General features: G+C 39.0%; 1 protein-coding gene across 1 annotated transcript; it reads right to left on the bottom strand.

The window, feature by feature from the left end:
* Positions 1–18,861: 18,861 nt before the first annotated feature.
* On the bottom strand, positions 18,862–51,900 carry gabra2a (gamma-aminobutyric acid type A receptor subunit alpha2a). The gene is made up of 9 exons (XM_086160329.1): positions 51,781–51,900; positions 47,488–47,600; positions 40,125–40,192; positions 31,379–31,599; positions 29,974–30,056; positions 27,802–27,945; positions 26,386–26,538; positions 22,883–23,085; positions 18,862–21,822 (listed from the first exon to the last, which is right to left on the bottom strand). The coding sequence occupies exons 1-9, from the start codon at positions 51,843–51,845 to the stop codon at positions 21,520–21,522; spliced, it is 1,353 nt and encodes a 450-aa protein (XP_086016455.1). The 5' UTR covers positions 51,846–51,900; the 3' UTR covers positions 18,862–21,519.
* Between the last annotated feature and the right edge of the window lie 20,189 nt (positions 51,901–72,089).

Genomic DNA, 72,089 nt, shown 5'->3' with positions numbered 1-72,089 from the left:
TACTCTTACTCATGTGTTTTGTTTTTATTTGTGAGAGAGAGAGAGGAAGGAATGCTGATGAGATATGAACCACTTCCAATTGTCATGTGTATTTTTTCCAATTAGGAATAAGATGCCCTTTTGAACTCTTACACTTGTAAATCTGACTCCAAAGGAGTCAGTGCCTTACCACCCATGAACGTCACTGCATTTCACTGATCTGGAGCCAGTGGCAGAGTCAACATAGTTTGTGAACTCAATTAAAACACCCTCCCTCTACATTTAAGAAGAGCCATTATTTTAATTGGTGTTTAAATGTTTCTCAAGGGCTTCTGGAAATCCAAATAATGTCATAGGATTTTTTTTTTAACAGTTAGTAAATAATGATGTGGCACATTTGCAGTAAAAGTGCAATCGAATACAAACCCATGGCAATGATAAATAGTAAAGAACATGAAAACAATGTCATGTTCAGGCTTAATTTTGGCTAAGTAACACACTATGAGACAGGGCTCCATGGCAGAATACATCCCTGCTTAGTTGTCCTTAATTCTCAGGAGTTAGTGTATTACTGCAAGAGATGTGCAGTATTTAACAACCCGCTTGGTTTGGACCTTTTGACTTTCCGATTGGTCTAAGTCATAATAGCAGGAGGAAGGGCATGCATTTGGGCAGTTGCCTTACATAATTTGGATACTTAGGCTGAAAATAAATGACAAAATGACAGTTAGCCCAAAGACTGATATCAGTGGATGGGAAATATTTCCAGATTTTGTTTTCCCCTATTTTGCAGTCCAATGACAGGCAGAATAGTCAGGGAAGACAAAGATTGTGACAATCTCCTAGGTATATATTTCTCAATTCCTTCTTTATGCAAATGAAGCTCAGCAGTGACCGCCCACTCATTTTGCTTGTTCTTGGATGTGTTTTCCATTGTTTCTTTTTTGTCTCTGTAGACGTTGCAAATAAATATTTATATAAAGGTCTTGGGCCTGGAGCCAAAAGAAACAATTTCGAGGTGAATCATAATTAGACCCAGTCGAAATACACAAGGACAAAGGGGAAAACTGAAAAGCTAACGTTGTAAATCATGCATGCACAGACACACACACACACACATATACACACCCACACACAAGTGTGCACACACATATATAGATTCAATTCAGGAATTTGTAATTACCTATGGGAAAGAACGTAAAAACAAACAAACCAAATATATATTCAGTGGGGAGAACAAGTATTTGATACACTGCTGATTTTTCAGCTTTTCCCACTTGCAAAGCATGTAGAGGTTTGTAAATTTTATCATAGGTACTCTTCAATTGAGTGATGGAATCTAAAATAAAAATCCAGAAAATCACATTTTCGGATTTTTAAGTAATTTGCATTTTATTGCATGACATACGTATTTGATCACCTACCAACTAGTAAGAATGGTGTCTCTCATAGACCTATTACTCCTTCTTTAAGAAGCCCTCCTGCTCTCCACTCATTACCTGTATTAACTGCACTAGTTTGAACTCCTTACCTGTATAAAAGACACTTGCCCACATGTACAATCACTCGCTGTGTTTGGAGGAAGCAGAAGGATGAGTACAACTCCAAGAACACCATCCCAACTGCGACGCATGGAGGTGGAAACATCATTCTTTGGGAATACTTTTCTGCAAAGGGGACAAGACAACTGCACCGTATTGAGGGGAGGGTGGATGGGGGCATGTATTGCAAGATCCTGGCCAACAATCTCCTTCTCTCATTAAGAGCCTTGAAGATAGTTTGTGACTGGGTCCTCCTGAAACACCTGACGACCCTCAACGATCTGAAACACGCAGCCAGGGCAACTAAGAGGTGGCCCTGTAAGAAGCATCTCAAGGTCCTGGAGTGGCCAAGCCAGTCTCCAGACCTGGACCCAATAGAAATTCTTTGGAAGGAGCTGAATGTCCATATTACCCAGCAACTGCCCCAAAACCTGAAAGATCTGGAGAAGATCTGTGTGGACGAGAGGGCCAAAATCCCTGCTGCAGTATATGCAAACCTGGTCAAGAACTACAGGAAATGTCTGATCTCTGCAATTGCCAGAAAATGTTTCTGTACCGAATATTACGTTCCATTTTTCTGATGTATCAAATGCTTATGTCATGCAATAAAATCAAATTAATTATTTAAAAATCATACAATGTGTTTTTCTTGATTTTTGTTTTATAGTCCATCACTCACAGTTGAAGAGTACCTATGATGAAAATTACAGGCCCCCACATGCTTTGCAAGTGGGAAAAGCTGAAATATCAGCAGTGTATTGAATACTTGTTTTTCTTTTTTAGTTTTGTTTTTAGTATATTTTTTTTAGTATATATACACTGCTCAAAAAAATAAAGGGAACACTTAAAAAACACATCCTAGATCTAAATGAATGAAATATTCTTATGAAATACTTTGCTCTTTACACAGTTGAATGTGCTGACAACAAAATCACACAAAAATTATCAATGGAAATCAATTGTATCAACCCATGGAGGTCTGGATAAGAATCACACTCAAAATTAAAGTGTAAAAACAAACTCCAGGCTAATCCAACTTTGATGTAATGTCCTTAAAACAAGTCAAAATGAATCTGTGTTGCTTCCTGAGTGGACACTATGATTTCACAGAAGTGTGATTGCGTTGGAGTTACATTGTGTTGTTCAAGTGTTCCCTTTACTTTTTTGAGCAGCATATATATGTATATATATATATATGTGTGTGTGTGTGTGTGTGTGTGTGTGTGTGTGTGTGTGTGTGTGTGTGTGTGTGTGTGTGTGTGTGTGTCTTTGGTTTGTTTGCTTGTTTTTAAGTTCTTTCCCATTGGCAATGAGGAATTCCTGAAATGAATCCCAGACATGGCATACTTTCAGCATATAGGAGAGCGAAATCTTGGTTACTCTCTGCAAGTAAACAAAACACTTACTAAACTACTGTTCAGTTGCAGCAGAAACAATACTGATGGCAGGCTACGCCAACCAGAGCTATTTACGTTGCACTGAAGGATCATCAGTAATAAAGTACTTCGCTGTGACATGGCAAATATAACATGTTAGTTTAACATACAAGGATCATTTTTGAAGGGACATGTTGGTTTGGCAGGACAAAAAAAAACAGTTTCAGGATCAGACAGCTCTTGGGAAACCACCGTTTGATGGTAATAACTTAATGATGCAGAATGGGGATCCAGTTGAGGAAATTATCTTTATCTTATTATGACTTCAATGAATTTAACATGTTACAAATCTAAGATTGTCTCACAATAATTGTTCACAAACATACTCTTCAAATCTACAAATTAAAAACAAATACACAAAAAACAATCATGTGAATTCATGAACACCAAGAGGATATATCTTGTTTTCATTTGTCAGCAGGAATAAATGATAATCCAGACATTTTCAGGGTTATGAAATAATTGTTCTGGATGTTAAAGGGGTCGATGCTGAAGTTAATCAGTGACTTGAGGCATCAAATAACACCGAAAAAGTTATTTAAGGACCATTAAAAATATAAATGCAAGTGATGGTGGTATCACATGTATGTTGAGTTCACTCAAAAGTTCACTTTACATTTACTGATGCAAAACTATACTTTATTTAGGTAGACTTTGGTTAAAGATGTAATAGAATGTAAGCAGCCATAATGTGAACCACTGCTTCATTTCATTCACACTTCACGGTTTGTTATAGAGTCACCGGAGCGAATAAGTCGATGAGGTGTATGTCTATCGTGAGTAGATCAAGTCGTCTCTGAAGCTGAACTCTCATTACTCTTCATCCTCACACCACTGGGCATGAACGGAGGAAAAACTACCTCGTAAGGTGTGATGTAGCCGCCTTTTTGTAGCTTGAAGGCTTAAATGTCGCTCTGGAAGAAAATAACACATCCCAGCCTATTAGTGGATTGCTTCGTGTGTTAGATGTTGTAAAAAGTGCTGGAGTGTGATAAGAGCAGGACCATTAAGGGCTCCAGAAAAATAAAAAAAGTTGTTTTGTTTTATCTATTTTAGCTGCTTTCTTGCAGGGAAACAGAAGTCACAAGTTCAATCTATATTTAAATTCAGTCACTACTTTGTTTATGGTGAGGTTGAGTCAAGGGACAAAAATGTCAATTTCCTGTCCAAACCTGTCTGTGTCAAAGCTGATATTCAACCAAAATATTTGACAATATTAGAAATGTCTATTTCAGATCAAAGTTTATGCAAATGGACTCACAGATATGATGCAAAATGAGAAATATATACAGTATGAAAAAGAACGACCAAAATAATGACATTCACAGGCAATCAGAAACATGATTTTACACAAGAAAGCTAAGAACAAAACCAGTGCTGTGTTATGTGATATGAAAATAGTTGAGTACAAAAAAATGAATCAAAGTACTAAATGGGATTTTCTAAAACATAGTTGTAAATAAAACACTAATAAGGTTGTCAAAAGTTATTTAAAATTCAAAAGAGTAAGAAAATCTCAGAAGAACAATTTAATATAAAATGATCAAAATGTCCAATGTGATTATTAACAGAATGAGAATTCCCAGAAATAGCGCTGCTAGCTGCTCATACATCGTATTTTGCAAAGGCTTTTCAATATAACCATTTTATGGTCACATAAAAATAACACATTAATCTGATATTAATAACCAAACTTCTTGTGAGAAAAAAAATCTGTTGCTAGGCAACTGTCTTAACTAATTGTTCATGCCTTAATATCATGAAAGAGAAAGAGGGAATTCAATTTCAGGAAAACCCAACTGTTTTATCTTATCATTCAAGCTGCCATCAGCGCTGCTGTTGTAGGACAAGAAGATGACATGGGATATTTGTAACTCATACTCGATAAAACATTCATGTCCATGTTCAGTACAATATATTAGGGCACAATATGTTTTCTAACTCTGTTTCCTTCATCACATTTGTGCAAAAACTACTTCAGTGTCCATCTTGACAAGCTTTTTGCTTTGAATCACCGTCCACTTGATTCTGTTTATATTTTGTCAAGGTAAGACTAGTGGTTTTTTGAGGTAAATGTTGTTTCTCCCCGGGTCGGCAAAGGTGGTAGGCTGTTACCATGGTAACAAAGGCTGTAGACCTTCGCAGCCCTGGAGCACTTTCAAATTCAAGCTAAGAGATCGTCATATATGAAAAATAATTGTTTTCCAACCAATTAATGTTTCATGGAAAATTACAGAGCGGTTATTGAAACGTCCCCTTTATACCCCTTTATACCTTGTATTTGACATGAAATAGGCAATATTTATTCAGTTTGTAATGAAAAACATGTAAAGTAACAAGAGTGAAGACATCAAGTGAAAAAACATTTTCATATACTTAAGCAGTTTTCATCAATGCTCTTGTTATTGCCTACACTGCCTTTCTTGGGTAATTAATGAGCAGATGTTGATTTCTCTCTTCATAATTTGCATTGATTTAGCATCACAAATTTGCTGAAAAACAATCAAAGGTCAACATTCACGGTGATATTGTCTCTCCCTAATTTTCAGGTGGTTTCTTGCAGACTGTCATCGACTCTGGTCTCCAGCTGTGCTGAGACTCCGAGAAACCCACCCCAGAATCAAGACTTGCCCAGAGGACACGAGATGGAGTCTGTGAGTGTGTTTATGCTACCAACAGATCTGAGTCATACTGACAGCTAAAGTAATGTGTTTGTGATTGCGTGCGTGTGAGTCTGTGTGTTTGTTTGTGCGCGTGTGTGTGTATGTGTAACAAAAAAAGATTTAAAAAAAAATAGCTGTTGCTGCTACAATATAGTCTATCTGATTGACTGTATCACTTCCTCAGCTTATTAATGCTTATTAATGTAGGCAAAACTTGAATATGATTTTGGATGAATGTATATGAAATGATAACACATTTTTAATATATCTTATCTGGAGCTGATGTGTGCAAAGCTTGTGGGCCCAGGTTTTATTTTGAATGGGTATATGATGCTTTTTGAAAGGAGCAGCAGCAGTGAGGGGATAAGGTGGTGGTGTTGCGGATCAAAGGGAGGTGGAGGGTAAAGTGCAGACAGGAGGCTAAATGTGCTGATGTACTGCTCTAAGGTCTTATTATCGCTGCTTCAGCAACACTTGCTATTCAGCAAGTCTCCACTCTCAGCAATGCTGTGGATCTCAGCACCATTAGGATTTTAATTCCTCGTGGCCTGCTGTTGTGTGTTTGTGTATATCACTTACGATTGTGTGTAAACTGAAAATACAGTCTCTCCATACTAAGGCTGGTCTTTGTTATGGCCCTCCCAACCATTTGCAGACAGGGACTTTTAGAATATACTATCATAAATCAAATGGTTGCATTCGGAGGAAACTATTTAATCGTCAATTTAATGAATATTTAATTTCAGTTTAAAAAAAGACATTGTGAAACACATTAACAACTGCACGTGATTGCTTCAGCCTTTTCAGCATGTTAATCAGTTTGGCTGATGCCGCGAGCGGGTTTTGACACAGGTGGATCTCCCAGCTCAATAATGTACAGAGGCTCTCTTGACTTTTTCACACTAGGAGGGAGAGGGAGTGTCGTGCAAGTTCATGGGGAAATAGACAGCTCTTGATTTTCACAGCACATTGAAGGTTTTCTTCCTGTTTTAGTGGCCTACTTCCAACAGTTTACTCAGAACATCCCTCTGTAAGGTAAATGTTATTGGGGTTGTTTTATACGACAGAAACTGGTGGCAACGGCAGGAAATAGTAAACAAATAAATGGTAAATGGTATCCACCTATACAGCATGCTCATCACCATGCTTTTTCTCAATACTTTGATGCTAGACTTCACATTCACCCGTTCAACATACACACACTAACCAGATCATTTGGAGATGCAAACAGGAGAAGCCAGCACTGCCAACTTTCCAATTGGAGAGGACGCTCGCCCTTCCGACTGAACCACATCTGGCAGCAAATGAATAGCTGCGGTAATGATCAAATCTCAATTTGACTTCTTAAATAGCTTTTTTTTTCCCCCACATTCATTTGCTTAATTTTCTGCATTTCGTAAAAGAAGTCAAAATGTAATTCAATGATGAACACGCTGATAAGACTGAGCCCTATATGTTTTTCCTGTAGTTTAAAAAAATAGCACAGCGCAGCTAATTTTCATTAAGATAATGAATAGCCCAATAAACTTTTTTTTCTGTTTTGAAGACACCTTATCAATAGCCAAAACTTTAAATAAATGAGTTTTTTGGTAATTGTAAGGACTTTTTTTTTTTTTGTTTTTGTGCCTCATTTCCTCCAAACATCATTCAGACATGCATTATTAACTTGGCACTTAAGGCCAATTTTGACCTTGTCTGAGGCACACAAGTGATTTTGTTTGAATGAGCCGTGCTCAATAAAGCACTCCCTCAGGCATCTGACTAGCTCCATCTAACTTTTTTGAAATAAAAAAATAAACAAACAAATAAACAAGCACATTGCACCAGGATGCAAATAATAACTCTTGCACTTTATATTTGCTCTTCCGCAACGGGCTCAAAATAGAGACCATGATGTCTGTAAAAATGCCTACAGGAATAAACTTGTTTAAACAACTAAAACAAAGCACACTTTTTGATTGATCAAAGCGACGAGCAGATATATGTCATAAAGAGAAACGAGCTGGAAACAGACCTCCGCCTGATTATCTAACTATTACAAGGTGACATTCTCTGAATAGAAGAATAAATTATAAGACATTTTCAAGGCGCCTGGTCTTGCATCATACACAGAATATAATTATTCAATAAATACATAATACGTACATTTATAAATATATTTTGCATTGCTGAAGTTGTTTGAAATCACTTACTGATTTCTGGACTGTCTGCTTTTCCACATCTCCAACCCCTCAATCTACTGTCATTGCTGTTATTGTTCCGACTGAAGGTTTCAATGGCAGATAAATGCTGTACACCTTCCTGAGATCCCATTATCCCTTTATACGTCAATATGTTAACCCTTCCAGTGTCTTCATTTTGATATATTTGACACAAAGGAAACACCATTGAAAAAGCAATAATTCATATTTCTGGCCAGTCAGTTATAAAGCACATTTCCTAAGTTGAAACCCTGTAAGTTTTTAAAACATATTCTTCAAATCCAGAAATATTAAAGAAATATCTAAAACTTTTTGGAGATATCTATATTTTGCATATATTTGCACAAGTAAGAATGAGTATTGCAAGGTTTTTGGGGGAGGGTTTCATATATATATATGTATATATATATATATATATATATATATATATATATATATATATATACTGCTCAAAAAAATAAAGGGAACACTTGAACAACACAATGTAACTCCAAGTCAATCACACTTCTGTGAAATCATAGTGTCCACTCAGGAAGCAACACAGTTTCATTTTGACTTGTTTTAAGGACATTACATCAAAGTTGGATCAGCCTGGAGTTTGTTTTTACACTTTAATTTTGAGTGTGATTCCTAATCCAGACCTCCATGGTTGATACAATTGATTTCCATTGATAATTTTTGTGTGATTTTGTTGTCAGCACATTCAACTGTGTAAAGAGCAAAGTATTTCATAAGAATATTTCATTCATTTAGATCTAGGATGTGTTTTTTAAGTGTTCCCTTTATTTTTTTGAGCAGTGTATATATATGTATATATATATATATATATATACATATATATATTTTTTTTTCTGTTTATGTAATGGTATGGATAAGGAAATTCCTTAAAATAAAAATAACAAATAACATTTTGCAAATGTAAGCCATTGTTTTTCCCGATAGTTTACCTGCAGATCAGTGTTATTGTCAAAGGCCAAAAGGATGACGGTACTGGTTGCTTCAAATGCTAAATGACGATACTATATAATCACTGAGGAATGATGGGATGCAAATGTAACTAAAATGCTCCTAACCACAAATAGCTCTACACTCACATTGGCTCAGCATGCTAATGCAAATAACCCCACAGAGCGGTAATAACGGCTGAAATGTTTATCCCCTGGGTTGATTGCTGCTGGCGTTCCCTCGCCATCTTCTTAAATATGCAATCCGGAGGTCTATTAGAGGAAATATTATCATCAAGCAACTGATTCTGGGTGTCAAAAATACATTGCTACTTTTCGAAATGCAATTATTTTGATAGTATCAGAAGGTCTTATAAATAATAATGTAGAATCATTATCAATTATTTGTAGTGAGGTTTGACTTCATTTTAAACACGTAGACAAAATTTTATTCTTCCATTGCCTTCAACTGCAGCTTTTTTGGATGCATAACGGGTCTGGTACTTCTCTAGAAGGCTCATTCAAGAGCCTTACTGAATATAATGATGGACTGATTTGATTTCTTGGTGTTCTTCATTGCCACTGGTACTTGATTCAAAAAGCAGAAGCTTTTGTGAGGCAATATGATGATAGCGACTGAATTTATCCTCGTGAATTTTCTCTTTAGTGGTGGATTGGAAAGTTTGGTCCAGTTGTTTTTTACTGATGATGTTCCCAATTCTTTTTTAAACAGGCAAATAAACAAACAGTACACTATCCTTCATCACATATTCTTTAAGTCCCTTGGAAAATGGGGATTTGGAAGATAAATAAAGTGCAGCAAAAAAGTATTTAGTCAGTCACCAATTGTGCAAGTTCTCCCACTTAAAAAATGGAGAAGCCTACAATTTACATCATAGATACACTTCAACTATGAGAGACAGAATAAGAAAAAGAAAATCCAGAAATTCACATTGTTTGATTGTTTTGATATTTGTTATATGCCCTTTGTTGGCAATGACAGAGGTCAAACATTTTCTCTTAATTCTTCACAATGTCTTCACACACTGTTGCTGGTATTTTGGCCCATTCCTCTGGCAGCGTGACTTTCAAATCCCTCCATTGATTTTCTATGGGGGTTGAGATCTGTTGACTGGCTAGGCTGGTCCAGAACCTTGAAATGCTTCTTTTGAAGCCAATCCTTTGTTGACTTAATCTTTCATTTCGCAATTAAACAACATCAGCTTCACTTATCTTCCATCTCTGCGCTCACTCTCCACCATGCCCCCTCGCTCCCTCACAGACCCCAAAACACCTTCACAGCCACAGAAAACACAGAACTCAGAACTTCCGCGAACAGTACAGCATGGTCATTACGCTGCCCCCCTCGAAACACAAAAACCCTCGCCCCAAGGGGTCACAGAAAAAGTCCTTCAAATGAGCAGGAGACTTTCTCCATCTCTCCAACCAATTCTGACTGAACAAGAGTTCCTGCAGTCTCTGAACTGCCTGCTGATGAACAGGGACTCAGTTTTGGGATGGAGAAGGCGGAGGAATGGAAGGGGGAACAGTCCCTGGGTCTGGGGGATGTGACTGCTTTACTTCCCCGGGTAGGTGTCGGAGGTCCAGGATTCTGATATGGATCAGTATCACCTCTGTATGCTGTATAGGGCCAGCCTATCCCTGTGGAGGACCACCCGTCTTCCCCTGGGGGGCAGTTGAACGAGAGATACCACCTTCCCCAGCCTCTCCAATACCTCTGAAGGTCCCACCCACTGACTGTCCAGCGTAGAGCTCCGACCCTTCTTCCTCTTTAGACTATACACCCACACCAGGTCCCCAGGCATAAAGGCCCTCCCTCTGGCCCTCATGTCATGTGCACTGTACAGAGGTCACAGCGACGGGAGAAGTCCTCAACATCTCTCCTGAGCAGACCCCAGTAGAAACTTTACCGGATGCGACACAGGCTTTGGCAACATTAAAATGTCCTGCCCCCATGGTTCCATGTGCATCCCTTAACACTGTCCCTCTCAGTGGTCAGGGTCCCCAAGACCGCATTGAAGGAGCTCTCATGGGGCAGTATGTCATCTAAGTAGACCAGGCACTCCTGTCAGGGGACGTCAACCAGCACCACTACCATTCTCCCGATCATGGGGGCTAGTTCACTGGTCACTGTCCACAGCTTCACGGCGTAGGCTCCAGCTGCATCACTGCCGGGACAGTGCCAGGCCTCACCAGTGCTGCTGTGGGGCCGGTGTAGACAAAGGCTATGCATGGAGCCCCTGCCAGGTTGATGAGGACATGGCAAAAATCCCCAATATGAGTCCAGCCCACCAACCTTGCAGACTCTGCGGTATCATCTGCTTCTGGGGGACAAGCAGACCTCGAGGTGTTTCCCTGAACGCCTGACCGCTTGGGGCACCACACGCTGATATGGCTTTACTGTCCAATTTATTTTTACTTTACTTTACTGTCCTCCAACCAGCCCGGAGCCCATGCAGGCAGTTCAAACTGGGTGTGGAAGGCCTCCCAGTTCATCCTACCAGAGTATTTTGGCATCTTGACATGGCATTGACAACAAAGCCACCATCTTTGCATTCATCTGACCCCGGTTCACTTGTGGTGGCCATTTTCCTGGGCCAAAACCAGCATCAGCAGCTAGCTTCTTTGCTGCTTGTCTCAGGCGAGCATAATGCTCTGCAGCACGGTCAGATTCTGGTTCAAGTCCAGACGTACCCGCACAAACATTGCGTCCTCCTTGACTGACAGATGTGCGCAGTTTTTTTCTCGTTGCGCTGTCATACCCCGGCTGAAGAAGAGTTAGCCGGTGCGGGCTCACCGTGCCAACGAAGTTTGGTCGATTAAACTCTGGTGTTTTACTTCTGACACCAATGCAATATCCGTATAGATGTGCTCAAGGATGTCGATTTGGTTAACAAACTTTATCCTTATTTTCACAATTAAACAAACGTAGCTTCACTTATCTTCCGTCTCTGTGCTCTCTCTCCACCACACCCCCTTATTCCCTTGCAATCCCAAAACACCTTCATATCCAGTCAGAAAATACAGAACTCAGAACTTCAGCTAACAATACCGCAGGATCATTACAATATATTGTTTTTCATGTGTGTGTGTGAGTAGGTCCATGCAGTGACATTTTAATCGCAGGTAAAAAGAAGTAGTTGGTGATAATGTTTTGTTTGATTTGTTTTTCATATTGTTTTCCTGGGTTTTGGATGGTATAACTGTTACCAACTTTTTAGCCATTTTTTTAACTAAATGTTGGATGGACAGGATGTAGACAAAAAACTAAATATGATTCAGTTACATGAGAAAGATATCGTTGGCAAGGGGTTTTAAATGTTTGATTGGATTAGTTAACTGTCAGGCCCTATCAACTGTTTTTTGTAAAATGCATCTTGCTGTCTTGTGGTATTATGTATGCACTTGGCATGTTTGTAGAATCAAATGAGTGAGTGCTTTTTCATCATAAATTATGAAATGATTTTACAACCTCTGACCTAAAACAACAAAAAAAAACAGTCAAATCAATAGAATTAAATTAATCAGGATTCTGGATAAAGGTTTCTTTTCATGTTCTTAAAAATGGAAAACCTTTGAGGGAAGGGACCATCGTCTTGAGATAAAATAACGTAAAAATTTCAATGCAAAGAGCATAAATGGTGGGTCAGGATGAACCCAATGGGGCAAAGTTACTCTTTCGATGGAAGTCATACAGACTTCGATACTCTGAATTGCAGGAGCAAAATTTCCTGCAGGCTCTGGAAATATCGCAGTGCTTGCAACATCTTTAATGTTCAGTCTTTTGTCAGGGGGTCTGTCAACCATTTACGCCATAGACCAGATATCACATATCAATTTCACCCACCAAGAATTTGCTGAATTCTTTAATGGTCAAACACAGCGCTATGTAATCATTTTCCATTACCAGCCAGGGATACATAAAAGCAGCTCCTCAGATTTGTTGCTTTTTTTCCCATCAAACATTCACACGGACATTTCATCAAAATAAATATGAGGAGAGGACTTACTTTGTGATTCAAAATTAAGCCTTTGAGTCAATCAATTTATTGTTTAAGTTTTATTAAAAGCAACAATTTTGAACAAGCTGACAGCAAAAAAAAATATTACTATTAAATTTAGCCGCAATAAACACTATAGTCAATGTATCTGTGAAAATAACATATTTTTGTCTCACTTTAAATAAAGGAGAGCTTCATTAGATAAGAACAATAACAACTGTTTGTTGGAAATTGTGCAACATAATGAAACTTTGTAGTCTGTTATTTGTTCTCAAATAATTAGGAATGCCTATAGAAAAGTTGGGACTGTGAGGTTTGAAGCTCATCTAATCTTTCTCACATAAAGAGTCATAAAAATCTTAAAAATGTACAATAAACCAGGGGACAGCAGGAGACAGCAGGTTGGAGGTTGGATCCCAAAGTGAACGGACAGATGGGTGGATGTATAGAACTCCAAGATTTCTAGGGAAGTAGAAACATTACAATTTCCAGTTGACCAAACGAATGTTTCCCAACCCCCTTTGAAACTTTGTCTATAATACAATTATTCTCTCTTTACTGAACTTCACACAAGTCAGGTAACAAAAAAAATTTGGGCATTCACCAAAATTCAGGCTCCTCTGTCAGAATGCCAGACTGAGAACAGTACTTGTCACCCCACTGATCTCTACTCCAGTGCTTCAGAGTCAAATACTTGGCCCTGTGGTCCCACGCTGCTGCTCGGCCAGGGAAAGTCTTTCCATGAAGCTTCCAGTGACCATTTTCAGAGCTTGTGTCAATGCCGGGAACATTTTTAGAACCAATAGTTTTAGTTTACAATGCAATGGCATCTTTCATCACTGTGTGCCTCAGTAGTCAGTTTTCAACCTTACATAACCACTCCTTATTAGTTGACCTTAGAATATCTAGCAGTGATAATGACTATACCAAAGTGTCATGATTATATACAATTAGAATGACCCATTATTTCCCAGATGCTTGTAGTGCAGGGTGCATGCTAGATACTTGACTTTACACGCGCAACTATTAATGACTTACTCGGATTTAGTGATTAATAGATAAGTCCCAAAAAAGCACAGAGTTGTTTTATGACTATTCTTTTCTACACCCCCATCCAGACCAATTGCTCAAAGCTGTCTGTTGACTGTCATTTGCTTTAAAATAAAAGACAAAAATATTTTAATCAAAATACCAAGGTTTGGAGAGGAGTGAAAATTAAAACATGTATTGCATGACTTAATCAGCTCATTGGAAATTTCAGCATTTGTAGAGAAACTCACAAATTTGTTCATATTGATAATTCATGGGTCCAATTTTTGAAATAATGAACAAATGTGACCAATATGTTAATTTATGCTACAGACTGGTTTGACTATTAGGTGGTTTTAGCTTCCCTGAGAAGAAATTCTAACCATATGGATCCACTTCTTAAAACAAATATCTACTTTGACAAGGCGCAGTACTATTTACCCTTCATCTAATGAAAGCCATTTATTAAAGATTCAGGATATTTAAATAATGACAAAACTTTTGAGAGAAACTGAAAGAAAAACATGAAATAGTATGTGTCTCTTTTTCCTTGTGTCCTATTAGAAAACCTCAGTGTGGTTCAGCCGAGTGTTCACATTTCCTTTTTCTTTCTAACATTTTCTTTCATTTTTAGCAGTAAATCTGGTGCAATGGGAAGAGATCACGCGCGTACTTGCATATTTACATTTCACACTCCTTGTAGAAAGGCTGAAAGGAGACAGTCATTAAATCGGATTTGAGTATTGTAATAATTATTTAAACAAAGAAGTAAATGAATTAGTGACCAAAAATACTTTTGCTCAGCAAACTGTGAAACTCAATAGAATGTCAAAAGAATGCAGAATGACCATGAATTAAATGTATGTGTGTTTATGCATAGCGTTCATACATATGTTCATATACACACATCCATGCATATGTGTGTGCGCCTACATTTCCGACAACCGTTTACCTATCCAAATCCCAGTCCATCCAGAATGCAGATGGATCAGCCCTAAATTCAGCTCTCAGCGGGCATTTATTCATCTGCAGATGGTAACTGCAAAGTGCTTCAAAAATGTTAATACATTGCCATCAATCTACTGCTGGATGGTACCCAGCTAATCATGGAGGGAAGAGCAAAATAGATACATTGTGTTTAAACAGAAATTGTACTGACAGTGCAGAACCTTGCTGTGATCAAACCAATCAAATAAAGGCATCCCAACATTATTTGAAAATAGTCATGTGACAGATGCTTAGAATGGTGGTAATACAATGTGGTGTGAGGAAAAAACAGCTGATACTGTATAAGGTTTCATTCAAAATTTAAATTTGTTTCCAATTAAATATCGTTTATTAAATATTCATGGTTCGGTTCAACCGCGCCATGCGAGTGTTGCTGCTTGATTTGATGCTTAATATTTAATTCGAGATTAATATGATGTGAAATTAAATGAGTGCGAGGCATAGTTATATAATCACTGGTGGAATTTGCTGAGAAGAGTGAATGCTAAATATAAAAGAACAATAATTTTCATATATCTATAGGTTAAAACTAAACACTAACTACGAGACGACTGCCAGCAATAACAGTTTCTAAGAACTACACGTTATAACTTAAACCCATTTAGTTATCATATTATTTATACTTAAGCAGACAATTAAAAGTCTGCAGACGAAGGTACTGAACGAGCAGAGCGGGGTTCAGTTAGTCAGATCCTTTTTGGAGAAACATTAGTTTTTGCTCAGAAACCTAGATGTCTGATCTTAGTCTCTCAAATAAATATGAAAAATAAATAAATAAAATGAAAAAACATGCTCTGGAAAATGGCAGTGGAGTCACATAGTGTCACCATTAGTTTGAGTTCAAGCAAATCAAAAGGGCAGCTACTGAGAAATGGCGTGTAGTACTTGGACAGGTCTTAGCATGTCATCTTTTTTGATCATCTTTCATTCAAATAAACATTGCCAAGATGAAGTCTGTCTCTATGATGATGTTTTTTCTTGTCATCTACATCTACAAGATATTACATTGCTTTTGGATCCAAAAATAAATGTCAGGGACCAGAGTGACGGGTGCTGAAGTTGCTTTTACTGGAGTTCCAGTTCACAAACACACTGAAAAAAGAACCCAAACAACACCACCATATCCTCCGAGTTGAATCCAATTGAATCTGATAGATACTCAGCTATTTGTTAATTTGCCTGTTGTAGATGTTTGATGTTGGTATTGGTAGGTACATTATGGGTAGAGCAAAAAAAAACACATATACACATTAATAAAAAATATGAAATATTTGTTAATTTATTTATATATCTATTTATTTTCTTATTAACATTGAGAGAAAGCATAGCCTTTAAAAATTGATCTGTATGTATTACATGTCTGTACTTTCCAAAAGTCCTTTCAGGTGATGTCAGGTTGAGCAAATGCTCCATTTAGGAATTCTCATCATTGAGCTAATGTTTACAAACCAATATTGGCCCACAACAATAACAAACACTCTCTAATGGTAGTCTGATATTAGTATGGGATCCCTGCCCCAGCAAACTGCTCTCTTCAGTGTGCTTGCTTGGCATATCGGCTCAGATGAGATTAAACCAAATTGCATACAGGCTAACCGATGGAAAGCTTTGGTAAATATAATTATATAAAAAGTTTGAATTAATGTCTCCTGCATGTTCTGTCTTCTTGGCGTTATGTTAGGATCTCCGGCAGAAAGCTCATGCAAACCAAAGAATTAAAATGTAATGTAAAACATTAAAATTGTAATGATCCTTACGGGATTTGTGTTGCTTGCTTTTGTTTTCACTGTTGCTGTGTTTGACTATTGCTGAGACTTGAAAATGTGCACAAGGGATGCAGAGGACCAGCTTGAGCATCTTGAGCGGTGGGACCCAGGACGTGGATTAGGTGTTCTATGGGGGAGGGGCTCTTTGTGTGTTGGCATGGTTACGGCTGCAACAGTTGCTGTTGCAGTAAAGCCTGTGATTATTTATCGTAAATAAAGCCATCCTGTTCGGAAGACGAGACCTGCTGTTGCTTTAGTGGTTACTCTAATACTACAACATGTTCGTAGCAAATTCATTAGCTCCCAAATAACATAACAGAATGACATCATCGGCAAATAGAATTTATGGGTGAGTGCCATCTGGTCTGTCACCCGAAAAAGACACCACTGCTATGAAACAAGATCCCAGCGACAGGCTTTATCTGCTTCTGTAATGTTTTTGGAGTTTCCTTGATGGTTCTCGATAACTTTCTTTTTTAAAACCTTCCAGTCATTATGGATTATATTGGTCAGGGGGAGGTGATGGAAGACAACGAGCTCTCTTCCAGCGTGACTATAACTCTCCAGAGTTATTTGAGTTTGTAACACCCTTGCTGGAGGGGCACTGGGATATAACAAACTCAGAGCCATGGAGAAACTCGCCTGATGTACATATAAAAGGCATTTACTAGTTTGTTTGCGAAAGAACAGATTATTAAATGTATTAAATCATGGGGGCTGCAACCTAGTGGGATTTACAGCCTGTGCTTCCACACAATGACAAGGCATGAAGAAAACAAGATTTACTCAGATGTCAGAAGTAATATTCGGAAACTGGAGGACAGTCGTAATTCAATTTTACATCAACTTCGTGTGACAAAAAGGGGACCTTAGCTGAATCAGTTGAACAAAGCAAGCAAGGCCGATGACCTTGAACGTGCAAAAGCTGTTTATAGGAAGAACTTAGAAATACCTTACTAACAGCACATTGTGCTGTATAAAATGAACAGAAGGTAAATTCACTGTTTTCTCTTTGAATACTGTTTTCCTGTCAGTCTCTTCCGAGAGGCCGTTCTACAGCTTTGCAAAATAATCACGAGCTACTCAAAGGCAGGACAAATAGGAACATAAGCCTTGGCCTGGCTTTGCTAATTATTTCTGTGGGACTCTGTGGTGTGTGGTATATTTATGAGATTTCTCATATTGTTTTGCATTTGCATTGATCTGAACAAGATGATATATGTTCACGTACACTTGAAATCCTTGTATTCTAATACATTAGCTGACGTTGAAATGAAGCTCACACAGGCACTTTGAGTCATCCAAAGGGGCCCAAGGCCACAGAAGCACGCATGCCTGTCACTCCTTTTTTTTTCAGCTAGGCCTCCAGTGTGCATAAGATGGTGCGTTTGTGTTCCTGCATTTGCAGGGTAAAGAAATAATTTTAATCTTCCCCACAGCAGGACACTCCTTTCTTGAGTCCAAGTGTGTGACACTTGACTCTTTTTAATGAAAAGAAGCAGCCTTCAAAGAGTGTGCCGCAGCACAAAGGCATTTGGTCATATGTTTCGTTGGCTTATAACCCTCTTCGTCCGTAATCCTTTTACGATGACTCTGTCCTACTATCCTGGGATAGTAGCCACAGATGACCCCAATGATGACATCATATGGGGTAATATCTATGTAACGTAAAATGCGAAATGATTGCAAATCGCGCCGATTTTCCAAGATATCGTGGTGTTTGCATTTAACTGAGCTTCAGCTTATTTGTTATTGTCCTCATTTATGAAAGGCTTTTCTCAAATAAAGGCCACTGAAAGTATTTTTCAGAACATTAATCCATGCTCACAAATAATGTAGATTGCGATAGCGAAGACTGCGACGGTGACTAAGTGCCTTATTATCGGAAAGCCAGGTATTTAAAGAAGAACCTAACAATTCCTTGGCAACCCGGTTAACCTGGCTTTAGAAAGCAACAGTTAAAGCAACAATAACAGAGGACATCTTGCACCAACATCAAAGCAGTCTCTGTATGGAAACTCTCCCCTCAATACAAGGTTGTTTATTTATTTTCCAACTCAGACGATGAAGGGAGAATTGTGCTTTGTGTGTGTTGTTTTTTTTTGTCGAGAGAGAAAACAACAACACGGTGCATAGACAAACAGGTTTGCCTCTGATTCCTCCCAGAAGCTGCTCTGAAGTCATGATAATGAGGGGAAATGTGACATGGATGAAACTGTAATTTCTTGGCAAAGCCAGAGAGTATTGGTGAGAAGATAAGAGGAGGTTCTGATTTACCGAAACTTTCACTCAGATTTTTATTTCATTTATTGTCATTGCAAGCATAAACATGGACCCAGTGCACCATTTGGCAATGCTTCGCAAAGCTGGATAAGAAGAGGCACCGATTGCAGAGGGAGGCATGTGTTAAAATGCTTGCAGCATGTTGGAGATTTCTTATGACTTTATTTAACCACATCTTTGTGCTCAAACTGTTTTTCTCTTCACCTACATTGACTCCAAAGGTTTATCATGTTGTCAACAACCTACTGTGACAGAAAAAAAAAAAACATTTAAATGTGTTGTTGGCAAATGTTAACAGATTTGCATTTGTGATTTAATGAATATGAAAAGTTGCTGAACAGAAATGTTTTCAGAAGCAAGAATACAGTTCAGTGTAAAACAAGCAAAATATATTCATTTTTTTTTAAGTGAGGAACTGCATCAAACAAGCAGATGGTTTGTACACACGCACTCTCACTCACAAACATATATATTTATGAGTTGTATTTTTTTTTTCATAAAATACAGAAGTCTACACACAAAGACTACACATAATGAATGATTTACACGTTTTCTAGATGGAGCCTATCACTATTAGGTCCATTGTAACTGCGACATTGCATATAAAATTACAGTGAAATAAACTGTCACTTAAATACCACCCAGATCCTAGGGTCATGTGAAATTACAACAACCTCTCAACAACATATGTGCTGGTGACACAATACCTGTTCAAATAACAAAGCAGCACCATAAAAATTGTTCAAGAAACTCAAGAATCTCTCAGTCTGACCAGATGGGTGGTGGATAACATAGTTGCTTAGAACAAGGATACTCAATTTGCAAAAATAAAAAAAGTATATTCATGCTACTTCAATGATTTCTCATTGATAATTGTGTGCCTTTGTGAGACAACTTTTAATCACTGATCATTTTTCATATTCATGGGATTTCTTTAAAACATCTCACAGCCTGACCCAATCTGCTTCTAGCCCACTGGGAATACCTCATTTAACTTTCTCTGTTGACATTTGCCTTTTAGAATGAATTCTATTAAAAGGTCAGTTTGGTTTAGGCACATGCACTGTCAAGATTACCAATCATTGTGGAACTGGATAGAAATCTGAATGACATGATGTAAATAGGAAACAAGTAATGTTCCATATGAGTCAGTCCAAATTTATAAAGATGAGAAAAATTATGGTTCGGAATAGAGTCTGTATTTATGTGATTTGTACAGGACTTGAATGGACTTGAATACTCAGATCATGCCGAAAAGATTGTTTTTATAACAGTCACAGCTGCCAATCATGACATTATTGAGACAGGGAATTAGTTTAAAATCCAAGATCCTTAACTGACTTGCTCTGGCTTTGTGCCTGTTTTGCCATCATTATAGCGATCAAGAAAGTTTTGGTCTTTTTGAAAACTTTCTGAAGTGAGAGAAAGTTGTTCAAATAACATTAAAACACACGAGGACATATTTTTCACTCACAGACAACTAGTCTTATACTTGTGTCCTCTACGTGTATGTAGAGTGGAAAAAGTCTAAAAGACTCCATGTGTACAAGATGATGAAGTGGTGGTGTATGGAGGAAGCAGCGAAGGCTATTAGTGTGACAGATAACACTATGCAAACTCGTTTAGCTTTTTTTCCGTTGGTAAATATTCCCCGAGGACAGATTCGGCAGCAATCGTACACTACCAGGGAGAGGTTAGTGGATGCCGCATATTTAACTATCGACTCCTAACAGTGCTGTGTATGAAGTGTGTGCTACTAAGCTCCCAAAAGCATTATGATCATAGATGTTCATTAATCACAACAAAATCAGGGATGTCCAAAAGACATTTAGTCATTTCTTGGGCATGCATGGGAATATAACCCAAGTCAGTAGCTTTTAGTGTGGCATGACAAACAACAAAATTACTGCCGCTTTCTTGTGATAATGACTTCTATCCCAAAATCATATACATGTAATAGAAAAGTCCCTGAATATGTTTGCTGTTAGTATCTCCAAAAGGAATTTGATTCAGTTTGTTTCTGTGGTTAAGAGCATGCTATTAGAAACTGCAGCCTTTTGCTCACCTGTAATTTAAGTAATAATGTATTTATTTATTTCTTGTATTTATTTATTTTTTTTAGCTGGACTACTTGCAATAATGCTAATGGTACACTAGAAAAAAAATGGAGGAGAATGTTTAGTGTCAATTTTTTAACAAAAGAAAGGTTTTTTTTTTCATTTTCACAATTGTATTTTTACATGTTTGATCAGTTCTTATGTTTTATAGACCTCTGGTGAGATCCCTGGAACCCCTGTTGTAAAATGTGAAATTTAATTGTCCCAGTCCCCTCGAAAGCTTGACCCCCACCCTCCACCAACCACGCCAGTTAGTGGTAAAGAAAATAATTTAACCAACAGCAGCACCATCAATTGGTACCATTATAAACACTGCCATTGATTTGCTTTGTAGAGGTGTCTGGCTTATCCCATAATACTCATACATACTTTTTAACCAGTGGAGATGCTAACTTGTCTCCACTGAATAAGCCTTGCTACATGTAAACACATGTAAACACCATTTGACCCCACCAATGACTTACAGCAAATGTAAAACACTTTGTGTTGATTTATTGTTTGTTCGTTTGTTTTGGTGAAGTTTCCGCAGTTCATTTAGAAGGATCCAGATCTTTAATAACTGGTTCTCTGTTAAGGTAGGTGGCCCAGTAGACCAAGTTGAAGCTCCCAAACAGCACGGGGAACATGATGCGGGAGATGCGGTCAATCTTGCTGACACTGTTAAAGGTTTTCTTGCCCTGCTCGGTCTTCTTCTCCAAAGTTGACTTGGCGGGGTCACTTGATGCACACTTGGAAATGGTGGGTAGTGTTGAGTCTTTTGTGATGTTAGGGGCATAGTTTGCCACAGCCACAGCATAAGCGTTGTTTTTCTTCATCACTGATGCTTCCTTTTTCTGCAGGGAAAAATAGCTTGGTTATAGAGTCTTTAGTCATTTAAACTATTGTCATTTAGACCTTTTTTTGATGCAGTTACTGTATTACAAAACAGTAATTTCATTCAGTCGACGGATTTAATTGATCCAACTATATCCACAATATAAAAAAAAAAAAAATCTAATATTCTTCAGTTTTTTGCAATTGCTGTCTAGTGCACAAAAGAAGTTGTACTTCTACTGGTAACCGCTATCAGTACAATAGCTGTGTGTCGTTGTGGTACCTGCACTTAGCTAGCACTGGAATCCCAGTAGGCTTAGCATGCATAAAAGTATAAACAATTGTATTTTGATGTTTTTTTTTCTTTAACACACCTGTCTCATATAATTCGTGATGACACGCCCTGCTTGGCCATCACTGGCTGCAGATGATCATGCTACATAGCTTAGCCTAGCGGTGCTACAGGGATTTTGGTGTGCTCAGTAGTCAAGTTGTGACTGTCGTGATCTTACGTCATCTGATTTCTTTCTTAATATTTTAATCCCTTTGTACTATAATTCATTACTATGTTTTTGTTTTAGTGTAAAAATCATGTTTTGCTGGTTTTCTTCTTAAAACACAGTGATGTTAATGCTCGGTTCATTTTGTGCACCAGTAAAACACATACCTATGTCTTGAATTTTAAAAAATCATATTTTATTTTTCCGATAAAGAAGGGTTCGGTGAATGCGCATATGAAACTGGTGGGGTTCAGTACTTCCAACAGGTTAAGAACCACCGAACTAGACACTTTTAAGACGAACCACTTTCTTGGAGGAGATTGGTGCTTTCCCATCGGCCATGCTTCTTTTCAAATTCTTTTAGGATCTGACAGATTCCAAAAATACAAAGTCCGTTACGAAGTTTCATATTACATCCTATTTTGCAAACAGGACTGGGAAAGTACTAGAGGAAGTGTTTCGACTTATTGTCCATTCACTGTCCTGTAGCTGAGAATTCCTGACTGGCTTTGTCGTGTTAGGTCTGTTAGGGTTGTAATAATCTGGAGGAGGACCCGGCCAATGTGTGTGACAGCTCTACCTTGTCATTGACGACACTTTTTCCATCCCAGGCCCAGCCACGCTTGGTGAAGTAGTTGACAGTCGCAAATTCAATCAGGGCAGAGAAGACGAAGGCATAGCAGACAGCGATGAACCAGTCCATGGCTGTGGCGTACGCCACTTTGGGCAGTGAATTACGGGCGCTGATACTCAGGGTGGTCATTGTGAGCACTGTGGTTACACCTGGAGGTAGATAAAATAAGTGTATAGAAAAACATTTTACCGTCAACATGAAAGAGCATATTCTGTTAAAAGGGATTGTCACTTTGATATGTATTGATCTGTATCACGTAAGTTGTTTTGATATCTCTGCCAAAAGTGTATGCATTTCTGTTATTGAACGAGCGAATGTGACCATGTTTAAAAAGCACTCGAAAGCACCGAAATAGCATCATGTTATTACTACATGTAAGCTTTGCAGAATGGGTATGTCTTGTTTCACGACAATGGGAAAATAACTTACACAACCTTACTAGATTCAAAGAAAATCTTTCGAGTGAGATGAGAAATAGCATTCGCGACAATAGGGCAGACAAAGAGAGACAACCCTCGTAACCCCTGTGTTTGTAACAACGCAGAGAAAATAATTTGCGATCTGCAAGCAGTGGTCTGAATTGGGACCGAATGAGGAAAAACACAATGAATTTTGATTACTCATCAGCGTGGAGCAACAGAGCAATGACATGTTGTCAGTGACATGGATAATGGGAGAGGAGAGGTTCTGTCAAACCAGAGAGGAATGGAGGATATTTTTTTTTTTAGTTCTAAGAAAAGGATGAACTTTTCAGTGATATAAGACACACATGCACATGAGCACACACACACACTCTCTTTCTATCTTCCACACACACACAAACACTCGCGCCCCAGGTCTTATTTCTAAGCTGTTCAATCCTCACAAGAAAAAAAAAGGGTTTTCCTTTTGATGCTGTTTTCCCCACGTGTACACACTCCTCTTCCCTTTTCCACATTTCACTGTTTATGCTTTTACAATATATGGAAGGCAAATTCTGATCTGAGTTTCAATCTTCCTAAATATGAAGATATTTTTAATGGACACAGGCGGGGTACATTTGTGACATCAGTTCTTATCCCCCAGATCTCAAGCACATACGCCTACAGCTCTCAATGGTTTCAATCACAGTTGCATTTTACATTTTGTTTATCTTTTTTTTAGGTTTAGCTTAACAAGGTTGCAGTTACACCCTATACAGACAGCAATACACCCCAACATGTACTACATTGCGTTCAGTTGTGGACATGATAAGTGGAATGGCATTTAACAGAAATTGCTATTTAATGTGCATTTGTACCAGAGTATTTCCTTTCTGGGAAAAAAAAAAAAAAAAAAAAAAAAAAAAACAGAACACCTCATGAATCGAACTGACGGCATAATAGCGTTTAAATGAGATTTTCTCTAGAGCCCCCTTGTAATTATCTGGTTTGCACACAAGGCGTTTACAACACAGTCTTATATTTTATTTATCATACATTACTGTAAGATTTGCTGAATGGATAATCAGCCTTTTGACTTTAATGAAACTCTTATGTCTTGCCTCACAGCATAATTATCTTTGTCCTTAGAAATAATGGAAGGCAGGGAGAGTGGCATCACCATGACCTTACTTTCCTTTTTTATGAGAATGTAAGTGGCAATTAGATTGCGGGGTATCTAAGAAGAGTTCAAGTCATTACGCAGAAGCTACTGAGGACCGGGCCCCGATGTCTGATCCATCTCGTTGCTAAATTTGGACTATCTGTCAAAGTCTTCTTGGGACCAAATTTGACAGTTTCACAGTTGTGAAAAGAAAGTGCAAATGCACACCCAATACAAAAAGCAAACAATACCATTGGCATGACTTTTCCTATAATTTCAGGAGTTACCTTTACATTTTCATTCCTGAGCTGCTTCTCAGTATAGCCACACAGGTTTCAGGCTGTTTTTAAAATTGCAAATGGCTGCCATAGCGGGATGTTATCCTATTGATTTACCATTTAAAAATAATTACCACCCTTCCTTACTCTTCCTTTAGTCACACTTTGCTGTCTGTTACTTATGTATACTTGACTGGTGTTGCTGGCATGATAAGTAGCCTTATATAAAATGTTGCTTTGTGCATTAGAAGAATTATTACGCACTTCGTCCTTTATTAGCTGAAGCTAACACACATCTTGTTATTTGGATTAATTGTAAGATGCAGATATGTATTGTCCTGATTTCATGAGTTGTTTTCATTTAGAGCACATTTGGCCGAATTGCAGTTTCAAATAAGACTCTAAGAGAGTCTCAATTCATGTATAGAAAGGAAATATAAAAGATTAAGTCACCAATGACTCCTCAAAATTCAACTTACTTACTATTTCTAATTAGCTATGCACACAATGGCATCTCACGTCTTATTCAAACACATACTGTAGAGTACAACATTTTTCATATTAAAAAAAGGGAAATTGGCACCAAAAAGGAAAATTGTAAGGAAAACAAAAAACTACAAGTCCGTCTTGAGTGCACATTTTGAGATTTCATTTGTAAAGGGAATCTGATAAGTCATCAACCTTAAACTCACACGTACTGAGTTAGTAAATGTGGGGATAAGCTGCACTCAAATTTGCCTCTTTATAGCTTCCAGTGTGAGGACAATTGTGAAACTAAAAGGCATGTAATGCAAAACTGATATGAAAATATTTGAACAGTTTTAGAACCATTTTTCTCAATTTGTCATTTCCTGTTGGGGAATTTCACCATCTTCAGTCCATAGTATCATCCAGAAAGTATGACACCTTCGACAAATCTAAGCACATGTGCAAGGACAAAAAAACAATATTGGATACCTGTGACCTTTAAATAACAGAATAAGTCTATAAAGGTTTGAGCTGAGGGACCTGAGGGATATTTCAGAAAGCTCTTTGGCCAATGGATTTTTAAAAACAAGTTCAGATTCCACAGTGAGAAGCTTAAATCATGTACCAACTGTGAATCACACATCCATGGAGACACAGACACCTTCTCTTGGCTATGAATTGTCTGCTCGATTCCTGCGCATGAAGACATCACTTGAATTCTAATATAGTGCATTAAAAACAAAACTGATGGTGGCAAAGACAACAAGGAAAGCACGTCTTTTAATCACTGATAGCCAAGGCTGTTATATTTTTCATGTGACAGGTGTGTAATGAATTATTGATAAGTTGCAATCAAAAGGCAAATCTCAGTGCCCATTGTGCTTTTCATTAGTCTGTTGTGCTGCTACATACTACAGTACCCTCCCGAGTTCAAAAATATACTAGTCCTTAGGTGCATATTACAGGGTATTATAAATAGGGATGTCTGGATACAATAAATAATCACGCCATATGTTATATTAACAAAGGGTTCAAATGGGTTGCCATGTCATTAGTGTTGATTGAGACTGTAAACCATAATGGCGAGGGTTTATGAGTCAACATTCCAGATAAAACCAGGTAAAAAAAAAAAAAACTCACCAAAGACAGTTCTTGCTGGTACAGACTCCCGGTTTAGCCAAAACGAGACCTGGGAGAGGATGACTGTCATGATGCAGGGCAGATATGTCTGGATCACAAAATAGCCAATCTTCCTCTTCAGGTGGAAATGGGCCGTCATGACTGTGTATTCACCTGAAAGCGGCCATAGAAGTACAGTTGATTGTCGATGACACACTGAGGTACAGATGAGAGGAATAACCCTATAACAGCAACCAGTATTGCAGTAACGATTGATAATCTTCTATTTGCACCTACTGCAAATAGTATATGGGCTTTCTTATTTTTGATACATATATATATATATATAAATAAGTAGTAACAAATAACACATTTTCAATGCAGTAATGATCATATGTATTGTAATAACATTCAAACCTACGCTTACTGCTGTTAGTGCATATTAACTGAGAGCCCCTCATATCAACATACATACAGTTTATTACAGTTTTATTTATTTGCTGTAAAATTGATGAAGTCATTCATTTTTTTGGGAAGTTAATTTGCAGCAATATTTCTGCTCGAGGTTTTTATTATTTTATTCATAATTGTTATATGGAGGCAGCGGCAAAACAAGGCAAGGGTATGACCCCAGTCTCAGTTTAACATGAGAACAGATTTGATGGTATATGAATTTTCAATAATAGATCGGTAACAAAAAACAAAAACCCTACAAACAATAGCTCAACAACAAAACAAATTAAAAAATGTTAGACAACAGTTGGATGGATAAAATGTATAAACAAAGAAGTAGATTGGAATAGTACTATTTAGTGTAGGATTAACAGCGTCTTTTTGTTTGACATGACACCTCGGGTGGCACTTGAATAACATTTCGTTTTTGTTTTGATTTTGAAGGATTTGATTGAAAATTGTCAATGTGATGATATGAAAATAGGGTTTCATTACTTTTTTTTCATTGATTTATTTATTTCGCTTTAAAATCTAGTTCCTTTTGAACTCGGGGAAATACTGAAAAAGCAAAAATTGCTATGCTTGATGATTTGTTTAAAGGATGAAGTTATTTTGCTGTCATTGTGAGCAATTAATCATTAATACATCACTAGTCATACTGGAGGTGAAAGCAGGAACCACCCAGACGAACAACATTTAAACACTGATGTTGAGTAATTATGACTTTTTACAAAGTATAAACAAGCCATTATCTTGTTGTCATATTTAAGGTTAGTTTTGAAAATGGCTGATAGGTTTTTGATATTGTGAATCCAGGTTCCAGTGCTGTGACTATAAGTTATTTAACAGCCCATATAATGGTCCAATCAGTGTCAAATCAGCTTTCTTCTTTAAATTACTGTCAGTTAACATTTTTAATGCAAACCCATCAAATAAAAAATGGACATTGATTGAAACATTGTGTGGGGACAAAGTGATGCTCACCAGTGCTGGATTTAATCGTCTCTTTTCCTACAGTTTGGCCCACCAAATCATATTGGTTGAGTCTCGATCCGTCAGGTGCCACGACCACAGACTGCGAGGCGTTACGAGTCCAGATGTATGTGACCTCTGTCTTTGTGTATGCATCTGAATCAGAGAGGAGAGAGTCAGATCAACCTACCGTTTTCACAAATGACCAATCGTATTCAACCACACTGTGCCTGGGATAAAAAAACAAATTGTGAATTTGAGCAAGACTACTATCTAGAATTTAATACTCAAGACTGGTGCAGTAAAAAAAAAAACACTCCAAAATCTTAATAGAATGTTGAAAAATGTCGACAGTGTATTTTTTATTTTTCTACATTTTCAAAACATGGAAAATAATGGAACGATCACTTCAAAATTAAATCAATTCTGTATGTATTTTCTGTTAGTCAAATACAATTGAAACACAAGAACTAAATGAAATATTTTGCTTATTGCGCCAAGGTTTATATGATACCTTTCTTTTAGTCACCATAATGTCGGCTAATAGACCCTAACAGTAATGTTTCTTCCAAATAAAATGGTAATGTGTAATTGATTTCAAAGATTCTCATCATAAGGCTCGTGTTATGCGTGTATAAAAGAAAAGTAGAACGATACTGACTTTTTGTTTTGAGAAAAATCTTCTGATTATCATCTCACAGAGGAGTAAAATTAGAGTATGTTTGTCATTTTGTCATCTCTAAAAGATAGCGCTTCAGAAGTCATTTTAATATATGTACACTTTCTTGACATTTTTTAACCATTTCAACATTATTCATATTTTTAGCAATTATCTAGGGTTTCACTTTTATTATATCCAAATCATGCTGAATTGGTTTATTTGTGTTTATTTGTACAACCAGCAAATTAGAAAGAAAAGAAAAAAATGTCCTGAAACACAGCTTGGTAGGCTCTTTGCACAACAGGGAAAATAAAAGGGTCGGGTAAGTGAAGGCCCAGTGGTATTCAATTCCTCAACACTATTTGCTGAAGTGCCCTGGAGCAAGATGTACAAAATGCAACTACTCCTCAGTCATCCCATGGTGGTTGCCCATGCCAACTGCCCCTGCGTGTTTTAATGTTCACTGTGTAATTGCATGTTCAAATCAGCACGGGTTGAACTGGCACTCAGGAATTAGCATATTGAATGCATATGGGAGGAAATATGAAAATGAGAGTCAGATAAGTGTTGTGATATCAGTCTGATCTTTCAGTTTTGAGTTTATGCCTGATCTGTAACATTCTAGATAATAGAAATGTTAAATCTTTTAAAGGCTGGAGCCCATGAATATATATGCACAGAGAATATGTACAGCAAAACATTCCTCTGGTGGTAAATTGGTTGAAGAGCCTGAGATGCAGCTGTATCTTTAGATTGATCCAATATCTTATGGGAGTTGTCTCCATATATGGCCCTGCTATCAACTGGTGACCCTTCCAGGGTGTACCCCGCCTCTTGCTCAGTGACAGCTGGGATAGACTCTTGCTACCACATGACCATGACTGCAGTATAAGTGGTATAGATAATGAACGAATGAATTAATTTAACCCATAGCTTGGCCACAATCGTCTATTGTGGCCATATGTATCTATTGCGGCTCATCCTATTTGTATATATATGTGTGTGTGTGTGTGTGTGTGTGTGTGTGTGTGTGTGTGTGTGTGTGTGTGTGTGTACACCTTGAATCCTTGTGGTCTTAAAGTTTGAGACATGTTGCTTTCAACTAAGTTTGGAGCTCATGTTGTTCATGATTTGCAGGTAATTCATGGAGAGAAGAGGGAGGGGAAGAAACAGTTTCCCTACTGTGAGACTAATTAAAGATTATCTTATCTCACGAAAATTAATTTGGTGCAAGATCTGCGCAATCAGAGTATATTAATCTTAACTCACTCAGGGGGGTGATTTCAGTAGTTCACTACACTGTTGGAATGTCCCTCTAAAAGACAATCAGGTTTCTTTCTGGGGAAAATGTGGGAGGGCTTATCAAATAGACTTGAAGACAAAAAATGAAAACATCTCTTGCAATCGACACATTTTGAAGTCTTTCACAGGTTAGGTGGGTGCCTTAACAGTGTTACATGTGATATACATTCACTAATAAGTAATGATTTATAGAGGACTGATGTGGATCGTCTCACGCTTACAGCTGCCAAACTTGAGAGGGCATGAGTGAGAGTCAATGGGGAAGTCTTCCAGGTGCATTGGACACTCAGCTTGAACTGTTAACCTGGCAAAATAAATGAAAAAAAAATCAGGGCGAGCTGACTTTTGGGGTTTGAAATCAAACACCTTCGACATACAACAATGTGTTTCATTTCTGCATTTTTCATGTTTAAAAGTGCATTTTTGAAATACTTTGATAGGGAATATAAAATTTAATTATGTGCACTATATTCAGCATGCTTCTTAAACTACGAATCATAAAATGGTCAGTACAAAAAGCTAAAATTGATGAAGACTGGACAGTTTTGCAAAGTTAAGGCCACGACTAATTCCATGCTTAGGTGGAGGAGCAAAGAATCAAACTAGTTATCATTTGGTTACCAGACGGTCGCTTGACAACTGATACTTTCCCAAGACCAGGAACTGAAATGACCAGATTTTTTTTGAAAAAATTAGACATAATCAACTGATGCTGTCTCTTTGTAATGATATCATTAAGTCATGATCTCCACATGACAGGCTAATATCGCTCTGAGGTCAGGGGGAAATTGTTGTCATAAAATTTGAAGTAAAGGCACTATGGCTATCGAGTTTTACACAACGATTCTATTTAAAGCCAGTCAAAGGCCACCTCCGGTTTGATTTATACAGGTTATTATCTAAGCCATTCAGTAAAGAATACATTTTAATCATGATGTTGTTAAAGTTGCATCCCGGTTGTTGGGTAATAAAACAACAACAAAAGTGAAAAGCTCAGTGCTGAATGCTGCTGCTCATTTTGCCAGCTCTCGCAGTTTAAAAAAAGCAGAATCATATATAGAAAGCTTTACAAGACCATATTTTGGCAGAAATGGCTATGATGCAGAAATGTTTCCGTTTAACCAGCCATTATAGCAGCAAGTTAGTGATACCAACCTAGCAATAACTGTAATAACTTTGGGACCGGTCGTTATGCAGTTGTCTTTTATATCTAAACGTGGTGTTTCACATAAAAGAGGAAAAACTATTGCAAATGTAGAAATGCACAAATCTGATTTCTTTCTGTCTTCTGGTAATGACTCCATTGCATGCAAACATACAGCGCATCATTAACTCACTCCGTTAACTAACTCACTATGTGTTTTTCCATTCGACTCAATGGCCTTAATCACTTGTTAAAACTAATGTCTAAACAGCCCAATTTTCATTTGTTGATAACTGTCTCACACTAACAAGACGGCTAAACATTTTGAAGCATGGCTACATTGTGGATAGATACCTTGTCTTAACATCACTGTGGTCACCTTTTTCTATTAAATAGAAATCAAAGTTGGCTCCAGCTAATGTTAAAAGCCTCAGAATGGTAAATAAATCTATTTTTGATACAATTTTTTGAATACTATTTACCTCATAGTGTAAAGCAAGGTTCCATCCTCCATGATCCTCAGCAACTTGTTGGGCATGGTCATGTTGTGGGCAACAGATTTCTTCCCGTTGTGAAAGAATGTGTCAGGTGTCCAGATCTTACTGGCCATGAGGTTGTTCAGAGGCAGAATGTTCATCGGGCCGTGGAACTTTAATCGCTCATCTTTCCAACTCTGACGGAAGAATACGTCCACAGTGTATTCCTGGGATAAAGAAGAGAAAAATGCACTGGGTCTGCATTGTAGAATAGAATAGAGCAGAATATGCTTTTAATAATCCTGGAGTGTGGTGATTTCAATTCACACAGCAGAATGTGGACAGTGCAGTAGAGGTAGTTAAGTAATAAATATTATAATGTAAAATAGTCACGTACAAAACTACCAGAAAATCTAAAATGAAAATACTAAAACTCTTCTTGAAACCAATTTTTAGTGAACCAAGTGAGGTGGTTTAACTGTAGAGCTTTATAAGTGCAGACATAAAGATGTGCTGTATATAAAATCAGGACATGCAGCTGAGCCTCTTCTTCTCCTTTTGGTATTTCCCTTCAGGGGTCGCCACAGCGAATCACCCTTCTCCATCTAACCCTATTTTATGTATCTTCCTCTCTCAAACCAACTACCCTCATATCCTCTCTCGCTACATCCGTAAATCTTCTCTTTGGTCTTCCTCTAGACCTCCTGCCTGGCAGCTACAATTCCAGCATCTGTCTACCAATATATTAACTATCCCTCCTCTGTACATGACCCTACCATGACCTTCTCTCCAAAACATCTAACATATGCTATTCCTCTGATAGACTCATTCTATCAGAGGCTCATTGACTCATTGTCACTCCAAGAGAGAACTTTAGCATCTTCATGTCTGCGACAACTAGCTCTGCCTCCTGTCTTTTGGTCATTGTAACTGCTTTCAATCCATACAGCATTGCTGGTCTCACCACTGTCTTGTACACTGTCTTTCCTTTCATTCTGGCTGATTGTCTTCTATCACATAGTACCCCTGACACTTTTCTCCGCCCATTCCAACCTGCTTGAACCAGTCTCTTCACCTTCTTTCCACACTCTCTGTTGCTCTGGAAGTTCCCGATCTCCACTCCCTGTAGCCTCACCATTACCCTCATTCACATATATATTCTGTCTTACTGCTACTAACCGTCATTCCTCTCCTTTCCAGCGCATACCTCCTCCTCTCTTGATTTTCCTCAACCTGTTCCCTGCTCTCACTACAGATCACAATGTCATCCACAAACATCATGGTCTATGGAGATTCCTGTCTAACCTCATCTGTCAGTCTGTCCATCACCACTGCAAACAAGAAGGGGCTCAGAGCTGATCCTTGATGGAGTCCCACTTACACCATGAACTTCCCTACAGCACACCTCACCACTGTCTCACAGCAAGCATACATGTCCTGCATCAGTTAGAGTGGTGCAGGACATATAATATATAATATTTCCTTGCTACTCCAGACTTCCGCATACAATACCAGAGTTCCTCTCTCGGCACCCTCTGGCCTTCTCTGTACTTCTTTATTAGCATTCTCAAAGCAAATACTGCATGTGTAGTATTCTTTCTCGGCATGAAGCCATACTGCTGTTCACAAATGCTGACTTCTGCTCTCAGTCTAATTTCTACTACTCTTTCCCATAATTTCATTGTACAGCTCAAATACTTTATCCTTCTAGAGTTGCCACAGTTCTGCATATCCTTTTTCTAACATAGTGCAGCAGACTACATAATGTATATAATGTATAAGCTAGACTATAATTGAAATCTTAATGTGGTTTCAATATGTATAATATTTCTTTGATTAACACATATCTATATTAATATGTATTGTATGTTCTTTGTGTTCTGCTCTTTTTTACTATCTATCTATCTATCTATCTATCTATCTATCTATCTATCTATCTATCTATCTATCTATCTATCTATCTATCTATCTATCTATCTATCTATCTATCTATCTATCTATCTATCTATCTATCTATCTGTGCAGTGCTATACTTTTGGCATGGATATTAATTGACAGAATAGGTTGTTGCTTTTCCAACTGAGATCTTTGTTTATCTAATTTAGACATTTGTATGATATCTGTAATTGTAATTGCTGAACTGACAAAAATAGAAAAAAAGCAGAAAAAAACAAGCATTGTTAGTGGTACACTATATTTGGGGGATGATACTGCTATATAAATCCGTTCAGCCATTAGTAGCACTTAGCGGTTAAAATTTGCTAAATATGTCTAAGACATCTAGATCTTGTCAGATCTTCAATCTCAAATAGAATTAGTTGCGTAATCACAGCTTGGCCGAGCTTTACACCTGGCTGGGTTTAGACCTGTCCTTCAGTTTCAGATCCAGCTGTTACCCGAGGCAAGTGTCAGCCACAGTTTACATCAACATCATGCAAGCCTTCAGTCACACCAACCAACTGGAAAAAAATCCATAGCTCTGTCTCTCCCACATTCTATGCAGCGAGTAGATTTTGTCATCATTGGGCAAGAGACGGCGCACCCTGGGCCACTCACCGCTCGATCACAGAGCCACAAATAGCAGCAGAGAACACACATCTGGGCAGCCAAGAGTTTTCAGTCAACCTAATGCATGTTTCTAGTTGGCGGGAAGAAACCAGAGAAACCACAGAAAACCCACACAAACACGGAGAAAACAAAACTCCACACAGAAAATTCGGTGTGATGGAAATGCTAACCTCAGCACCACTGTGCCACCCAAAAAATAATCATTAAACATAGAAATAAATTACTCTGTGTTCAGAAAAACAAGGACAGATTTTGTTCCCCTAAGAACTTCATATCAGGATGTTTAGATAAAAATATTGTTATTCAGAAAGTGATCAAAAACATGAAAAACATGTTCTCATAAGTGTCTCTGTGAACAATGATTTGGTGATATGAAAAACACAAACACATATATAGACTAAAATTTGAGATTTTTTTTTCCAGATTTCATTTGCTTTTGAAGATACATGTGACATTTTTTGTAATAAAAATAAAATGAATAATGAATTCCTAGAAAAAAATGCAAATGAGCTGAATTGGGGGCGGTGTGACACAGGAGTTACGGCAATTATTTTTGGAACCGAACATTTCTGATTCAATTTCCGGTTCTTCCTAGTGTGTCGGAGTGTTGTTGAGCAAGACACTGAACGCCTAACTGCTCCCCTGATGCTGGTGGACAGCAGCCCACTGCTCATGGTTCATCCCTGATGGGTTAATTGCAGAGAACGAATTTCCCCACTGGGATTAATAAAGGAGAAATTGTTATGAATAAATAATTGGGGAAAATAACAATACAACCAGAGAAATTTACAAAATTCTTACAAAACTAATAATGAAAAGGAGATTTGTTTGGCAGGTTTGTTAAAATTTCATGATTTCAAAGAATTGTGCATGAATTAGTTTCAAAATATTCATTTTAAAACACTTCCTCTGTATTTCTAATGCTATCTTGCTACCCCCAGAGGGGTTTCAACCCCGCATTTTACAATACTGAAAGCTCAAATCTCTAATGTATCTTTTGGTGCGTGGACACAAAAATTGATATGTTTGCATATGACACCGCCTATTTATATAGAGGCTTAAGAATATCCTCCTCTGGCCGTCAGAACAGGGATGGTAAATAATCAGGTTTATTAGATCTTTTCAAAGTCACTTGCTGTTTTGCTTTTCAGTATTTGTCTGACAAGCACAGACAGGACATTCTAATCCAGCCACAAGAAACCTTCACAAACAGCTTGGCAGAAAAAAAAAACAGCAGGGATCCATCCAATCCAGCAGAAAGAGGGAGAGACAAGTGTCTCTCTCTCTATCTGTCTTTCTCTCTCTCTCTCTCTGTCATAAACTTGTGTGTGCGTGTGGGTCTGTATCAGAGCCAAGCTATCAAAGGCAGCAAAAAGGATACGCACTGTGGTAGAGTGAAATCATCTGCTGCAAGTTTGATGGAGACATGGCATGAATTAAACATGAGAGCATCTCTCTTCTGTCTTTTGAAGGTAGTGTCTTGATCACAACCACTTCCATCCCTCTGCCCAGCTTGTTTCTGTGACACTTAAATATTTGAAAAGAGCCAGGTGGGGGCGGGTAGGAGGCCTGATGCGGGAGATTGTGATGGAAAAAACTGAAGAAAGCTCTTAAGGCTTTGTCCGTTTGTCCATGTGTGTGTGTGTGTGTGTGTGTGTATGTGTGTGTGTGTGTGTGTGTGTGTGTGTGGGGGCGGGGTAAAATCAAATATTTGGCTATGCCTTTGTATGTGTGGGTGGGGGCAGTGTTACCCACTTATAAATGGGCATTTTGGAGAACAAGGCTTTTATTCTGTAGTTTTTCTGTCCACACAAGCTAAGTTTCAGAAATGTTTAATTTAAACAGCATTCAATAAGATTAAGCACTTTAAAAATAGAAGTGGTAGAAATTACCAATTACCTATGAAAGTAAGAATTCCATATGTTAATAATGATTTTGGTAAAGTGTCAAAAATACTTAGTTTAAGTCATCCCTCACTGTATACAGCTAATACCATGGATATTTGAATTATTGAATCATCAGTCCACTCATATGAAATGACAGCAAAAGCCAATGGTGTTGCAATTGGAAAATAAAAACTTCTAATAAGTAATAGCCCAATAGCACCACGCCTCACAACACAAAGATCCTCCCGTTGCCCAATAACCTGCAGCGGTTTTTAATGAATCATAGTTGTGTATAAGAGAGTGAATAATTGTATGTCATTACATTACATTACAGTCATTTGGCTGACGCTATTATCCCAAGCGTTTTACAAACAGTGCAACTCAGTCACCGAAGATCCGAAGTACCAGTAGTCGGAAGTCAGAAGCGACCACTCTACCAAATAGCCATCTCAAAACCATATACATACATACATTAATTTCTTCATTTTTTTTTTTTTTTTGTCTTTATATGTAGCCCTGATATCCATTCCAGGTTGCACCCCACTTCTCTCTTAGCTGAGATTTCTCCCAGCATCAATGCAGTATTGAGTGCAGGATAAGAAGTAAAGACAATGTATGAATGATAGCCCATAAAATTGCACACAATGAATTCCTTTTTGGTTTAAGTTTCGCTTATTTTCATTCGCCACAAGTGTTAGTACTAATGCTGAGATACAAGTGCAGTGTGTCAAAAAGGAAAAGTTTTAACAAGGTCAGGAACAGTAATATGGCCTATGCTATGTAATAAAGCCTGGTCAAAGCAGGGATTGGGGTTAATTCTGCAAAAAGGGGTTTTCAGGGAGCAAGATCAATTTGCATGTTGACAGAAGCCAAACCATATATGCACACAAACACATCCTAATGACATTTCAAAGAATACAAGGATGCTACAATCTATGGTGGAACGTAGAAACCCATTGTTGAGCAGTGGCACTGTAAACACCGTATTAATGCTCAACATCAATGACATTCTTGAACCGTTAGAGCGCTGCTGTGTGGCACATCTGACAAAGAGATACACAATTAAAGAGGAGCTTGTCTAGCTTCAAAATAACTGTATCCTTGGACACAGTAGCCCATCGTATACGCTTGTATTCAGATACTGAAATGTCATTTCACAAGCCTTGTATTCAACAACATCCTTTATTGAGTCTTTAATGGTCGCCTCCCTGGCTGGTCTTTTCTCTTCTTTTGTTATGCTTTTGTTCTTGAAAGGCATCAATAGTATTTATTAGGCTCTGCTACTTTATTAATCATGCGGTTCCGTAAATGATCTATCTAACTTGACCTTACAACATAAATATTACCAAGTAATCGTTATGAAAAACTGAATATTGGAGATTGTGAAAAAAGTTGTAACTTGATTCATGTGATTATTTGCATTTTACAAATAGTTTATGTTCATTTCATACTGTCATATATCCCCAGATTATTTTATTATCTTGCATTTTGATGACCTTAAATAGAAAAAATAGTCGTACGTCTAAAGTCCAGTTATTGATTTTGCATCCTGGTGTGACTGCAACTTCTCTATCCATTATAACATTGTAGGAATGGAAAAGAGATGGATGTCTTTCGTGCTCCAGAGAGTATGCAACAGCCAATGAGGGCAGGATTGAGCCCCCAAGGTGAATTATAAATACAAGTAAAGGAAATTATTTAATTCTTTGTAGAACAGAAAATTGCATAGTGACCCCAACAGTCTATAGTCAGAGCTTGTGTATGTTGTCCGTCTTTTGGCCCCTATTGAGGGCAATTCATGGCCCAGACACAGCTTTAATATTTGTTTGATGTTACTCTCTTGTTTCATATATTAAGCTCCCGTTTACCACGGTCTTATGTTGCTGTTATACCTTGGTAATTAGCTTTTTTCCCACAATAAAGGATTCAATCCTGGAAAAAACGTGAATACAAATGTTTCCATGACAAGAAAATTTGACAATTATGTCCACACAGGTTTCCCTCAACATTTACTGTAAAAGCAGCAACAAAAAGTCAATGAAATGCAAAGGAAGAAAGAGCTCAAAGCTGCAAGAGGTCTAGGAATCATTTCGATGTTCAACAGATCTTTCCATTCTGAAGAGACTCACATCTAAGATTGCACCTCTGTTTGCAAAGACCTGCTGCTGTGAGCAGTTCTTCTCGGTCTGACTCACAGTTTCCACAAGACTTACTGACCCAAATGCAGCACACTAGCCGCAAGGCGCATCATCAGCCCGACCACCCGAAGTCAGATTTTTCTCCTAAGAGCTGCAGTTCAAGTCATCAGATTAGAGATATCAGGGTTATAGACTGTCAGTAAACTTGTACAGACATCAAAGGGTGTTGTAAACATTGTAACAGACCACCTTGATTGGAAAAAGGTTCCCCCACCCCTGGTCCATGTATCACTTAGCTAGCTTATCACTTCCAAACAGCGACAGCACATCATCAGTGATTCATGGTTCAGAAACCATGAACAGCATGTGATTCCTCACAAGCTGGAAACTCCATCAACGTTGTTCCTGAACTGACACTCAACTTGCATGATGCTCTGTGCAGGCAATAACAGTTTATATGATAAAAACACACTGTAAGTGGGGTTAACGCTACAAACTTTTGCTACAGTGACAATAAAAAGGAATATCAGGATTGCTATGATCCTCAAACTCTCCTGGGATATAAGGCTCAGAGGGCGGAATGAAATGACTCTGGGTCAGTTTGGAGCTTTATCAGTGAAGGCATTTTCAATGGCTGAAATTGTGATTTTTTTTAAAATCATCTAGAAAAGTATCAATCCTCAGGAGGCTTGGGATCACAATTTATCTGAAGGCTTATTGCATTTAAGCAATTACGTTATTGCTTCCCAACCGATACGACAGTTTGCCTTGATTCTGAATGGACGGGACAAAGTGGCATTGCAATTCAATCATGTTTAGGATACTTTAGGATAGGAACTGAAATTTATCGATACAACATTGACTAGACAGCATATTTCACCTGAGAAGCAACAGCAATAGACAAAGCATAGTTGATAGCATTAGCTCACACTATTCAAGGAAACTGGTAGAAGAAAAACACATTTTAAGATCAAATGTTAAAACTGTACAGTTTTGGCTTGTAAACTGGTACACTTCATGTAAGATTCTTTTTTATTACTAATATTATTTTAGGTCATTACAATAATTACGGTTTAGGATTTATGCTCCATGCATAATACATGAGTGGTGGCAGATGATCAGATCCCAATTTTAATGAAAACAGTCTGACCCTTGTCATGTCATCACTCCCTTGACTGGAGTGGCTGGGTTTCCATTGGCAACCAGACAAGAGGTGCTGACAGGTCTCTGTCTGGAAGATGTTATCAGTTGGATATGGATAATTACATCCGAACCGGCCCAGCAATGCCACCCTTTTGAAGAGTTGTGTCGGCTTTACACTGAGTCTTTGACAAGAACCTTGTGTTCCGACTTTTTTTATTTTTTTATTTTTTTCAGCAATCTGATATTCACATTGTGTTCCTTTCTTTTAAGGGGGCTGTATCATGTATTTGATTATTCAGATGTTTGTGTCATATAATCATGTATCTCAACAATTATATTAAAAAAATAGTGACATGAAAAGAGATATTCCATAAAGCCATTAATGTAATGTGTGACCAAAATAATGAAGACGCTTAATATAGGGGCATTATACAGAATTTTAGAAAATTTGGAAATAAAATAAAAACATACATCAAAGGTTAATACATATAAACTTCATACACCCGCAGATAGAAAGGAAACCATTGCTTTTCAACTAAACGATGAACTAAAATATCCATAAATTAACATCTGTTTGGTCGTTCTCATGTACGATCTGGTCAGTGTTGTCAATTTAGAGGTAATCAAAGCTCATCAGCATGCCTCACTCTGTTGTAGGTACTAGTAGGACGACTTGCTTCAGGGACAACTCAAAACATCCTGAGGTCGGATATAATAAAATATTAACCGAGAACACTTCTAGTGATTTTAAAATCCTTCACATAGCTGAAAATACCTAAGCCTCAGCAAAAAGCTCATTGTTAGGGGTGATTAAAACTCAATTACGTATTTTAACACATGAAAAAAATTAGCAACATTGCATTCCATTAAACAAATACTCTAAATCACAATAATAGAATGACGTTTGCAAAAGGTTCTTTGCAGGCAACTTGTGAACATCAGCAGGTTAGTATCACCCTTGTCTCAAAAGTGATCCCACGTGAGATGATGCAAGGCGAGGTGAGACGGGAGACTTACCATATCTGTGTCCGACACTGGACCGAAACTGGTCACATAGATATCAGTCTTGACCTCCGTTACTCTGTCTGTAGGGAGAGACAAGTGAATGAACTTTAGAAAGGTCCTCCAGTGTCTCGGAAAGTATGGTTGATCTATTTTCAAACACTAATTCTTAGGTTTCATTCTTTCTTTTGTCCAGTTTGTTTTCAGTTTGTTTAGTGTGTGTGTGTGCGTGTGTATATGTGTGTGTGTATGAACATCTGTGTTATCAGATTATTTAAAAAATAATCATTGACGTAGTGAGCCTTTGGGTTAGCAGTGTTTTTATTTTTCAGGTAACCATGTCTTATGACTTTTCTGTATTGTTTTTAGCCAAGTTCAGGTCATTTATCCCTCACTATCAGGTAAGTGTGTTCAAATTATTTGGTCATCTCTTTTCCATTTCCGGTAATATTCTAATTTTTTGATGCAGACCAATCAATCATATCCCCTCCAATTTTCAGCTTATGATTTTTGGTTATTTTCAGGTCACTTTAGAGACATTTTATCACAATCCATTCTAAATTCCTGTGGATATACTGGATACATTAGTCTGGTGAGGTCTCAAATGCAGCTTCAGGACGGCACAGGCCAGTGTCTCCCTGAGTCGGTCCCAAGCCCATGTTAATGCAAAGGATTGGGTCAGGAAGGGCATCTGGTGTAAAACTTTTGCCAAAACCAAACATGTGCATCAAACGTAATAACCAGATCAAACTGGACTGGTCGAGGCCAGGGTTAACAACAACCACCATTGGTTCCGATGACCTACAGGGTACCAATGGAAGCTGGGCTACTGTAGGTCAAAGAAGGAGACGAGGAAGGCGTGTTCGGAAGCAGAGAGAGAAGAGGAAACGCATGAGCCTGGGACTGAGAGTAGGGACTTTGAATATCGGGACTATGCCAGGAAAAGGTAGAGTTGGTCGATATGATGCTGAGAAGAAAGGTGGATATATTGTGTGTCCAGGAGACCAGGTGGAAAGGTAGTAAGGCTAGAAGCTTAGGAGCAGGCATTAAGTTGTACTATCATGGTACTGACAGGAAGAAAAATGGAGTAGTAGGTACCCTGAAGGAAGAGATGGTTAGAAATGTTCTGGAGGTTAAAAGAATATCAGATAGACTTATGAGTCTGAAACTGGAATTGAAGGTGTAGTGCTCAATATTGTTAGTGGCTATGCCCCGCAGGTGGGATGTGAGTTTGAGGAGAAGGAGAAGTTCTGGAATGAGCTAGATGAAGTGATGCAGAATATCCCCAGAGATGAGAGAGTGGTAATTGGTCCAGACTTTAATGGGCATGTTGGTGCAGGCAATAGAGGGGATAAAGAAGTGATGGTCAGATTTGGTATACAGGATAGGAATACAGAGGAACAGATGGTGGTGGACTTTGAAAAAAGGATGGAAATGGCTGGAGTGAACACTTTTTTCCAGAAAAGACAGGAATGTAGGGTAACTTATAAGAACGGAGCACGCAGGTAGACTTCATCTTGTGTAGAGGTAACCTGAAAGAGATCAGTGACTGCAAAGTAGCTGTAGGTGAGAGTGTAGCCGGACAGCATAGGATGGGGGTTTGTAGGATGACTCTGGTTATCAAGATCAAGAGGACAAAGGCAGAGAAGAGGACAAAGTGGTGGAAGCTGAAAATGGGAGGAGTATTGTATGGTTTTCAGGGAGGAGTTGAGAAATGCTCTGGGTGGTCCGGGAGTGCTTCCAGATGATTGGACAACTACAGCTAGTGTTATCAGGAAGACAGGTAGGGGAGTACTTGGTGTATCATCTGGAAGGAAAGTAGATTAGGAGACTTGGTGGTGGAATGAGAATGTGCAGGACTATATACAGAGAAAGTGGTTAGAAAAGAAGAAGCTGGACACTGAGAGGACTGAAGAGAACAGACAGGACTACAGGGAGATACAACGTAAGGTAAAGATAGAGGTAGCAAAGGCTAAACAAAGGGCGTACAATGACTTGTCTGCACAGTTAGACAGTGAGGAGGGAGGGAATGATCTCTACAGGTTGGCGAAACAGAGAGATAAAGATGGAAAGGATTACAACAGGTCCGGGAGATTAAGGATAGAGAGGAAAATGTATTGGCAGATGCTAGAAGAGTGAGGGAAAGATGGAAGGAGTACTTTGAAGAGCAGATGAATGTGGAAAATGAAAGAGAGGCAAGGGTAGAGAAGGTGACTATTGTAGACCACAAAGAAGCAGAGATTAGCATAAGTGAAGTGAGGAAAGCATTAAAGAGGATGAAGAGTGGAAAGGCAGTTGGCCCTGATAATATACCTGTGGAGTTGTGGAAGTTTCTAGGAGAGGCAGTGGTAGAGTTTCTGACTAGATTATTCAACAGGATCTTAGAGAGTAAGAAGATGCCTGAGGAATGGAGAAGAAGTGTGATGGTACCCTTTTTCAAGAATAAGGGGGGTGTGCAGAATTGCAGCAACTATAGAGGGACGAAGTTGATGAGCCATAGAATGAAGTTATGGGAAAGAGTAGGGGAAACTAGACTGAGAGCTGAAGTCAGCATTTGTGAACACCGGTATGGCTTCATGCTTAGAAAGAGTACGGCAGATGCAGTACTCGCTTAAAAAATGCTAATAGAGAAGTACAGAAAAGGCCAGAGGGAGCTGCATTGCGTTTTTGTAGACTCAGAAAAAACATGACAGGATGCCAAGAGAGGAACTCTGGCATTGTATGAGGAAATCTGGAGTGGCAGAGAAGTATGTTAGACTGATGCAGGACATGTATGCTAGCTGTGAGACAGTGGTGAGGTGTGCTGTAGGGGTAAGAGAGAAACTCAAGGTGGAGATGGGCCTCCATCAGGGATCAACTCTGAGCCCCTTCTTGTTTGCAGTAGTGATGGACAGACTGACAGATGAGGTTAGACAGGAATCTCCATGGTTTGCAGATGACATTGTGATCTGTTGTGAGAGCAGGGAACAGGTTAAGGAAAATCCAGAGAGGTGGAGGTATGTGCTGGAGAAGAGAGGAATGCAGGTTAGTTGCTGCAAGACAAAGAATATGTATGTGAATGAGAGTAACCCGAGTGGAATGGTGAGGCTACAGGATGTGAAGATCAAGAAGTCGGAGGATTTCAGGTACTTGGGGTCAACAGTCCAGAGCAACAGAGAGTGTGGAAAAAAGGAAAAGAGACAAGTTCAAGCAGGCTGGAACGGGTGGAGAAAAGTGTCAGGGGCGCAATGCGATAAAAGACTATCAGCCAGGATAAACGGAAAGGTAGTGAGAGAGGATATGAAGGTAGTTGGTGTGAGAGATGAGGATACAGTCAGGTGAGGTCTCTGACGGCTCTGAGTCATCCAGGTCATGGTGCTCTTTGGAAAATGTTGTCCTAGCGACAGAACTTGTTTTGGACTAACCAAATCCAGTTGCGATGACAATTCAGCTGAGTTAAATATATGTGTCTTACAGCTTTCCCAACGTATTGTGCATCAAAATAAATCTAGTAGCTCTTTCCTTTTCAGTGTGACATAGTAAGCCTTAATATCAACAATGAGCATCCTATTTCAGTATGAAAATGCTGATCAATCCTGGCCATTGAACACATCATCTGACCAGCTGTCTCAAAATTGGGGATAGTCTTGTGCACACGCATTTATGTCAGAATGAAAAAGGGGACAGGTTCGCATAAGAAGAATGCTCTCCATTAATTTTCAACTTTTTTTAGTCATCTATTAATCTTCTTTTCTTTTTAAATCCCACAGGGTGGGTGATAGGTGAGGTGTGCCCGCCTGCACTTCGTCATTTGGTGATTTGCTACTATTCTGTCGCTGAGGTATAACCGCGGGGTAAAGTGCCAAACCTCATTCAATCTGGAGACACCAAACATAAATTCCCATTTAGACTGATTCCATGTACAGCAGAGGGAGGTTGATATAATCTGTCAGCTCTGCAGAACCTGTGCTGCCACTGTCATAATTTCCCCACATGCTGGAGTAGATTTATTTTCTTTTTCAGTTGGATTCCAATATTTCAGTATGGACTTTGTGAAAATCATTACGTATATCAAACTGGAAAAAGAAACACCTGCTGAGACAACCCACATGCACATTTACTCATTGCTTAAAATCATAACCAACACAAACATAATGACATACATAAGACAGAGTAACAAATGTCTGCCCTCCATACACTAAAGAAGAAGGGCGTTTTTTTGTCTTAAAGCTGTTTTCATTGTAAATGTGTAGAATCTAAAACAATCACTCTGAAATGTTGAGAAAAGTGCTTAGGTCTAGAGAAAATGCTTATCAATACTTCCAACCAACCATTTTTCAACACATCAGAGCAGGAAACTACAATTTCAGGAGATTTCCAATGAAACGATTTCAGAATGATAGCACATAATAATAAGCCAAAATCCCATGTTTAAAAATGTGATCCTGTATTCACAAAGAAGACTAGGCGCTGATGACAAGGAAGCATTTCTTTATGCAGATCACGATGGGCGGAGAAGATGAAATTTTTTCTCATTTCTGTTCTGTTTTTTTTTTTTTTTTTTTTTTACTGGACACCTAATGCACCCAAGTAATAAAAGGAAATCATAAAACGAAAGGTTAAATGAACCTTTGATGTCAGTGAATAATTTTCTTTTTATGTCCTAAAGTATAGTATAGTTGGCTAATGCTACGTGTGTGGGTGTGCGCGCGTGTGTGTGTGTATATACATATATATATATATATATATATATATATATATATATATATATATATATATATATATATATATACATACCTACTGGTAGCTAAACCTATATTTAGATTTTTTTTTTCCTAAAGCAGATTCACTCTGAAGCTTTTTCATTTAAAAAGAAACAAACTCTTGATCATAAAAACCTTCATGCCATTACTCAAAGATTGTTTAATATTTTATGCGTTCTCTCTCGGCTTTTCAGTGCTCGAACTCAAGATACATTTTGAAACCAATGGGTGGGTGCAGCACCAAGTCATGTGTTTCCTAGCAATGTACAGATGTGAGTGAGATGATACACATAAACAGCTATAAAAAACCTGTTAGCTGTTGTGATTTAGAGTGAAATAATGTTTATTTGTACTTTGAAAGTGCAATTTTATGACCAAAACAAACAGGCAAGAACTATTTATAATATAATTAAAAGTTTTGCTGTGGTACTTGCAGTACAAAATTAAACAATAAAACTAGAATATAACGATGGATATCCCAAGATCCCAAGACATACTCTAATTTAAATAGTAAAATGTCAAACCAGTTCAACAGCAATGATAACAGTAAGGCTATTATATTTTTTATGCTTAAATTAAGACGGGATTTATTTTGGTTACTTTGAAAAGCTTGCTCAGAGCGCAGTTACTTCTTTTGTCTTGAGAGACCAATAAATTCAATAAATTCAATAGATAGTAGATGTTTTACAAGGCAAATCTGAATTTACAGTGAGGAATGAAACGAAATCCTCATCTTATTAGACAAACAAGTGTTGCCTTTGGGGACTTAATTGTGAACTGGAAAAAAAAAATAATTATCATGAAACAGTGTTTAGAAATATAGTAAACAACCCAATAGCCAATTGTCACTGAAAATGTGATAATTACAACATTATATTGTATCTAAGAGCCTCCAGTGATTCTCTCCCCTTCCGAAAATTATCAGTTCATATGAAATCTTTTGTACCAAACCAAATGAAAGGTTGAAAAATTATATACAATAAGCAAAATGCCATAGACACTAAAATGAAATACTGATTGATGCTAATGATCTTGTTTTATTAATATTACATGAGAGAATGTCCACAATTGGCTCATTGATTTTGAATGTGATTTATGTTTGGTGAAGACCTGCTCCACACAATGATTCACCCCATAGAATTAGCCATAAAACAAGCAAGGGGTCTCCAGACAAAGGTGACAATACAGCCGGCTCTCTAACTGCTCCTGTTCTCCATGCACCGTGCATGAAATGACCTGGGCTGCTGAGCCGACAGTTCCCCCATCATCCCTTTTAATTCAGTTTTAAAAAGGTTTCAAGCTTTGATTTCGAATACCAGATACTGTATAACTCAACCACCAACAATGCCATTTCTGTTACCATGTTTCACCAATGATGAAGACTATTTTTAAGATTGCAGCAAAAGAGCATGCCATCCATCCTTCCATCAACCTTTACATACATACATGTTTGTGTCCATATATATGTATGTGTATATATATATATATATATATATATATATATATGTGTGTGTGTGTGTGTGTATACATATATATACAGTATATACACACATACAATATATATATATACATGTATATATATGAGTGTGTGTGTATATATGTACATATGTGTGTGTGTGTGTGTATATATATATATATATATATATAAAGAGAGAGAGAGAGAAAGAGTAGCAGATTAATACACTAAGAATGCATCTGCATTCAATGTCTATCACCTATCATTGAGAGGATGATCATTAACATCTAGTGTGTGAGAAAATGTTCATACAGTACTGTGTATATTAGACAGGCTCATTGAACCACCTAGTGGTCAGAAATGTGTTGAAAAAGAATAAATAGACAAACGAGTTTAGAGATGTTTACCATGATGTTGGCCATTATTTTTGGTCGCTATTTTTGTGATGTTAACATCCAAGTCACCATCTTTGCTTTCACTCAGTACCAATCAGGGTAATTCTCTAAATAAATAAATGAAAATATACATTTAAATATGTGTGTGTGTGTGTGTGTGTGTGTGTGTGTGTGTGTGTGTGTGTGTGTGTGTGTGTGTGTGTGTGTGTGTGTGTGTGTGTGTGCAAATATTTTTTGTTATTTTTGGGTGTGTTATTGTTGGTTCCTACCCCAATATTCTTTCAGCATGTCCAGCCAGTTTATGACAATCGTATGTTATCAGACTACAATAAATTGTTAATAATGATAATATTTAAAAATTAAACAATAAGGGAAGTTGATTACAGTCGTGGTTGACAAATAAATACAAATAAAGCAAAGTCAATCCCTTCTTGTCTCATACGAGAGGAGTCAAACAGAAGTCATATTTTGTCCTCTGTTCTGAGGGATTATCTCAGCTTGAACACTACACATTTATTACTACATATAGAGCTATAAACAGCTCACTAGGAGTTTGAAGAATGTAGGTATTTACCTGCCAGATAGGGTCAAACAAGGAGAGACTATTACAGGAAGTTAACATTACAGCTCGACCCCTACTGGGGACTAAAGGTCAAGGTATTGATTCTAATTTGGTTTCCTAAGAGTCTGTCTCTTGCAGTCCAGCACTTTTAGAAGTGCATTGCCAAATCACTGGGGTGAATATGCCCCTGTACAACAACCTGCATACAATGTCTGAAGCTTACCTCCGAGGCCAGGTCTTAGCCTGTTGTCATATCCATCCAGGAGACTGTCCAGGATCTTGGTGAAGGTTGTGATGTCTTTGAAAGTTTGCGTTGAATTGGAATCTGCCTCTGACCTAAATAAAGCACAAGTGCGCTGTTACAGATAGTACGTGGATTCAGAATAAGCCACAAACACTCAAGTACTGTGAAGGCGCGTGGGTGACGTTTGGGTAATCTCCACCTACAATATTGAATCTCTTTGATCTGGGATAATTTTGCAATAAATATGACAGAATAATACAGTACAATATTATGACCATTTACTTATAATTATTATAATTTTAAATATCTAACTTGAGTTTTGAATCTTGTCATACTTGCTGATCATAACAATTAATTTGATATATATTTGTGGCGGCACGTGTCTGTGTGTTTCCTCCGGGTTCTCCAGTTTCCTCCCACAGTCCAAAAACATACAGGAGACACACAATTTAGGAGACCCTAAATTGCCCAGACAGTTCAATGTAAGAGTGAATGGTTGTGTGACTCTACATGTGTGGCCCGGGTATTGCATGGCGATACATCCAGGGTGAATCCTGCCCAGTGACAGCTGGGATCGGCTCATGGTAGGATGGTAGGGGGAGGGCCTCCACATATTTTAATTTTCCAAAAGTAATTTGCACAAAAAGATGTACGCTGATACAACTGAAATCTCAAAACCCAGCTGATGTCGTCTAAAAAATGATATTAACCATGTGGGAAAAAAAAGGGAGTATTTTGTTGCTAGTCTGGTGTGGCTATTGTCCTTTTTCCCAATTTCCTGGCCAAAACTTTGTCTTCCAAGCATTAAAAGTGGTAAGTAAATTGAGATGAGACACCGCAGTGAATAGTCACTGTTTTGCTGAATTTGAAAGAAATCTCTTTAATTACTTAGACAAGTCGACCTTTTCTCCTCACAATAAACATATACAGATTGTTCTGTGGTTTTTCGAGTCAATAAGACTCTCCTCCTCCTATCTGCCCCTCAGATGAACCCCTGACTCGCATACAACCTAAGCTGCGTCCTGAATGTCATTTCTCACATCCCTTATTTTAGGTAATAATTAATGAGATGCTAAATTTTATTTATCAAGTTCAATGCAGATGAGAGAGTCCAGAGCCTTCATTTAAGAATTATAAGATTTTCTTTTACAGCTTTACCCGAAGCATTTTTTTTAACTGCCAGGAGAGTGAAATTATCAGAGGTAGCCTAGATTGACCATATTACAATTCACAGCACTAGGCTTTTTAACTGCACGGTAATGTTAGCAGATGTAACTGAACAATTCGTACCCTTTCATAGCCATTTCAGACCTACCAACAAATGATGGATGATGATGTGCTCCTTGTAAAGCAGGTGAAGACAAATGAAGACCATGATGTTTCCCCTCAGCAGCATGATGATAACTCTTTATGACAGTCCTCATTAAGTAGGCATGAAAATCCCATCCTACACTTTGCTTTACTGTCCCCTCTCTCTAGTAGTATCTGTGTGTAGGTGTTGTTATAGGTTATATGTACTTGCAAGTGGTGCTCAAGGCTTTTCCAAGGAAGAGGAGTAGCTTGGTAAATAGGTTCCTGTCGCAGAGTCCATAGTGCTCAGTGGTATCAATGGAGTGAATGCTTCCTGATTAGTGTTTGAAAATACAGTATATCATGATCGTCTAGCTATCACAATGTGAATGGTCTCTGTTTCTGGATTAATGTTCCTTCAGTGTTTGGTAGGCCAACAAGATAAATGCAATGGCAAAGCCAAAAGATTGAACTCAGCTGATATTATTCAGTGCAATGCTGATGAAGGTGAGATTCTCTTTTTAGTCCACAACACACTCCTGGAGAATTACTGAAAAATTACAGCCTCTTCCCAAACACCTCAGGGCGGACCAGCCACTCCACCCAAACAGTAAATTATATTTTCCATCCAGGCGTTGGCAGACATGAAATAGTCGATATGAGCTATAATCGTGTAAAGAAGTTTGGTGAATTTCCCTCCAGAGACGTCTGGTGATTCCTAGTATACAGTACCGACTTAACTGCACATCTAAGTAATTATGGCATGGGTTCTGAAACACAATGTGGCATTTTTGTATTTATTTTCTATTTTCGCCTGTTTTGAGACACAAATATTTTTTACTGCAAATGTTGTAATGACAGGAAACAGGGTGACTACATGTTGAAAATGAAATTAGAGCCAATTAACATATTGTTAAGGCAACGCATACCACAGAGGAAGAAATCATAATAACATGGCAAAATCTTAGAATGAATGATGGGGTAATGTTTCATGAGGTTCTGTGATGCTGATGTTTCGACTCCAACAAAGTAATATCGGGGCGGATAGGAAACGATTGCTAAAATCCCCAAATCACCATAATTAATTTAACGCTTAGTAGATCGCAAAACATTTGCAAAATGAACCTAATTAAATGAGCCGAATGAAAGGCATGTGATGTTGGGAATGTTAGCAAACTGTAAGTGCTTGTTGTGGACAATGATGTCAAAACAGAAAATATTCATTGGTTTGTGAGTTCACTTGAAGAGGCAATTTCAAACCTTTTCAATGCAGAGTATGCCAACAAGGAAACAATGTTTAATAATATGAATAATTTTGTGAATGAATTATATAAAAATAGACCGGCACGGCGCGACCGTAAAATCGTGAAAATTGCCCAGATGTGCGACTGAGTGAGTGACTTGTTGTCAGTATATGTGTCTCGCCCGATGGCAGCTGCGATATACTGCAGCATCCCCTGCCACCCTGAGTAGGACAAGCGGGAGACAACGTATGGATGGATGGATGGATGGTCCCTGGTTTGATTCTGACAACCATTTCTGTGTGAAGTCTCCATGGGTTTCCAAAAACATGCAATTGGTTCATTGGAGACCCTAAATTGTCCAGATGCGTAAATTAGAGAATTTATTGTTGTATGTCTCGATATGTGGTCCTGTGATCAATTGTGAAAACCGCCCCGGAACCCCTCTGACCCTGAGTTAGCGGTACTGATAATGAATAAATGAATGAATGGTCTGAAACTAGCCTTCATGTAAAAACAAAAATAAACAAAAAAGTAAGAAAAAAAAAAAAAGACCTTTGGATAGAATAGAATAGAATAGAATAGAATAGAATAGAATAGAATAGTCTTTCTTGTGATTTGTGAGCATGCTGTGTGGTACAACGAATTCTGGTATCAAGCTCTGCAAAATGCTTGGTATGAAAATGAAAATACATACAAGGAAATGCTAGACAGGAATATAATGGAAGTCTACGTTAGGGAGTTGGAATGGCTCAGGTGTGTAGAATATAAATATGAATATAAATATAAAGCAGACAGAACTCTGGAGAATATACAGACCTGGTGTACAGTATAGTGAGATATGAATATAGATATAGACAGCTTAAGGGTGAGTTACAGAAAAGGGGAAAGTTTGACATGTGCATTTTTCTGTCAAGATTTTATTTCATCTTATTGCGATATAAAGATATATACAGCCCTGGGTGGGATGGGGTGGGGATTAAAAAACCCCTGCAAAATGATTAGTTACTCTGCTCTTGCTATTTTCAGGTACATGTTTGAGTAAAATAAACATTTTTTATTATGTAAAGCTACAAGTTAACTCTATCTAGATAACCCTATTTCAAATAGTCAAACATAAATACTCAAATATAAAAATGACAAAATCAGAGAAACTGATGATTTTGCAGCGGTCTTTTTTTTTTTTTTTTGTCATATATATAGCGAGAGAGATAGTTATTGCAACCTCCCAACTGTGATGTAAGGGGCCGTTAAATGTTGCCATCACATGTCATATTTGACCAAATGTACCACACACACACACACTCACACATACACACGTATATATACATATACACATGTTTGTTTGTTTTTTAAGCTTTTTTCCCTTTTTGGTATTTGTGACCCTAAACCCAAAAGTTGAAAGTGCACCTAGAGAGACTGCTTACAAGCTCACAATTGTGCTGTTAGAGGACGTTCAATGTTGCCATCACATGTCGTATTTGGCCAAATTGCACATTTGGTTCTCATCTTTTCACGTTTGTTTCCGCGCTCCACCCGAGCGTCTCCTCGGCGCACGGAGAACCGGCATCCATCTCTCTCCGGGATCACGGTGTTCTCGCCAAAAACTCCGTGCTGGTTTTTGTTTTTGTTTTGTTTTTTCCATCACGTGCACGCTAAACGGCGTGCACGCCGTGCGGCGAACGCATTCCTTTCTTTTCTTTCCCTCGTTGAAAAGAACATCAGAAACAGTCAAACTTACCAGGTGTGCAGGAGGATCATAGAGACCAAGACGGGCACACAGCAAGAGCTCCACGGTCCTCTCATCGTTGACGCCCGGTCGGAGGGACGGGAGGGGGGGGGGGGGGACGCTCACTGACACAAAGCACACACAGATGTTGCGGTTTAAACCGACATGTGTCACCGTGGACGCGACGCTTTAGCTCCCCGCTCGGTGTCCGGGGCGACCCTGAAGGCATCGCGGTGTTAATAGCGCGTTGTGTCCGTGCGTCAAATCGGAAGTGCGGTCCGCGGTGATGGTTCCTTACCTGAAACGCGACAGGTGTCTCTCCTGGGTGAACGCGAACGAAGAGGAGGGGAAAAAAAAGGAAAAAGAAAAAAAGGGGAGTGAAGCCAGGAGAATGGGGTTACTGCGTGTCCATGGTGCCGGATCCTCCGATAGGGATTCCCCACGGCGCACCCGCGGAGAGACTCAAGTGCGCGGCGCGGCGCGGCGCTCCGGCGTCACAGCGAGGCTGAGCTCCGCGACGCGTCTCCTCGGAGCGGCTTTATTGGTGGGAATCAGCTTCCCGCACAACCCGCAAAAACTCAGAGCTCCGGTTGGCTTCACCGACGGGTTGGTCAGTGACTCCAACACGTTTCAGCCACATGAATGATGTTTGTTTTTTTTTTGTTGACTTCGAAGTGTGGTGGGGGCAGATGATTTGGGTGGGTGGGTGGGTGGGGAGAAGTGGGGTAGGCGCAACCCACCCCCACACGAGCGCCCCTGCGTGAAATTTAAATTATTCATTGTTTAATATTCAGTCATTCATTCATTCTGTGTTGCCGGGGTCAGTGCTGGAGCCTCTCGCCCAGCTTTTTCTGGGTGAGAGGGCATTCATGATCCCAGGGCCACATATGGAGACATATAACCATTTATTCACTCATTCACGCCTCATATAGACATAAAACCATTCACTCTCCCGTTCACACATCAAGAAGAGATATACAACCATTCACTGTTTCATTCACATGTACAATCATTCACTCATTTGTTCATGTCATATAGACATACCATCAGTGACCTGCAGTGAGGTTCAGGGCTGGTGAGACAGTCTTCATCAAAATCAGATTTACAAACATATGAACCCTTCAGAGTAGCATCGATATCCTTCAGTTAAAAATATATGTATAGTGCAAATCACTGCTAAATATAAGGATTCTATTCTTTTTTTTTTCATTCTGGATTTTTTTCTTTCCAAGATTGGCAAGTGAGGATCAGCCTCTACTGCCTCCCCTGACTGCACGTCACTGCATACAATCATTCTCACTCTCATTAGTACGTTGTGTAGTGATACGCAACCGTTCTCTCTCGTTCACGCGTCATGAAAAGACACGGAATCAACTCCCTCATTCATATGTCACACATATACAAACAGCATTCACTCAGTCAGTCAAAAGTCTGGAGATGTATACAACCATTAACACATTATATAATATATGATATACAATCATTCACTCATTCACACGTCACCAAGAATAATAATTCTAAGAATCCATTTAATTGTATTTAATTTAATGTGTCTTACTAGACAGTCAAGGACAACATACAGCATTAAAAAACTGTTAAGATCAGAAATATTTGGACAGGGACACAATCTTCCTGATCTGGGCTCTGCTTGCCGCCTCATTGGATTTGAAATTAAACAAGTACAACAGAATTGAAGTGCAGACTTTAAGGTTTAATTCTTCCATCCATCCATCCATCCATCCATCCATCCATCCATCCATCCATCCATCCATCCATCCATCCATCTTCCCCCACTTGTCCAGAGTCAGGTCGTGAGGGCAGCAGCTGGAATAGTGAGGCCCAGACTTCCCTCTCCCCCGCCACATGATCCAGCTCCTCTGGGAGGATTTCTGGGAGGCGTAGTCTTCCCTGTGGTCTCCCCCCCAGATGGACGTACCTGGAATACTTCCCCCGGGAGGTGTCCAGGAGGCATCCTGACCAGATGCCCGAGTCACATCATCTGACTCCTCTCTTTGCAGAGGAGCAGCGTCTCTACTCCGTGCTCTTCCCGGATGACCAAACTTCTCACACTATCTCTAAGGGAGAGTCCGGCCACCCTGTGGAGGACACTCATCTTGTATCCGCGATCTCATTCTTTTGGTCACTAGGGTTCGGTTTTAGGATTTCCAGTGACCATAGGTAAGGGTGGGAACATAGATTGACCAGTAAATCTTCACCTTTTGGCTCAGCTCCCTCTTCACCAGGAGAGATAGAGTCCATGTCGCTGCAGACACCTCACCGATCCACCTGTCGATCTCCCGCTCCATCCTTCTCTCACTTGTGTGCAAGACCCCGAAATACTTGAACTTTTCCACTTGTGGCAGGACCTTTTCCCCGACCCAGAGTGGGCATGCCACCGTTTCCCGATTGAGCACCATGGTCTCAGATTTGGATGTACCGATCCTCATTCTTGCCACTTCCCACTTCAGGCTGCAAACCGATCCAGTAAAAACTTCAAGGGGTTGAGCATAAAATATATGATTAAACAAGTAGGAATTGTATCTATTTTTATACAAATGGTCCTCATTTCAGGGGTTCAAAAGTACTTGGACAAATAAACATAACCCTGAGTAAAACGTTACTTTTCAATATTTTGTTGAGAATCCTTTGCAGGCAATAGCTGCCCGAAGTCTGGAATCAATGGACATCGCCAAACGCTAGTTTTCCTCTTTTGTGATGCTTTGCCAGGCGTTTACTGCAGCAGTCTTTCGTTGTTGCTTGTTTGTGGGTCTTTTTGCCTTAGGTTTTGTCTTGAGCAAGTGAAATGAATGCTCAATTGGGTTGAGATCAGTGATTGACTCGGCCATTGCAGAATATTCCACTTCTTTGCTTTAAAAAACTCCCTGGTTGCTTTTGCAATATGGTTTGGATCATTTTCCATCTGCACTGTGAAGCTCCATCCAATCAACTTTGCTGCATTTGGCTAATTGTGAGCAGAAAGTATATCCCTATACACTTAAGAATTCATCCGGCTGCTTCTTTCTTTTGTCACATCATCAATAAACACAAGTGAGCCAGTGCCATTGGAAGCCATATGTGCAGATTCCATCACACTGCCTCCACCATGTTTTCCAGGAGATGTGGTGAGCTGTTCCAATTCACCAGATCTCCTGGAAAACATGGTGGAGGCAGTGTGATGGAATCTGCACGTATGGCTTCCAATAAACTAAACTTTCTTCCTCCCATCTTTCTGGTACAGGTTGATCTTAGTCACATGTGTCCAAAGAATGCTGTTCCAATATGGGGCTGGCTTCTTCAGGGTTTTTGGCAAAGGCAGTTCCAGCCTTTCTATTTTTGAGGCTGATTAATGGTTTGCACCTTGTAGTGAGTCCATTGCTTTTACTCTCATGAAGTCTCTGTATGGTTGCCTTAGATACTGATACACCTTCTTCCTGGAGACTGTTCTTCACTTGAGTGGATTTTGTGAAAGGGTTTTTCTTCATCATGGAAAGGATTCTTTGATCATCCACCGCTGTTGTCTTCTGTGGACACTCAGGTCTTTTTGAGTTGCCAAGCTCACCAGTGCACTCTTTTTTTCAGAATGAACCAAAGTGTTAACTTGGCCACTGGGTGGTCTGTTTCACCTCCATTGAGAGCTCCTTCGAACGCATGTTGTGTGTTCACAGCAACAGCTTCCAAATGCAAATGCCACTCCTGGAATCAAATCCAGACCTTTTAACAGTTTAATTGATGACAGGTTACTGAAGGAAGAGACCATGCAGCCTTATCATTTTTTTTGCAGCCTTCTGAGTCAATTGTCCAATTGCTTTTGGTACCTTTAAATAAAGGCGGCTAGGTATTCAAGAGCTGCAATTCCTTAACCCTTGCTCCAATTTGAATGTGAACACTCTCAAATTAGAGCTGAGAGTCTGCACTTTAAGCCCATATTGATTATATAATTGTATCCTGAATATGCTTTTGTAAACAGCGAAAATAACAAAATTGTGTCACCATCCAAATATTTCCGGGCGTAACTGTGTACGCAAATTGCAGATTTTAAACAACCAATAAAAAAAAAAAAAAAAAAGAAAATCAACACACATATTTATATGTATACACATGCATACATATATATAAATAGATACATACATACACATAACTAAATCAATAAAAGTGACAGAGCAGTTGGTCGCTTTAAACTGATGTGATTTGAAGTTGGAGAAGAAATGGATGTGTCTGAGTGGGGAGGGAACTGAATCCAAAGATTGGGTGCAGAGCAGCTGAATGCTCTGCTCCCTTTATTGGTGAGACAAGCGGCGGTGACAGACAGGTGTTTGGAGGAAGAGGATCTAAGGGTGTGGGTGGGAGTGGGAACAGACAACCATTCACTCACAAGTCATATGAACCATTTACTCCCTCATTCACCTCTGGGCAATTTAGGATCTTCAATAGTGATGCGCAGTCAGGAGAGGCAGGAGAGGCCGTGCCTCGCTTGCCGATCTTGGAAAGAAAAAAAATGTAAAATGAAAAAGAGAATTAAATGGTTATATTTATCAGTAATTTGAACTTTAAAGGTATTTTTCATTTAACTTCACCAGTTTTAGATTGTTTCTTATTCAAAATTGCTGGAGTTTCTCATTTACTTTTCAAATATTGAGGAGGGACATGTGGTGAGGCCACGGACTGTTGAGCCTCAACGTAGATTGCACAGTGACGGCTGACTGCTGGCATGCTCTACACTAAGACCATATCGCTGTATGTTGCAATTAAGATGTTTAAACATTTTTGCCATACGAACTATGGAAAACTACTAGTGTTTCTTTGTCAACAACTCTATGTGTGTTACTAGTTTCTTGTGCTGAGCGATTATAAAATGGCTGCAAAGGGCCACTGAGTGAGGCACACAGTTCTCCTGCCTCATGGTAGGGGGATTCTTCTTGCGAGTCCTCGGCTGCAGAACACAGTGAATGATATGAGATTTTTAACATAACCCATTAATTGCTGCCAGTCAAATGGTGAATAAGTTACTCTGTAGAGTTCATACGTTTGTAAATCTAACTCTGATGAAGTCACTTCCTCACCAACCATGAAACTAACCGCACGTCACTAGACTCCACCTACTTTTGGACTGTGGGTGGAACCCGGGGAACTAAGAGGAAACTCACAGAGAAGTGCTAACTACTGTGCCAGCGTGCTGCCCCTCATTGTTAAACAGCACAGATTAATATATATTCCATTGTTTAAATGTATACATGTATCAATACATGTCGTTTGGCAACTTACAGGATATAACATCGAAATGGGTCGGGGTGGTGGTGGAAGGAGATGGAGAAACTGAATCATCCGTCACAGGAGATTGTATTTCCCGAGATCCTGATTCATTTCTTGTGATACTACATTGTGGCTGATCTCTGACACGTGTCACTGCACCAATATTTGCGGGACCACAAGAAAATTGGGTGTCAGAAATGGGGCCAGGGTACATTGAGATGACGCGCACACCCTAAAAATCAAGATTAGGTGTAACACAATGTGTGACCCAGTTACACAGTTATAGAGTAGGTTTATGCATTTATTTATTTTTATTTTTATTCATTTTTATCATAGTCACCCAGTTCAGTGTTTGGGTATTTAAACCCGATGCATTTTTTGTAGTGTAACAAAGGGTTGTTTCTTTCTTAAAGCTTCTATTATGCAAACCTGCAATTATAGAAGGGATAAACTGTGCAGGCACAATGCCCTAAAAGGTCGTAAATGTCTCATGTAATCGTCCCTGATGGCAATGAGGGTCCCTTTTAACTACTGGAAAAAAAAACGAAAAATGTGTTGAAACAACCGGCAGTGAATCTATCCTTTGCCCCTTTGCCAGTGCCACCGCAGTGTCAGTAAAGATACTTCAAACTCTGATTCCACCATATGTCTGGGGGTGGTTCCTGGCAAACAACAATACACTGCACTCTTATCAAAACAATGTACCCACGAAAGGTCAAGTGCTCAGACATTTAGAAAACGTACACATCATCCGTTGTAAAGCCTTGATTCTTTGACATTTAATAGAGGAACGGAGTAGGTCAGTACAATTCGAAAAAAGAAAACAACGCATATATAAGAATAAAAGGTTGGGAAAGGTGCATAGAAGCTGCGCTTCCTCATGTGGGATTTGAAATTAAAGGGAAGGCAACAAGAGTGAGGTTGTACAATAATAACGCAGTCACTACAAAATCCTATTCTTTAATAGACGAAAGAACATCAACGCACTGTGTGTCAGCGGCCTGAATAAGAAATGATGAAAGTTATTCACGTAAACGCAGCCCTATCATTTTTCAAGTTTTTCTGAAGCTATTGATTTGCGACTTGAGACGTCAAGCCCTTTTGCCCAGCATGTGACTCCATGGCCCCGAACGTCTTCATCAGTGAGATGTTTTCCACATGAAATAGAAGCACATTTCTGGGATAACAATTCCAAAGTGAGCGAGAGCGGCGTTCACAGTACAGCGAGCATTTGTGATACAGCGTTGCGTTCACAAAATAACAGCGGTAATAACTTAGCAGGGATTCGTGGATAAAAGGCTTGTGTATATTTAGATAAAGGCTCAGTGTTCGCGGATGGATGCCAAACAGAAATAACTATGTGACTGCATTTTATCTCAAATCTAACAAACTCATCCACATTATCGCTGCATTCTGAATATCTCATCTCTCTTATTACATATGATACTTTTGGCTTCGTAGAAGTGGAAAAAATGTCATAGCATACTTACAAATGTGTAATACATTCATGTTCCCTCTTGTCCTTTCACGAACAAACCCTCGGCACATCTCAACTAAATGTCTCAACTAAGTGTTTTGTAGACAAAATAAAGACTTATCAATAGATAAAAACACTATCAGCGCACGAATCCAGTCGGAGCTGAGCGTGTGGCGAGCCGTGGCCTCTTGAAGTAGCACGTGCGGTGTCCTGCTGGCGCTGATGACTGTAAGCACTTTGGACAGCACGTTTCGCAGCTTTGTTTCAGCAGAGCTGCTGTCAAGGGGGCAGGGGGAGGGTTACACAGTGGATTCAGGCAGAAAGTTTAAATGCTTAGTCACAGACACAGTCACAATGACCTGCATGTAAACACTGACTGAGAAGGCAGCAGACACGGGGCTGTGACGCATGTGAGACACAGACAATGGTTTAAGCACAACTGGAAGTGTGTTTTGGACAGTGTCATACAAACTGAACAATCACATGTTGCTTTCCTTGGTCCTTCAGCTGCTCAGCCCAAAACTGCTTCCTCCATGTTTTCTTCCACCACCTTATCAAGGCAGAAGTGTCTTCACCGTGCTTTTTTCCAGACCAAAATTCCAGATCCTTTTCTTCCGGCTGCTCCCAGGGGTCATCACAGCTTTCTCCATCTAACCTTATTCTGTGTGTCCTCGTCTCTCACACCAACTAACTCCACCTCCTCTCTCCAACATCCATCAGTCTCCCTCTCTTTTTCTTGGCTTCCTGCTTGGCAACCTCAGCATCCTTTTTACGCAGATATTCACTATCCCTCCTCTATGCATTTCCTGACCATCTAAATTCATCACCAAAATATCCAAATGTGTTGTCTCCTACCTGATCCCATCCATTCTACTCAGCCAAAGAGAACATCAACATCTTAATCTCTGCTATCTCCAGCTCTGTTTCCTGTCCTTCCCTCTGTACCCCTGTCTCTATACCTGACAACATCGGCTTTCTCGCCACTGTCTTGTACACCTTTCCTTTCATTCTGTTTGATACTCTTTTATCACTCAATACCCTTGACACTTTTCTCACCCGTTCCAACCTAATTGAACATGTTTCTTCACCTCTTTTCCACACTCTCCATTAGACGGGACTGGTGACCGTAAGTACTATTAGCCATTCACCTTCTTTATCTCTTCTTACAATTTCACCGTACCAACTGGGACCCTTTCATTCACATATATGTATTCTATCTTTCTGCAGCTGATGTTTAATTCCTCTCCTTTCCAGGGCAGAGATCACGATGTCATCTGCAAACATTATAGTCCTTGGAGATTTCTGTCTAACCTCATCTGTCAGTCTTTCCGTCACCATGGCGAACAAGAAGCTGATCTCAATGTAGTCACACCTCCGCCTTGAACTTCTCCATCCCACCTCCAGCACACCTCACATCTGTCTCATAGTTCTCATACTTGTTTTCCACCAGTCTAACAAACTTATCTGCCACTCCAGACTTCCTAGTACAGTACCATAGTTCCTCTCTTTGCACCTTGTCAAATGCTTTTTTTAGATATGCAAAGGCACAATGCAGCTCCCTCTGATGTTCTCCGTAATTCTCTTGCAACATTCTTGAAGCAAATATTGTGTATACTTGACTTGACTACTGTATCAAAAAACCCAGATTAGTTTACATTTTGATGGATATCCAGAATGCAGATGGCAGCTGTTCCAGTCAATGGTCATATTTCTACATGAGTTTTGCCCTGACTGATGTGTTGTTTACCCTAAGATTTGGTTACTACAGGGGAATAATTCCATTTTTGAAATGTGATATACTTTGAAAGAATCATAAAGACGAAATAGTTGGTAAAAGAGAAAAGATTTCCAAACCATATCTTGCACATGATGGAATATTAGATCCTATTTTGTTTTCATTCGTTCTGGTCATGTGTATTGTAAGTGTATCAAACAGTCAGTTATACAAACGAATTGTTAATGAACTATATCCCAATTGCAACCCCCATTATAACAATCCTCACTCCTCTCTCTGCACCTTTACGGCTCCTGCAATATTTTGACTCAAAACGGTTATGAAAAGTGAGCGATGCCATGCCAGCTGGGTTAAAAGACGAAGATGTAAAATCTGCAGGAAAGGCTTAAAAATACTTTCACAGTGTTTTGAAAAAGTAATCATAACTAATTCTACCTGTCCTTTACCCAATATTTCTGTCATGGCCAAGAATCTCTTATATTTTGGAGCACTGGCAGACTTCTAAAAATGTCCTTTTAAAATAAACATTTCCTCCTAACTGGGAAAAAGACATCAAGATTCAAACATATATTTAGAGACTTTGCCAAATGGCTGATGTTTATTCAAAAAAGAAAGGAAGTAGCTAAGTAAATATATAACTGAATAACCATCTGACCACCAAACCAAATACATAACTGACTAAATCCTCTAAATCCACCTAATTTCACTTCACTTCATATTTCAAGAACAGTTGTTTCCAACCGACAGAACAGTTTTAATATAATAATAATAACAATAGTGATAATAGTATTACATTAAACCTTGAGAGCCTTTTTATATAATAAAAATAAGAATCATAAGAAGTATGTTAATAATAACACTTGTTATTTTAACACTTACTTATAATATTTATATGTTATATATATGTTCAGAATGAGCCAAGTAGTGGCATGAGCGGAGGACCATGGCAGTCCAATCCTTGGCGGCAGAAACTGGCTCTTGGAACATGGAATGTCACCCTCTAGCAGGGTAGGAGCACAAGCTGGTGCACGAGGCTGAGAGATTTTGACTAGATATAGTCGGACTCACCTCGACACACAGCATGGGGCCTGGAACCAGGCCTCTCAAGAGGGGCTAGACTCTTTTTAACTCTGGAGTTGCCCCCGCTGAGAGGCGCCTGGCAGGTGTGGGCATATCGATTGTCCCCCAACTCTGCGCCAGTGGACGAGAGGGTGGCCTCTCTCCGTCTTCAGGTGGGGGTCAGACGGGTTCTTACTGTTGTTTGTAGCTACGCACCCAACAACAGTTCAGTTTGCCCAGCAGTTCAGTTGTCACCCTTCTTGGGGTCTCTAGATGGGTTCTAGAGAGCACTCCTACTGGGGACTCACTGGACCTACTTGGAGACTTTAACGCTGAGAGTTGGACTCCACCAGGGCTGCCTTTTGTCACCGATTTTGCTCATAACTTTAATGAACAGAATTTCGAGGCTCAGCCTGAGCATTGAAGGGATTTGGTTTGGTGACCACAGGATCGAGTTTCTGCTTTTTGCTGATGATGTGGTTCTGTTTGCTTCATCAGGCCTTGACCTCCAGCTCACGTCGGAAAAGTTCACAGCCGAGTGTTAGGCCGTTATGAGGATCAACACTTCCAAATCTGAGGCCATGCTGCCCAACCAGAATTGGCTGAAATGCCAACTCTCAGTTGGTGAGGAGGTCCTGCCCCGAGTGGAGGAGTTCAACTATCTCGGGGTCTTGTTCACGAGTGAAGCAAGGATGGAGCATGAGATCAACAAGCGGATCGTTCCAGCGTCTAGAGTGATGCGTACTCTGTCGTGGTGAAGCGAGAGCTGAGCCAGTGGGCAAGCTCTCAATTTACTGGTCAATCTACGTTCCCACCCTCACCTATGGTCACAAGCTGCGAGTAGTGACTGAAAGAACGAGATCGCGGATCCAATCGGCTGAAATTAGTATTCTGTGCAGGGCGGTCGGACTCTCCCTCAGAGATAGGCTAAGAAGTTGGTCATCTGGGAGGAGTCAGATGAGGTGGCTCGGGCATCTGGTCAGGATGCCTCCTGGACGCTTCCTGGGGGGAGGTATTCCAGGCATTTCCATCTGGGAGGAGACCACAGCAAAGAGCAAGGGCACGCTTTGGGTCCCCCCCAGAGGAGCTGGCAGGAGAGAGGTGGGAGAGAGAGAGATCAAGGCCTCACTTCTCTGGCTGCTACCCCCGTGACCTGACACCAGATAAGCCGGGGAAAATGGATGGATGGATGATTTTTTTATCCATCCATTGTCTACTGCTTATGCGTCGTACGCCCTGGACTGGTCGCCAGTCAATTACCTGGCCAGTTATAGAGACAGACAGCCACTCTCATTCGCATATCTGAACAATTTTCTGAATTTTTCCAATTAACCTGGTGGATGTTTTTGGACTGTGGGAGAAAACCGTTGAGCCATGAGGAAAGCCGTGCAGACATGGGGAGAACATGCAAACTCCACACAGAAAAGGTCTACTGTCGGAGTCTAGTCATTATATTACATTACAGTCATTTGGCAGACGCTTTTATCCAAAGTGACTTGCAAAAAGTGCAATTCAGTCACCGAAGAGCCGAAGTACCAGTAGTCAGGGTCCTTCGTGCGGTTAAGCCAAAAGTGCTATTATTGTCATTATTCCTATTATTGTAAATATTGTAATAGGTATAATAATGTTATTAATACATTTATATAAACTATATGTGTTAGATATTGATAGAAAATAAATATTATTAATACATATATCATTGAATCAAATTATCATAATACAAGTCTATTATTATTATTATTATTATTATCATTATTATTATTATTGTCATTATTATTGTTTTCAATTATATTATTAGTAGTAGTTGTGGTGGTAGTCGTTTTACTGTTGTTTTTTTTAGTACTATAATGGCAGTGTCCAAATGTTCTGATGTTGCAAGCACCAACCACGGAGGTCCACCTATAGCTGAACTTGGCAGCCTGATAAGTAGTGACAGGTTCAGTCCAGTATACAGCATTTCTCCCGAGGCCATCTGGAAACCTACATCTACAGACCTGTGCTGTGTTAATGACACACCATTACTGAAAATATTATTCAAACCCTGCTCTCAGCTTTTAGATCACTGCATTTAAAAGGATACCCATATAACTTTTATCCGCACAAACAAAACAGCTCCCAAAACAGAGTGCTCCAGGTGACAAAATGGAATCCAGCTGAAATTGAACGCTACTATATTCCATTTTCTCTAAAAGTGACCAACCTTCCTGAATGAATACAGGTCAAAACAAAAAACAAGTGCAGTGTCTGTTACTGAGATGAGACATTTTCTCAGTTGTCACTGAGTACTTCTCATGTTTTGAAGCTTTGCATTTTATTTCACCCTGGCATACTTTGTGATGTCACCTCCCAGCCACAATGAAGTCCAAGCAGAGATCTCCAAAGGCACTGGCCTGTGACTTCATGCAGCTGCATCCAGCTGCCGGTTCATGGCTTTGGCATGTTAGCTCTCCGTCTTTCTCTCATGGACCATACAAATCCAGTTATTAATGTATGCTTTTTCCGGCTTGTGCTGTCACAAAGCTCAGACCATGAGACCACCATGACCTTTTACTGACCTGTCAATACTAAGATTGCAGGCACCCCTTTACTTTCTGCTCTGCTAGTTGCCAACTGGCAACTTCCTCTGGATTTTTGAAGACATAATTGATCTGAATCACAGAGAATTTGGCTGGGAATAAATTGAAATTCATTTTCAACACATTAAGTTTCATGGATATCTATCTTGTTATAGTAATTAGTCTGTTTTTTTCTGATTGAGCATGTGGCATTGTTTGATGAATTAAAGCAAAGGAAAACACAATAGGAAAAGAAGAACAGATGTATGATATTTTGTTATGCGTGACTTATAGTTGGAAATTCTGTTTTTTTAACGATGTAATATTAGCAAATTCATTTAAATTATCACATTACTTATTACCTTACCTTTACAAGTAAGAGCTGCTTTTTTTTTTAAATCAGTGATGTAAGCAAAACAGGACAACATACCCTGTGAAGGTAAGTGTCTCTGAAATACTTACATAGAAATGAACATGTATGCTGGTTAGGTTTGTGTAGGTTGGGTGTCTGCAGTGAACATGTCAATAGCGGTCTACTTTCATGTCAGATGCTCTGCGCCGACTGTCATGAACCCTGCACTTTTCAAGATGAGCCACCGCAACCATCTTCCTTATTTTCTCTAAACGCCCATCCCCCAGCCACTGCTTTCACTCACAAGTAAGTATAAGCCAGCTGTGTGAGGCTGTCATCATTCCTTTGTATCACAATCATTTGTTCACAGGGGATGTACTTGACAATTTGCTGTAACTGCTCCGAGCCATGAATGTCAACAAATGCAAAACACAATATCGTTGAAATTGGCCCAAATGAAAGAGTCGTATACTTCCCGCGATCCCCATTAGAACTTATATTATGTGAATGGACTGACTAGAAAATGTACACTGTATATGGGAAGACACCTTTTTTGTAAAAGTTTGTGAATTAACTCAAGTGGGTCTATTCTTGACAGATAAAGAGATGATTGTACAACTCTCCCCTTGAGGTCACTGATTCCCACGTTTCCATGGCGCAGACAAACATGAGTGACAGCTATTCCCCTTGCAGTGAGTGACAACCCTATACATCCATCCATCTATGGCACAAAACAAATTACCATCATCCTTCAGGCATTTACATAATAGTACTCTCTTTGAATTTCATTTGTCTGTTTCTCTTTTAATTCAAGAATGTCTTTGCATTGTTCGTGTGATGCTCTTTCATATAACTAATTAGCAAATGTACGGCTGGAAATGGTTGATTTAGCACACCAGACATGAAATCGGTAGTTCTGTTGCATTCACTTTAACAGAAGGGTTGACCGAATTACTAGGATACATAATGTCAATAATTTAGTGTAAAAAAAAAAACAAATGACAATGGTATTTTTTAACAATAATCAAACAATTCTTAGCTAACTCCAACAATGCGGCTTACACACATCTACTGGACTTTTGACCAGCTCGCACATACTGCGAAACATGAACAGGTATGGCAGCACAACCCCGGATTCTCCATTTTATATCTTCTGGCTATACCTATGCTCCCCCGGTATTATTTGTCCGAACCCCCACAATATCCCATCCTTTCCTAATTTACGAGTCTACGGGAAATATATTGCCGCAGGGTAATGGGGTCCAATCAACAAGTTCTTCCAGTCATCACCATTAATGATCCTCCTCTGATGCACTTAATCTCTCTATGGTACGCTACCGCATCAGTTCCTCATCAGCGCATTGGACTAACATTTGAATATGTAACAGTCTGACTGCTAACAACATGCTAGACGGATGAAGTTTCCAGTAATCAAAATAGACTGCGGTAACAATGACGGCATTGATTATTTTTGGCATTCATCCATCCGTCCATCCATCCATCCAGGCAGTCATACACTAATTCATCCTCACTGCTAGTTGTCCTGTTTACAGGTTTTTGCAGAGCTAGAGCCAGTTCAAGGAGGTATTGGTCTGAGTAGATTAAACCCTAGACTGATCATCAGGTAATCCGGGGTGATTATTTTAAATGTTTTTGGATAAATGTTTCTAAAAAGCAAGAGTACTGTGAAGGTGACAGTTCCACTGTGACCACAGGAGCAGGATAACGACCGTTTACAGTAAATGGTCTCCACTTATTTGATGCTTTCAACACCTTGTGGTTTCAAAACGCTTTTCACTGGATTTCACATTCACCCATTCAAACACAAACTCGCTCACTGATGGTGGCGGAGCTGTAATGCAAGGTGCCAGCCAGGCCATCAGACACAACTGAAGGTTTAGAGCAGGGGTGTCAAACTGATTTTGCTCCGGGGGCCACATAAGGCCTAATTTTGCGACCAGTAAAATCATAGCATAATTTCCTAGAAGTAACACTATGTCCAAATTTTTCCTTTGTTTTAGTGTGAAGGAGAACAGGTAAATTATAAAAAACTTTACATTTAATGAACTGTTCCTTTAAAAAAATACTTGACACACAACTTGAGATTGATTGAGAAAAGTAAGTGCAATTTCAACAACACTATGGCTTCTGTCTTCTCTGTGCATTTTGTTGTATTTTTCGCCTTGAGTCTCACCGTGGCACCAAAATTTGCTGCATTCACACCAAGCATACAGGTTTCTTGTTAACCTCAACAAACAAATAAGAGGTAGTCAGTTTTCTTAGAAAACCCTACACTCAATGTCCACTTTTCACTTTTTTGACAACGACATCTTGCTGATAAGGGTGTCGGGGCCAGCGTAAAAGTACGTAAATTTGCAACAAGTAAAAATACTATTTCCAGACACGGAAGCCTCATTGCTGCCATCTGCTGTGGGTTCTGAGTCACAGAGTGTTGTGTCATGTTGCTAACACTGACTAAAACAGTGAACCCCTAGCAGACTACATAGGAACTGCATTTTAATTTTAAAAAAGTAGTTCATGATTTTTATGTATTTTCCAGACTTATTCCAGGGGCCAGATTGGAATCCTTGGTTGGCCTGTGCCAGCCCGTGGGACGTATGTTTGACACCCCTGGTTTAGAGTTGCCCAAGGACACTTCGGTATGGATGCAGAAGGAGCCGGACCGATTGGAAGGTCACCAGCTCTACTAACTGAGCCAAAACAGCCTCAAATGGATAGATTGATAGACAGTGAAATGTTAGATAGATAGTATAATGGATATATGGATTGTTAAATGGGCAGGTGATATTGAATTGCAGTTATTTCAATCATAAGATTATTTTCAATTTTTTCTAACAAATTTCTTATGCAATGTCTGTTACATGACAACATTATGTGTGGATAATTATTAAAAAATAAAAAATTAAATGGGGCAAGAATTAAATTGAAGCTGAAAATATTAAGGATAGAATATTTTTAAATACCTTAAATGCTTTCATTGACATGGTGGTCAACAGCACACCGAATAAGAAAAAGACAAAGAAAATAAGTAACATTCTCTTGAACTCTTTTTCTTCCTTTCGATATATTCCACGTTCAAATATTTATAAAAAATATCGACTTTTTTGCATAAAGCAAACAGCAATGAGGAAATTAATGGATTAGAAGTTCCAAGAAAATGAGGGCATTAAAAGATTATTTTAATGACAAAATAGTTATACCTATAAATTCCAAATCTACACATTTAAATGTCAGATCAAGCAATGCTGAGTAAGAGTTCTTGAGGCTGTTATAACCATTTACATATAAGTGAAATGAGATCTATTCCTCATTTTGCTGAGAGCCATTTGACACTTTAAGAACACCTGTTCTAATATATTTCCCTTTCAAAAGGAGTACAATCATGTGCAGGGCAACATGGAGGAAGTATTTAGTATTCTGGGTGATCACTGCACAGCACCCCCGTCACTCCTGACAACACCACGTCTCTTAAGTGCTGCAGTTAGTTGAATTTTGCACATGAACTGCTGCTGAGGCTGTCTCCATCTTCCAAGCCGCCCTGTACCTCAGTCGCATTGAGAATCTTTCAGCAGCCGTAACGTGTAACAACGTGGAAGCTGAAATAGTCATCCATTCATGCATTCATTCATCATCTAGATGGCTTGTACTGCGGGCGAAGGGGGGAGGCTCACCCTGGTCCGGTCGCCATCGATCACAAGGCCGTTCGCATCCAGCCGTTCACTCTCTCATTCACACGTCTGAGTAATTAATGGTCTCAAGTGAACATGCTGTGTGTTTTTGGACTGTGGGAGGAAACTAGAGGAAAACCATGCAAACACGGCAAGAACACGCAAACATGACACACACATCCCCCCCGATCAGAATCGGACCAGGGACCCTCTTGCTGCTAAGCGGGAGCGCCATCCAAAACACACTGTTGACGTACTGGTATTCTAAACCAAGCAATCTGGAATCCTGCTCTGATCAGTAAATAATATAAGCAATATAGATTACATGAGTAGTCTAACATTTCTACTAACAGCAATTTAAGTAGCTCTATTAAAAAATTGAAAATGAATAAATAGATCAGGGTTTGTTACATATCCCTGAAGGTTATCCACACTGAATATACAGAGTAATACTCTCATGTGAGAAGAAAATGACCTTCATACATCAGCTGAGAAATCCCACTGTCTGCCCTCATGGCTCCTGTTTGACAAGAAGTTGTGTTGAGTGTTTTCTCACGAGTACCGATACTTATCATCTGCTGAATGAAGCGAGCGCCTGGGTTTGTACACATCAGTGTAATTATTTGTATTCAATGTGTATTCCTGTCATTTTACATTACAACCAATAATCAGGGCCAGCGTCCATGATATCCGCACCTAGAGCCAAAGGGGCCCTGACACATGTGACCTGTTTTCTTTTTTTTTGAATTCAACTGTGTTCCGAGAACTTTTCTGGGTAAAAAGAAAAAAGGTTAGTACAAGTAAGTACTGTACTGTAAGTACAAGTAACGTTATGAAATAATTATGCATGCTTGTTCCAGACATATTAATTGAATAATAGCCCATAATCAACCACACTGGGTGTTAATGTTAATGTTATTTCATTTTCCCAGTGGCGTGGTGAATTGTGCTCCTGCCTAAAAAGAAAGAGGGTCCATGGTTTGATTCCAGCGGGTGGAGACATTTCTGTGTGGAGTCTCCATGTTCTCCCTGTGTCTGCAAAAGTCCAAAACATACAGTAGGTTCACTGTGCCCGTGAATTATAGAATGAATTTTCTCTATATGTGGCCCTGTGGTATCTGACTGATGAACCCCATGATAACTGGGATGCCGCTCTGATGACTCTGAATGCAGAATAAGCCAAATAGAGAGTGAATGACTCAATAGATGGAGGAGTAATAAACCATATTATTGAGCCTATGGCCAGAACTGCAGCCGGTGTTGTTCACGTGAAACTCAAAAAAACCATTGGGGATTTCATAATTCACGCAGGTTAATGTAGGGTCCCGCTCTTGTCTCTTTTCCCACACATAACTGTGCTTTAGTTTGCCCTCATAAAACCATCATAACATATTATAAAGGCATAAAATAGTACTAGAATGCATGTAATACCCCCCTGTTATGAAAATGATCTCTGGCATGCAAGATTTTCACAATTCGACAAAATGTGTATTGTAAATACAAGGTCACAAGCCTCCCCAAATTTCAATAGCCTTCTTTACATTAAACTGACTGATAAATGAAGACACTTATTCCTTCATTTTATAGAATTTCGATCCCGAACAAGCCTCCGGCCCATTATTGGTTGTGTGTTTAGTGATGGACGGCTGAACTGGGACCAGTAAAACAAGTCTGATGGCTTTAATGGCCTGGAAATACAGGAGTTATGGGGGTCTTAATCAGACGGGGTGCTGTTGGGATAGAGATTATGCTGTCACACACCGACACACAATAATGAGAAATGTATATGTCTCATAAAGAGGAGGTCACAGGCAAAGAGACGTCTTTATGTAGTAAGTGTGCTTTGGTCAGATCAGGTTTATCGGATGAAAGTGCACTGTTATGATTTTATGATTGCTTTTAGGGCATAAAGACTCCAGAGCCTAATTTCTCAACATAAAAATGATTGACACATTAAAAACATCTCGGCTTACCAACTGCAAAAACAAGTGACATATTTGGCCTGTGGAAAGACAGAAAATAGAAACCTTTGTCTCTACATATTCTAAATAAAATATTGTAAAGACAGACCTCTGGTGATAACCTCTATGTTGCTATGGCATCAGATGTTTGAATAATTGATTTTAATATGACTTAATTCTTATTTGATGTTTTCTAATTTAGCATTAAGCATTAATTCCAAGCCTGAGTAATGTGTACAAAGACATCTTGCGAAGCCAAAGGGATTTAAACTACCAAAATTCATATTTTAATTGATGGTCTCTTTTACATGCAGGCACAAAATAAAGACAATCAAGACAAATGAATGACATTTCAAAAAAAGTGATACTATATATAGCACATCTGTGGAGAAGTAAACCTGTTAATAATAATGTAAAATTAATCATGGATGAAGATTATAAAGGAGAAAAAAATTTTCAGCTTTCATTTGAAAAAAATCTATACATATAAAATTTGACCAATGGATTATATGTCTGTAATTGGGAATTTTTCGACTGACAAATGCTATATACCGGTAAACTTATTGAGGAGGAATACTGACTGTCCCTGGAGTCAGATATTCTGAATACAATATGGAAATATGATCAACTATATTGGAAATATGCTATTTTCTAATGCAAAATCATGGCATTGTTTGCCAGAGTTCAATGTTTGCATGCAAGGAGGCCAGGCGTTGCCAGCCTAGGTTATAATAACTATCTCAATCAGCATTAAGGCGATCTCCATTCTTAAGAGTTGTGAGAAATAGTCGTGCTAAAACCGACTCAGATCATGCATATAATCAGCAATTCCAGTGTTAAGAGAGTCAAACCCTCAATTTTCCACATAAAATGCAAAATATTTTTTAGTACTATCCCCCAGGGGGCTGGTAGCTACTTTCCTACGAAACACTGTCACGGCGCAAAGAAGCAGCCGTCTGGTGAAACCCGTGCCTTCCAAATGTTTTCAGGCTTATACCGGACTGATACTGATAACATTATTTTTTTTTTTCCTTTATTGATATCTTCATTTGATCTAAAGCCGCAAAAAAAGTAAATGCAAGATTTGAGAAAGCTGCAATTATTCAATCAGGATGTAAAACCTCATCTATTAAAATAATAACTCCTCCGGGCTTCTGACATTTATCTATCGACACTCATTTGACTAGGCAGAGGCACAATCATCAGTTTCCATGCAGAGGGTGACTCAGGTTGCAGTTACTCTGTGATGAAGGGTTTGTATCCACCACCTGCCCAATCACATGCACGAAATATAAAACAATCCCACAGGGTTGCTTGGAAATGTTTCATTTTAAAAGTTGCAGCACCCTCTTATGGTAAATTATAGCAAAGCTAGAGGCATGGTAGTAAGGCTGATGCACACACACACATTAAAAAAACACACACATGCTGTTCTGTTTCCTTAGAAAAAAATCTATCTGATTCAAATTTGATAGATGTTTATGACAAGCAAATTGTTACCTCATGTCATTGTTTAAAATGTAATAGGTTCCAGTATGGGGGCGTTTTAATGCCAAAAGGAACGCATCATTGGAGTCCCCACAGCGTCAACTGATCCAAAAATAAATAAATGAATTAATTTTTAAAATAAAGACAACTGATCCAAAAATAAACAAATGAATTAATTTTTAAAATAAATAAATGGATACGTAGATGATCAGAGAAAAGACGAAAGGACTCAAAGTGGTTAGAGGTAGGATTTCACCTTTGATCACCTTCCACTTTTATCCTAATGGAGCTTAAAAACAAAATTAACCCAAACAACTGGCTTTGTCCAAAAGTGGTTTGGAATTGTTTTTGTGTCAGAATGAGGAACTTAGACGAACTCAGTCAGTCCGACTTCCAAAGCATTTCATCAGACTGCAATTTAAAAAGTGACCTACTGTTAAATAAAAAAAATCAATAAAAGTAAGTGAATACAAATGCAAAATTCATCTATTCAGTTAATTGGTAATTATTTATAGTCTTGATACAAACTGTTACTGTTAGTCTGATATTGTCCTAGATGTCAGCATGCATGGAATTTAAACTATTAACATTTATATTGCAAATGAATCAATTCACCATGTATCATCAGGGATTAACATCCTTTGTCACCATTCATTCTTGATATTGGTGTTTTTAGTTGCACATTAACATCAATCTCTACCTAACACACAAAAAAACACCTTAAAACCATGAATTATGAAACGCCTGTTATCTAA

Source organism: Fistularia commersonii, chromosome 15 (assembly GCF_037954325.1).
Source record: "Fistularia commersonii isolate RoL2024-O1a breed Wild chromosome 15, RoL_Fcom_v1.0, whole genome shotgun sequence".
Classification (NCBI taxonomy): Eukaryota; Metazoa; Chordata; class Actinopteri; order Syngnathiformes; family Fistulariidae; genus Fistularia; species Fistularia commersonii.
This window is presented reverse-complemented; position numbering and strand designations above follow the sequence as displayed.

Bases quoted from the DNA above. Each gene is read 5' to 3' on its own strand.
- gabra2a (XM_086160329.1), bottom strand. From the start codon at position 51,845: ATGAGAGGACCGTGGAGCTCTTGCTGTGTGCCCGTCTTGGTCTCTATG. The intron at 31,600-40,124 runs GTAAGTCTCCCG...TCTTTATCCCAG, and splicing joins CAGTGTCGGACACAGATATG to GAATACACTGTGGACGTATT. The intron at 27,946-29,973 runs GTAAGCGTGAGA...TCTCTGATTCAG, and splicing joins CCCTCTCAAGTTTGGCAGCT to ATGCATACACAAAGACAGAG.